Source organism: Chenopodium quinoa, unplaced genomic scaffold, assembly GCF_001683475.1.
Source record: "Chenopodium quinoa cultivar QQ74 unplaced genomic scaffold, ASM168347v1, whole genome shotgun sequence".
NCBI classification, from domain to species: Eukaryota; Viridiplantae; Streptophyta; class Magnoliopsida; order Caryophyllales; family Amaranthaceae; genus Chenopodium; species Chenopodium quinoa.
This window is the reverse complement of record NW_018742390.1, coordinates 27275-99363: the sequence shown is the minus strand read 5'-3', so window position 1 is coordinate 99363 and position 72089 is coordinate 27275. Positions and strand designations below refer to the sequence as shown.

At 37.0% G+C, this 72089-nt stretch overlaps 1 protein-coding gene across 2 annotated transcripts; it reads right to left on the bottom strand.

The window, feature by feature from the left end:
* Positions 1-12155: 12155 nt before the first annotated feature.
* Positions 12156-46984, bottom strand: LOC110699833. Of its 2 annotated transcripts, none has more exons than XM_021877346.1 (12): positions 46785-46984; positions 46367-46641; positions 46191-46265; positions 46052-46110; positions 45807-45942; positions 37502-37598; positions 37337-37403; positions 34744-34842; positions 29759-29848; positions 26622-26776; positions 19249-19350; positions 12156-12597 (listed from the first exon to the last, which is right to left on the bottom strand). In XM_021877346.1, the coding sequence occupies exons 2-12, from the start codon at positions 46617-46619 to the stop codon at positions 12468-12470; spliced, it is 1263 nt and encodes a 420-aa protein (XP_021733038.1). In that variant the 5' UTR covers positions 46620-46641; positions 46785-46984; the 3' UTR covers positions 12156-12467. The 2 variants fall into 2 exon arrangements, with proteins under 2 accessions (XP_021733038.1, XP_021733044.1); XM_021877352.1 differs by having other exon boundaries at positions 46367-46622; positions 46785-46983.
* Positions 46985-72089: the final 25105 nt, after the last annotated feature.

Here is a 72089-nt window from a genome sequence, read left to right as displayed (position 1 = left end):
CTCCCCCAATAGCCGTATCACTAGCATCACACATAAGCTCGAAAGGCAAATCCCACCTAGGGGCTTGGACAATGGGAGTGGAAGTCAAAGCTTTCTTCAATTTGTTGAACGCCTCCAAACAATTATCATCAAACACAATATCAACATCTTTTTGGAGAAGGTCATTGAGGGGCTTGGAAATGAGTGAGAAATCCTTGATGAATCTCCTATAGAACCCCGCATGCCCCAAAAATGATCTCACTCCCTTTATATTCACCGAGGGAGGAAGCTTTTCAATAACCTCGATCTTGGTCTTATCCACTTCTATTCATTTTGAGAGATTTTGTGTCCAAGCACTATTCCTTCCTCCACCATGAAGTGGCATTTTTCCCAATTCAACACTAAGTTCACTTTCTCACACCTTGCTAAGCATTTTACAAGATTCTCAAGGCAATCCTCAAACGAAACCCCCCCTACGGAGAAATCATCCATAAAAACCTCTATTTCTTCCTCCAACATATCTCCAAAAATGCTCATCATACATCTTTGGAAAGTTGCGGGAGCATTGCAAAGACCAAACGACATTCTCTTATAGGCGAAGGTTCCATAAGGGCATGTGAACGTTGTCTTCTCTTGATCATCGGGGTGAATCAGGATTTGAAAAAATCCCGAGTAACCATCAAGGAAGCAATAAAACTTGTGCCTTGTTAGTCTCTCAAGCATTTAATCAATGAATGGAAGGGGAAAGTGATCCTTCTTGGTGGATGTGTTTAGACTTCTATAGTCTATACACATACCCCAACTAGTGACCGTTCTAGTCGGAATGAGCTCACCTTTCTCATTCTTGACTACGGTCATACCCCCTTCTTTGGAACGACATGAACGGGAGAGACCCACCTAGAGCTTGAGATGGGGAATATGATTCGTGATGTGTCTATTTATATAGTATTTTACCCCCGTCCCTTGGTCATAATTAGTAGTGTTTTTGGCTCTTTAGAGCCACTTTTATTACTAATTGGTGTTTTCCAGTGTTTTCGTAGATTTGGTTGACTTTTGTAGGGATTTACACTTTTGAAGTATTTTCCCGAGATATTTTGGAGCAATCACGAGCATTGGAGAAGCACAACCAAAGTTTATAGCCCATGGCCGGTTAGAGCCATCGAACCGGTGATTAAGGGCTCGGTATAGGTGATACCGGGGAATTTGGACCGAGTATTCAAGACCCAAAGAGGAAACCCAGATTGGCCCGAAGAATTGGAGCCCAATCGAAGTCCAATTAGTGGCCCAAATGAGCCGCCCGGCCAAAGAGGCTGGCGCCCGGAAGCGCGCCCGGCCGGGCGGGAGAAGCTTAGTCTGGCGCCCGGTGACGCGCCCGGCCGGGCGCGAGATTAGTGTTAGAGTCAAAAAGGCGCGCCCAATCGGGCGGTGCCTCGCTCGATCGGGCGCGTGTATTTTTAGGAGACGATTAGTGTCGTTTTAAATTGTTTTAGTTTAGGATTTTTGTATGGAGTATAAATACTTCTCCGTAATACGATTTTTAGGATCTTCCTTCTTAGGCTTTCTCTCTCTACTTAGTTTTCTCTCTCTCTTAAACTCTCTCTAAACCTTTGTTCTAAATTCTTTCATTAATTCCAGATTTATTTTGGTAACGATTTCTCTTCCTTTAATCTTAGTTATTTATTTTATTCCTTTCATCATGATTTATTTTATTACTTTGATTAGTTTAGTTTTTAATATGTGTGAGTAGTTTAATTTCTAGGGTTTTTGGGGATCTAATAAATAATATGAAGGGGTAAATTATTGTTGTTGATTATCAATGCTAGATTAATTTCCTATTGATTGATTTAATGCTCTGTGACTAGATTAGGCCTATCTTTTATGCATGAGTTTGATAATATTGATTCAAGAATCGAGAGATGAGAATTAATGTTTAGGTCTAGTTTCAATAGGCAAGTTAATTTATAAATGGTTAAGTCAAGATTCGAGAGATGAGATTTAATACCGGTAAATTAATTGTGTGATTGTAATACGTAGCGAGAGCCCTTTACAATCTGGTTAATTAATGATTGACTATTATTGATTATTGGTATTGCGTGATAATTTCTTATTGGATTGTTTTAATGTTTTACAATTGCGGCTTGTAAAAGCTAGTATAACAATATTAAATTGATGAATCGAGCAGATGTTAATTTGATATTAAAGGCTATTTTCAATAAGAACTTAGATCTAGTAAATTGCGAGAGCCTGTTAGATCTATGTTGATTAATAAATTGCGAGAGTCTGTTAATCATGTTATTTATGCAATGTCAATGATTGATTACTATGTTTTACCCTGGAGTATTATTTATTAGTGAACCTATGCCCTAGATCCTTTCATATATTGTTATATTCCTATTCTCAACCTTAGTAGTTTAGTTTCTTACTTAATTATAAATATTGGTTACTTAAATAATTTAGATTATAATAATTAATTAGGAGTAAAAAGACTTGTTTCCCTGTGGAGATCGACCCTACTTCCCTATCTACTTTAGTTAGAGGACTTAGGAATTATTTTTGATTAGGGGATACGACTTTACCCTGTCAATTCCCGCATCCAAAAGCTTGGTGATCTCTTTCTTCACTACCTCCCCCATTTGGGGATGTAGCTTATGTTGTCGTTCAATAGAGGTAAGGGTGCCTTCCTCAAGCGTTATATGATGCGTACACAAAGCGGGGCTTATACCTTTGAGATCATCAATGGTATAGCCCAAAGCACCTTGGTGCTTTATCAAAACATCACATAGCGCTTGAGCTTGGCTCTCACTCAAGGATGCACTAACAATTACGAGATAAGTAGAATTTGGGCCTAGGAATTCATACCTAAGGTGTGATGGTAGAGGTTTGAGCTCTACCATAGCCACACCTTTACCTTCTTTGGTCGAGGCTACTTGTAAAGCATCTTGATTTGAGATCCCCATGCAAATTTGTTCATCACTTCCTTCAATGCTTCCATCAAGCAAATCTTCATACAATTTTACTTCCTTGCTAGGAGCACCTATCTTTTCGTTGTTCAACAAAACACACTCACGAGGATCATTAGATGTGAGCAAGTGCTCATGCATGGATTGCACAATATTATCAAGAACTTCAACACTCATGCAATTTTCAAAGGAAGAAGAGGGATATTTCATACCTTCATTCAAATCAAACTCAACTACCTCCTCTCCTATCTTAAGAGATATCTTAGCACTCTTGACGTCAATCATAGCCCCCGATGTAGCAAGGAATGGTATACCTAAGATGATAGGGATAGTAGCATCTTCATCCATATCCAATACAACAAAACCTACCGGAATGACAAATTTCCCCACCCTCAAGGGAACATCTTCTACCTTACCTTTTGGGATCTTGATCGACCTATCGGCTAATTGCAATGTAATCTTGGAAGGTAAAAGTTCCCTTAGCTCTAGTCTTTGATAGAACGAATATGGCATAAGGCTAACAAGCTCCTAAGTCACATAAGGCATTATCAAATTGCATCTTATTAATAGCATAAGGGATAGAGAAATTTTCGGGATCCTTCAACTTAGGTGGCATCTTATTCATTAGGATCTCACTACAATTCTCGGTTAGGGTAACCATCTCTGCCATGTCATATGTCCTCTTTCCACTCAAAATTTATTTAAGGAACTTAGCATAGTTTGGCATTTGTTCTACCACATCGGTGAAAGGAAGAGTAAGATGAAGTTGCTTAAGCATCTCTATGAATTTTCCAAATTGCTCATCCAATTTGTGCCTATTATACTTTTGGGGATAAGGGATCTTGGGATTGTAAAGTTCTTTCTCTTTCTCTTTCACTCTTTCTACTTGTTCCTCCTCAATTTTCTCAATTACGGGACCCTCATCTCCCTCAATCTCTATCGGGCTCTTGCTAGTACTCTCTCTAGCATCACTCTTCTTAGGTACTCCACTCTCAAGGACCCTACCACTCCTAGTAACAATTGCATCTATAGGGTTCATAGAATTTAAGTTCAGTGAAGTCAAAGAAGAAGAAGAATTCTTAAATTCCTTAAAGTCACTAGCCAATTGAGAAAGTCGGTTTCCTAACTCCTTATTTTGAATCAACATGTCATTAAACTTCTCATCATTCACGACCATGTAAGATTCTATAAAATTGGCTTGTTTCTCAAAAACCTCTTCCAAGAAACTCCTAGAAGAAAATGGTTGATCATGGAAATTATCACTTGGCCCTTGAGTATTTGGAATGGAAACAAGTGGGGTACCTCTTTGAACATTAGGTTGAAAATTTTCCCTACTTTAATTATTCCAATTACCCCTAGCTTGATTTTGGCCATGATGTTGACTATGGTTACCATAACCTCGGTTATGATCCCCATGCCCTCGGCCATGACTTTGACCATTATAAACATGATTGTTATAGCCACCACTTTGATTATAATTATCATAGTTCGCTTGGTTGTGATAATTCTTATTTCCAACATTTCCTTGAACCTCAAATCTAGGTTCAAAATTATGATTACCAACATAATTCACATGCTCATTTTCAATTCCATCACATTCTTCACAAGGAACATTGGGGCACATAAAAGCATCATGATCATTCATTCCACATAAATCACAAGGTCAACATTCTCTAATCATGCAAAAAGAAGAAGGAAAAGTGTTAAGGTAAGAAGGTGTACCTCTCCCCTTATTTTGGGAGGGAAGATTCGAGGCTTGCGAAGGAGGACTCTCAAGCTTGGCCTTGAGGGATACAACCTCTTTTCCTAAATCCGAAATTAAAGTGGTCAAATCGTTGATGGCGTTGAATTGTTCGATCGAGCACCCCTTGCTAGTTGGCTATTTTTCCACCTCTTGCCAATTCATATAATGTCTCACCACTTCATCTATTGCATCGACCACTTCTTCTTCCGTTTTGTTCATTATCGAGCCTCCGGCTCCGGCATCTAAGCTTGCTCTTCCTTGAGAACTCAACCCACCATAGATGATTTGTATAATTTGGTAGGAAGGAATTCCATGATGTGGACACTCTCGTTGATACTCCTTATACCTCTCCCATGCTTCATAGAGACTCTCTTTAGGCCCTTGCTTGAAATTTTGGATCAAAGCCCTAGATTCCGCCGTTTTCTTTTGTGGGAAAAAGCGAGATAAGAAAGAATTGGTAACTTCATCCCATGTCCTTAGGGACCTTGGTTTGACCTCCTTGTCCAACCACTCTAGAGCTCTTCCAATAAGAGAAAAGGGAAACAACTTGAGCCTAATATACTCTTGAACAACTCCGGCTACCACAATTGTATTACAATACTTCTCAAAATCTTTGAGATGATTGAGAGGATTTTCACTTTTTGCACCACCGAATTGTTTCCTCTCGATCAAGGTAATCATAGCTGGTTTGATTTCAAAATCGTTATCCGGAACCAACAATTGAACAATCCCACTCTCATACTTGTAAGCACCCGGAGTGCCTAACTCCTTCAATGTCACTTTATGAGCTTATCCCATGTTCACTTGCACACACAATCTCAAACAAAATTATTAGTAACACAGCTACAAATGTAGCCTAAAAGAAAGAAGAAATTTTTTTTTGTATTTTTGAATAGGATGGAATAGACTCAACAACATTACACAATCACACACCATTCCTCGACAACGGCGCCATATTGACGACGGTGGTCGTTGAAACTAACCTCTCCCCAAGGCCAAACAAAATTTGTAATCTCGCAACACACCCTTATACAAGTATAATGGTAAGTCGAGGGTCGAACCACTAAGGAATGGAGAGCGATCTTATATTGCCAAGTCAAGCTATTCCGGAAAGGTTAGGTAAGGGTGTGAATGCTAAATAACTAGACAAGCTAGGTTTGGACAAATGTAATAAACACTAGGGCTCGGGATCCACATATACTTGTAACGGATTCCGCTAATTGGGAAAGAATTGACTAAGTCGAGTGATGCGAGGGAAAACCAATCATGCAACCAAAAGAGCATATCAAGCTATTTTCCTAGAGGTCTAACTAGTGTCAACTACGATAAATTCTAGCTAGGAACGTCACAAGACACCTCAATCGTTAAATGCAAGCCACAAATCAATGGTCCGTATCAATGTGAACCTACAATGCAATCTAGTGTGAATAACTAGGGTGATCAAGCCTAAATCAAACACACCATGCACATAATCAATTAACCAATTTAATCACATCATCAACTCCATCAATTTCCCCAAATTAACATCAATCCATTACTCATATATGCTTCACCATTACCCTAGCAATCAAACTACTCACTAGCCATTAAAATCAAGATCAAAACAAGGCTAAACAACAAATTCATCATGATTAAATTAAACAAGCTAAAATCAAATCACAAATCAATCAAACTTCAATCAAACTTGAACATTTAACAAAACAATTGAAATCAAAACAAAGATCAAACTAAAGATTGAATTAAAGAAAAGGAATACTTACAAAATTGATCAAAGATCAAAGGAAATGGAGAAATCTTCAATCAATAACAATCCACCATGAATTTCTCTCTCTAAAAATCTAGAGTTTCTCTCTCTAAAAATCTAAAACTAACTCTAATTCTATTCTAATCACCCTCTTCAAAATATAAGGAAAAACTATATATAGGAAAGATACAAAAGAAGAGTTAGTTAGATCATCCCAAAAGAAACCCCGGAAAGCGCGGTCGCATCAGAGGAGAGGCGCGGCCGCGGGAAAAAGGGTACGGAACAGGGGCCCTGGCAGGCGCGCCCGCGCCACCCAGGTGCGCGGCCGCACCACCCTCGTGCGCGCCCGCACCTGGCAGCAGGGGAGCCCCCCTCTTTTTCGTCCTAGCTCATCCTCGTGCGCTCGTCTTTGTGATGATGATGAATACTAAGGTAGGCAGTCTTGAAAGGGCCATTTTGGTGAGTTCATGGCAAAGATGACACCCCCACCGCATACGTGCACCGATCTCTTGACTTGCTCCTTGCGTTCCTTTAAACTTGAAGCTCCAAAGGGCGAACATGAGGCATCCAAATTGATGAGAAATATGAGAGGAAGGCTCGGGAATCCTTGGAAACACGATCATAACCTGAAAACAAACGAAAACAAACAAATAAAAGGAAAAAAGAACAAATAAACAAAGAAATGCACAAAACAAGGAAACTAACTATGGAAAGCACAAACTAACGAAATAAAGAACAAAACTATGGAAAAGGGCTATAAAATAGCATGAAAATTGTCCTAAAAGAGGCCAAATGAGTGCCATAAATGACACTCATCACGATGCTCGGTCTCGAAGCTCTTAGCTCGATTTCCGACGTCTATGTTCATAATACTCGATAGACTCATTAATTCTTTTCGGATTAATTTTTCTTGACGGATCGATAGTTGTTTGGGTGTGACCCAAAGGATTAAGTCAAGATTAAGCTATAATATTAAGGAAAATTTTTAAATCACCACCCAAAAATGTAACCATTTTCAAACTAACCACCCATTTAATTTTTTATTTTAAATTACCACCTCTTAAATTAAATAAATGCTCAAATTACCACCCATTTCAAAAATCCGGTGGATTTTCCGTCTGTGGGCCCTACCTAATGCTTATTTTGACCTTTTGACTGAATTTTTTCCCCGATTTTTCTCTTTAAAAACGCTCTCCTAATTTCAATTCACATTTTTCTCTTTGACATTTGTTAGAATTTAGTGAATGAAATGAGAAATAAAGTTTAGAGAGCGTTTTTAAAGGAAAAAAATCGGGCAAAAAAATCATTTAAAAAGGTTAAAATAAGTGTTAGGTGGGGCCTACAGACGGAAAATCCATCGGATTTTTAAAATGGGTGGTAATTTGAGCATTTATTTAATTTAAGGGGTGGTAATTTAAAATAAAAAATTAAACGGGTGGTTAGTTCGAAACTGGTTACATTTTTGGGTGGTTATATAAAAATTAACCTAATATTAATTATACACTAATATTACTGATCGGAAGTGACCTCCAGCTTGGCATTCCGATCACTTGACCTCACTGAATAATTATCTTTCTAATAATTTCGAACCCTCTATCGAAATAGTACACTTTTTCAAAGGACAACATTCCTATCAGATGCTACAAAAATGAAGGGTTATTTTCACTATTAATTTAACCAACATAAATTAATCGTGAGACTTGACAAAATAAAAAGGAGTTGGAATAATGAACATAAATATTCAATGAAAAATTTCAACATCAACTTTTGAAAAAATTAAATCTTCTGATATGAAGATTAATTAAATTTCAATCATAAATTTGAACTTTAATCAATTTAAAAATGATTAAATCCGAAAATTAGTTCAATCATGGAATCTAGTAAGTCTAGATCCAACCAAATAAACAATTAAAGATTGGATCTTTAACACTTTTGGGACTTCTAAAATCTCAAAATCACCATGAACATTCACACCTAAAGCAATTAATTTGCAAAAATGTGAACTTTCAAGTTTATGTGAAAAAATGAGTCAACCAAATCAAGCACCAATTATAACACAATAATCATGCTTTAAAAGGTTTATAATTGCAGAAGCATTAAGGAAAGAACCATACACATAATCATAATTAATATGCCATTAAGATTAAAGGTTAAAAGATTTAAAAAATTTCACAAAAACAAAAAATCCCTCAAAACAGGCATTTCTGGGTAGAATTTGGATTTTTCACAATCCTAAAAATATAAAAAAATTTCCATAACATCGATTCCACCCAAAATTCACTAGTCATAGGTGAAAATCTGGGATCAGTAGCAAAAATTCTTATTAAAACAAGATTAAAATTAATAAAATCGAGCTACTAATCTAATTAGCAACTACAACCAGAAATTAAAGCAATTTTAAAACCTTGAAAATATTAGTTACAAAAATAAATGAGCAAGGCTCTACCACTATTGGGTTTTGGAAAGTCCGACTTCCCGCGGAATACAAAACCCGATCCCAAGACCTACTCAAAATTATTATAACGAATACATGCATAATTAATAACACAAATAACAAGGAGAGAGAAATACTATTTTACCCTTGTAGCGCGCTTCACTCCTTGGAGAGCTCTTACTTCGAAAGCTACTTGAGTCTTACAAAAACGACAACCTCCAACGGAGTCCACCCACAAACACGATCCGTCTGGCCTTTACCCGGAGCTTAGTCGAACTTGGCCAAAATAAGACTACTCGAGTATGTAAGCAAAAGTGTTCAACCTTATGGATGATCCTTTCAAGCTTTACTCAAGTGAGATTTCTCAAATCTCAAAGCTTAGTATTTCTCAAATCTCAAATACTACCTACGTCTGCAACAAACTTGAGTTGCACAATTCCCAAGACAAGATTTGCTAATGCTTATTTAAGAAAACAAAGACATGTAATTAAGGTCAGGAGAGAGAAAGTAAAGACAACTAATAAAAATGGAGCTCCACCCAAGCAACCACCAGTCCACCACCAACATCCACCCTCTCCCCGACGGCCCGACACCACACTAATACCACCAACATCCACCCTCTACCGGCGCTACCTCCACCCTCTACCGGCGCTCTGAACCTAACGATACTACCCTCGACACCACCTCTACCCTCACCCCCACATCAACCATGTGAACCACTGTGAAACAACATTCAAGCATCTAAAATCATATCAACCCTCCTCAAAAACCTGACCCACACACTCTTAAAACTACTGTACATACCCACGCCGGTGAGCGTTGTTGTTGTTGGTGGTGGTTGTTGGTAAAGTTTAAGGGAGAAGTGAGTAAGATGAACCAAAGATACACGAAACGTGGGACGGCAGCGCGATCCGCGCACCAGGTCGTGTGTCCCGAAACGTGGAACGGACTCGTTCCGGTTCGTGGTGGTTCGCGATCTGGAACGTCATTGATGGAGTACCCATTTATGGGTGTAACAACCTTCTATTTTCTTAGGCAGCAACTGTATTTTGTTTGAAATTTCAAGTTTATTGGAAGTTTTTAATAGTTACATTAATGGAGGGAGATGAAGAATTGATAAAGGGAAGAAGATGATGGCTGAAAAGTCACATGCAAACCTAACCTAATGAAAAAAAGTTGTGGACCCTTCCTTTTTATCTTTTTTTTTTATTATTATTATTTTAAATTTTTTATAATGTTTATAGGCAAGTTGGCATCTATTAGTGTGTACAACTATAATGTTACTTTTTAAAAATTTGGCTGTCTCGTTGGGAAGGATGATATAGATAATTGTGTAGTCAACTAGTCATAATACAAATTAATTCCTTTTTTTTTTAAGGAAATCACATATTAATATTGGTTCTAGTAAACGTTACTCTTATAAAATTTACTAATTATAAAATTAAAAGTCAACCCAAAAAATAACCTAACGTTTCGGGAACTTCAGACCCCGCGTACCCCGTTCCAAAACGTACCACGTTCCGTGTAACATTGAGATGAACAAGGAGTTACGGTGGAAATTTCAATTCTGGAAAAAGTTGGGTTGAATGGGTAATTGATTGGTGGTAGTGGTTGGTATTTGGAAGCTAAGGTTGATTTAATTTGATTTAGTTTAAGGTTGATTAATTTGTGTTAGTAACTTAACAAGTCTGATTTTAGTCTTTAATTTTGATTTAGAAATTTTTGGTAGGGTAATATAGTAATACAAAAAAATTTACTTTAAAAGGAAAGTTATAGTTTGTTGCACATAATATGTAGCATCCATTTTTGAAAAATGTTGCAGATAATACGAAACGGAGGTATTACATATTTTCTCATCAACAATTTTTGGTGAAAAGTAAAATAAATAAAATTGTAAGAATCCATACTTTTATTAACATTGCATCTCATTTTGTAAATATAATACAAATATGCAATCCTAAATGATAATCAAATTATATATTTATACAAAATATGTATTTGTTTTGTTTAATATTATAGGAATATTAGATAAAAACAACCATTATCTCAAAAAAAAAATAATAAAAATAAAAAACCTATTGAATAGAATCATAAAAACAGTACTAATAAAACAAACACAAATTAAATTCTCCACCGTACCATTCACTTAAAATGAAACAAATAATCAAGCAATTACTCTCGCGCTCGTGCTCGTTTACCTTGATTTTATTGTGATAATGTATTGTATATAATGAGTTATTTTATTATGTTAAGTAATGTAATTCATTTTAATAATTAATTATTGTAGTAACAATTAAGGGTCTGTTCACTTCAGCTTAATTTCAGTTTAGTTCAGTTCAATTCAGCTCCTAATTTCCTTCTCTTATAAAATATTTATTTCAGCTTTATTTAGTTCAATTCAGCTTCAATCACTTCAGTAAATGTGAACAAGCCCTAAATGTTGTAATTCATAAGACAATTTTGTCAAAACTTATACTACTTAATAAATAAATGAAAACTAAGAATGTAGGCAAAGGAATTTGCTTTAATGGTAAGGACCCTGACAGACCAAAGAACAACACTGAGCTAAACTAGATTTTACAAATACACAAACAAATATAAGCCTTTGATCATGAGATTCATGACCAATATCTGTTTGATACCCTATTTTTGAGCTGTATAAATGAGGAATGCAAGAAACCTTTAATTACTCAATAATAATACGAAGTATGGAGTACAACTCTTCCTCGATGAACTCCTCTATCTTGCACCCAACCCCATCATATTACATGAAAAGGTTTTCATAATTAATCACAACAGTAGTTAACCTCCCATTTCCTCTACTCCCTCCGTATTTTAATAAGTGTTACACTTAACAAATCTAGCCGTGTTAATAAGTGTTACATCTTCCTTTTTGGCAAAAAATTATATTTAAATATTATTTCGTATATCTCTTCTATCATAGTCCCCACCAAAACCCACTACTACTTTTTTATTATATCTTTCCACTTTTTCAACAAATTATTAACCCCACTATCTTTCTTTTAAAATTTTTTAACACTCTAATTACCCCACTTACCTCTTATTTTATTTAAGTCAATAATTGTATAAAACTATGTGGCGGTCAAACTGTAACACTTATTAAAACATGAAGAGAGTATTATTTCTCGACGAATCAAATTTACTTTTCATACGGCGACAAAAAACAGAAAAAGAAGGTTCAAGCAGCACAATGTAAATCTTTGAAGCATACCAACAGAAATAGAAACGACGAATTCACACATCAATTGGCAAATTAAAGCACAAGGGAGCAAATGAAATACAGTTAATATAATATCATCACATTTTAACTGAAATAATGCATATTTTTATCTTCAATATTGAATAGGAAAGATGTCCTCCAACTGTCAATTTTATACAATTATACATGATTTTTTTTTTGGCAGGTTGGTACTCAAAATGAAAAAACTACTGTCACCTTAAGGAAGTAATGGACGTAAAGCTATGATGTTTTAGATTACACACAACAAATAATGTCACAAATCTTACAATTGAGCAAGATTTGCTTTTTCAACTTGATATAAGGCAAAGCTAACTTCTGAGATGGGAGAAACCTGGACTGTAAAGCTACTTTGCACCTAGCTCCACGGAATTTGTATTCTCTCCACTCCAACAAGAGTGCACAGGAGGTAATTGATATTCATCAGGTTTAAGTGCCAAAGCAAAATCAGGCAATGTTGGTGCTGTCTCCATGATTCTGCACACAAGTAATGACAGCATAAACTCCTATCCGAGCAATTTTACACTTATTTACTTAATTAAATCTAACACTGATAAATAATAGTGAGCAAGAAGAGGAAAAGAAACACATAAAGCACTTCACTATGTAGGAATTACAAATAACATATAGGTCATAGACTCATAGTAACTAGAATCGAGACTTAATGTTGTACTTATGAGATGTTGTCAGTGTTCCTCTTAGAATATACTTCCTTTGTTCCAAATTAGATGACATGTTTATTTTACCACGTTTGCCAATGCAAAAATACAATGGAAATATCTTTAATTATACTATGATTAAATAAAAATTGAAAATTGAATTTTGATTAATAACATTGAAACGAATTTAACAAGATCTTACATGATTGTTTTTTCATATTAAAAAATCACAAATGTTAGCCAATGCAAAGTTTATAAATAGTTTCAAAGTCAAAACATGTCATCATATGGAACGAAGGAAGTAGTTAGTATCAAACCATATGACCCAGACCAAGTACATTCAACTAGAGTGAAATGTTCAAAATGTATTATCTTCAACACCATTATAAATCCACAAGACAAACTAAAGATATATTCAAGCCATTTTGGCACTTGGTTAAAATTCGATGTCATTACCTATTGCTCCCTTCATTCTATATAATAAACCGGTTACTCGCACAATCCTTGTTTAATAGTCTGATTTACCCTTTGCACAAGTGTAAAGGAAGATGAATTCAAGAAAATAAATAAAAAGATAGTGGAGTTTGATTGTTTAATAGTTAATATAAAATAAAAAAAAAAACAATAGTAGGGTTTGGTTGGTTTGAAGTGGGAAAAAAGAAAATAGAAAATACAATAGTGGATTATTAATAAATTAATCAATCAAAGTCTTAATCTCATAAGTGGGGTTGGCTACATGGACCAAATTTGATTATATCGTATAGTCATCGACAATATCTTCCTCCCTCATTCCTTACAATCTAATACTTCATCCTCATACAAATTCATATACTTCATATCCTTCCTAACTCCTTCCAACCAAGTCATTTTCAGTCTCCCACTCCCTCGTTTAACCCCTCCATGGTCCCACTCTTCCATGTTTCGTACCAGCGCACCCTCGGGTTTCCGTCTTACATGCCCAAAGGCGATTTTCCTTTAGTTTGTCACCTGTCACACCTACTTTCTAGCGAATAACCTCATTTCTAATGCTATCTCTTAAAGTTTTTCCGCACATCCACCTTAACATGCGCATTTCAATATCTCCAATATACACCACAGGCATGGTTCGAAAATGCAGTTTCGGTCGCGATCGCGAAAACGGTAGCGTGATTCAGTAACGAATTTGATGCGTTGATCGCGGAACGCGTCGCGGTTTTCATGCGGATTTCTTTTATGGTTTTTAAGAATAAGATTATAATGAATTTTCTCATAATATTTGAAAATTATATTATCTTAAATACTATAACTCTTTTTACTATGTTTAAAAACAAAAAAGCTCCTTTTTTACTATTCCATAATAGCCCTTGTTATTACTAAATATTAATGGACTAATGGAGCAACTATTTTATGCATTTTTTAATTAAAATCTCTATGGTACTAATTAAATAGGGCGATAAAAAAAAATTAAATAGGGGGATAAAAGGGGGTGGGTCACGTGGGTAGGAAAAAAAGAAAGAGGAAGAGTGAGGGTGGAAGCCACCTGTTATTTTATAACAATTGGTGGGGTCAGTCAAATACTCAAATTTCAAAGCAAAAGTAAAAGTAACCCCTTCCAGCTGGTCAGAGTCCACTCCCAAGTCCCAACCCACATAATATCTTTTTAAAAAATATTCTTTTATGCTCCAAACAATCAACTTTCATGGAGAAGTCGAAAGCTCACCGGAAAAGTACCAAAAATCTCGCAAAATTTCTGAAAAAACCCGTGATTCGCACGTTATCTTGGCCGAGTCATGATTGTATCGGGCGATTCGGAGCGAAAATGTGTTGAATTTCAAGAAACCGCGCCAAAATGCTAAAACTCGGTTCGTTAAAATTGAAATCCGTTACAATTCGCCCAATACGTGTCGATGTGGCCGCATATTAATACCTTGACCATAGGGCAACATTGTTCTTATGGTAGTCCCGTAGAATTTTTCATTCAATTGTAAGGGAATGTTTCGGTCACATAACACTCCCATTGTCGCTCTCCATTTAAGCCGCCCCGATGTAATCCTATGGGCCACGACTTATTCAATGTCTAGATAATCGACTCAAAATATTTAAAATATTCACTATGGTCAAGTCCTTTCCATCCAAACTCACAACATCATTGCTTGCTCCCCTATAAGTACCAAAGCGGCATACCATATATTCAGTCTTAGGGCCTGTTCTCTTACGTTGAAATTCAGTTCATTTCAGCTCAGCTCAGCTCAGTTCAGTTCAACTCAGCTCCTAATTTCCTTCTCTTATAAAATATTTAGTTCAGTTCAGTTCAGTTCAGCTGAGCTCATAGCTTAGTCAATGAGAACAGGTCCTTACTTAGTTTAAAACCTCTAGATTCCAATCTTTGCCTCCATTACTCCAACATGGCATTAACCCCATTTTTAGTTTCATCTACCAAAACGATATCATCCGTAAACAACATACACCATGAAACTTCATCTTGAATTGGTCTAGTTACTTCATCTAGAACCGTTGCAAAAAGAAAAGGTTTTAATACAGACCCTTTTAAGCCCTGTTTGGTTGGGTTGAAAACCTTTTCCAGGAAAATAGTTTTCCTTATTTTACATTGTTTGGTTTGGACCAAATATGAAAAGAAAATTTTGGGCTGAAAACTAATTTCCTTTACACAAGAAATAGTTTTTCCCCCAAATTAGAAGAGAAGCCATGTTTTCCACTCTCCTTCTATCTTTCCCCTTCTTCTTAAACTGCAAACTCAAGTAGATCTCCTCACTCGATCTCTTGCTGTAACTTGGCAATTCTCTCTCTCTCTCTCTCTCTCTCTCTCTCTCTCTCTTCTTGACTTGATTATTACTCTAGAGTTTAATTTGGTTTAAAATCTGATTATGTTGTATTTTTTGCCCATATTTTGATTATTTTAGGGTATATTTGCACAAAAATTATTAAATACATCAATTTGAAATTATTTTTTTGATGTGATTAAATTTTCTAAAGATGATTATAAATTGGGAATTTGTTATTAGATGCAATCTACTTGCTGCAAATTTTATTTTTATTCATATGTTTACATGTTTTTATCATGCCCACAAAGTGTTTGATAAATTGCCTCACTTAATATTAGTTTTATTTTGTTTAAATTGGAAAATTGTTTTACATATAACCAAATAAGGGAAAATGTGCGGGAAATTACATTTTCTAATGGAAAAGGTTTTTCATGGAAAATCATTTTCCATTGAAAACATTTTACACCCAACCAAACAGGGCCTTAGTGAATTATAATTGATTAAAATCTGATAAAGAAATCAATAAAGGTAAAATTTAGGGGCAAGGATCTTGGATGTAATGGTGCAATTATTAACTGATAGCCTAATGATATGATGTAGGAGACCACGTGAAATGAGGGTGGATGTTAGTAATGGTGTAGAAGAGATATAAAGGTGGTGGTTGATGTTGTGGTGTTTCTCCTTAGGTATAATGGAGCTGGTGGAGTTGGCGGCCGTGGTGAAATTGGAGAAGATGGCTACCACGGTGAAAATTGGTTGTGAGCTGTGTAACGAGATATAGGCAAGGGGGTACAGTTTGTTTCTTTTTTTTTTAGGTTATGTTAAGAAAGTAAGGGCAAATAAGGGAAAGTAACATATAAATTTACCAAAAAAAGTAATTGGACAAGTAAAAGAAACTTCCCAAGAACAGATAAAGGTTAAGAAGAAAAAAACTTCCTAAAAAAGAATACAAGTCAAGTAAAAAAGAACAAAGGAAGTATTAATTATCATTCAATTAAAACTAATGAGCACTCTCCCTATCTTTTGGGAAAATAATTAAGTTAATATTTATACTTATGTTACTATACAAGACTCAAACATGCAACCTCAATTTCTAGCACGGATGTCTTACCACTAAAGACATCACATTTTTCATGTGTACTTCTGAAAACAAAATATTAAATCACGGTGAATGACAATCTAAAAATTAAAATTTAATTTGGGAAGATTGAGCGTGAATAAAAAGTATAATTGTTAATAACATACATATAATAACCCTTCTGGCCAAATACTAGTTCATTATAAAACTATTAACCCAGAAGATCCTTAAGATGTTTTTTGATGAAATATAAAAAATTGATAATTTTTTTTAATGTTTCAAATAAAAATTGAAATGATTAAATATTTAAGAAAATAAATAACTAAAACTTCTTAACATTCCTCACCCTCTAATGAAGTAAATAAGCCTTTACCCTAAATGTATAGCTCCTCTTATCTTTCACATCCATAACTATAGCACACATATGTGTACTCTACTCCCGTCTCCAATAAATCTTTCCTCTTTTTTAGTCCTCGAAACCAACATGGAAAAATTCCGTCACTCCAACACAATCACCCTCTTTCATCCCTCTCCTTGCCAACCTTTATGAATTTTGAGAGCATGGCTCTTAAATTAGCATTGATTTAGTGTCCAAATCTAAAACACATTTTTTTTGACGAAAAATGGAATGAAATGATTGAAGACTTGTCTTCTTAGCAGTGTGGTTCCATTGTATTTGTATTGTTTTATGGATGCAAGAGGTCTTTGTACATGGTGATCAATTGTTTTTTATAGCACGGGAAGATTGTCTTTTTGCAAATAGTCCCTATTTCTATCATCCTAAAACATTGCTTTCATATGTTAAGGTCAACACAAATTAGTAAATGCTAACATTACACTCCTTTAAGTCTTTGACTAGCTAACTACCAACACTAGTAGAAGCATTTTGACTCTCAAACCTCTGAAGGGGTGTTTGGTTTGCACTGGCAGACCTACGTTGGAGCAAGGGGTAGCACGTGCTACCCCTCAAAAAAAAAAAAAAAACTGCAAAATGTTTAAAAACACTACTACAATAATTATGTATATATATTTTTCATTACTTACATATTAAGTACAATGTGCATTGTCTGGTGGTGCGGTCAATGTGGTTAGAATTGTTTAATTGCTATAGGTTGGGAGTTCGAGACCTGTAGGCTACTCATTTAATGTTTTTTTTTTCCTTTTTAAAAGAAAGCTTCCCATTTTTGTATGAATTACCATAGAAATAGCTTTCTAATTTACAATACTCTCTCCATTCATAGTAATTCTTCCCATTTTCATGCATATCTTTTTTTCCAAAGCTCATACTTGATCATTAAATTATTTAGCTTAAGTAACAGTGTTTATGAAAATTTACATAGAAATGTATATAAAAAATATCGCATGTTATATATTTTTTTTCTTATATTCAATGCATCATGCATTCATGACGTATAAAACTTTAACCAATTGATAGATAATAATACTAATACATACTTTGTAGTGTATAATTCATGGAGCATTTAAGGGAGTACTTTTTAATTTGATAACAATTATAAATGGAGTATATATTATGGACAAATTAAATGGCACTAATAATAGTAAATATGGGGTTTTGTTTTAACAAGTCAAAGTGGTACATGTATAGTTAAAAGGTCAAAATTGTGCATGCACTTACAAAAATAAGAAGGGGGTATAATTTTTAGATAACACATTATTCCCTCCGTGTTTTAGTAAGTGTTACAATTTGACTTTTTTCACTATTCACTTAATGTTTTGACTTGATTAATTTACCAATATATAATAAACAAATGTTATTGAATAATACATTGTTGGATTCGTTACAATGCATACTTTCATATTACAAAATTTCCTATGATTATACTAACATATAATTAGATAAATTAATGATCAAAGTAGTGTCTCGACATGCGTGTTTGGTCAATTTGTAACAATTATTAAACACACGAAGGGAGTATATAAAGTTAACCCAATTCGTTCGGTTGATTGTAGTAGACTACGACAATTTAAATAGTTTATTATGACTTTATGAGTTCTAGCTATATACGGTTTGCTAATAGTTATTTAATGCGTAGTGTTACCCCTAGTTCGAAATCCTGGATCCGCCATTGTTGGTTTGCATAATTTTTAAAATTAGGCATAGGTTTTACCTATTTACACCCATACTTAAATGTTTGTTTACAAGAATTTCTACTTTTGAACTCATACCTCAACCAACCAGGAATGGGGATTAGAAAACCAAGGGGAAGATGGGTAAACCATACACATGGTATTAAGAATCGAGTTCCAACCACATACTCATACTGCTTTTGGAACCAAACGGCCCCTAAAAGGAACTCAATGAAATAAACACCAAACTCTCATCTCCAAAGAGGAAATTACCAGACAAAAAAAAAAAAAAAAAAAAAAAAAAAAAAAAAAAAATCCATATGTACACATCTTTAGACTAAATCAAAAGTAACAGGATGATTTGCATCCGATTGCGTATGGCTCCGCATAAAATAACCAATAACAGAAGAAACAGGAAAATAAATATACTATATAGGAAACAAACAACAAAGACCACTGTGTTCGACATTGCGCAGCTATGAAAGCATACATGATATTTATAAATTAGAAATAAACAAAAAAAAAAAAAAAAAAGGCTTACTTTTCATGTGTATACAAGTCCCGGTTGATCCGCACCTTGCTAGCCGTGTCTTTTGGAATTTTTTCTGATAGATATTTCATAGTCCCCCAAGATAATGTATTTCTGCATCAAAAAGGCCTATTTAGAGCTGCCTGATAAACTAAACAAGCACTTAATAAAACAACAAACAGAGGTAGAATGTAGATAACCACATTTTAAAATCCATTCTAACAAAGAAATTACTTGACAAACATCCCTAGAGGGGTACAACGAGATTATATTACTACAAGAACTCAAAGACCTTTCCAATAGTAACAAGGAACCAGTTCTATACTCAATACAAACCCTTTCCATGTTAGAAGTGAGCGAAATTACAGCTTTCCATGAAACTAAAAAAAATATTAAAAACTAGATGCAATCATTCCAAGTCACTGTTTGATTATTGCACATCAGGAAATGGATCGATGTGAGCTACAGGGACACGTATGTCAGAAATAATAGCTCACCCATGAAATAAAAATAAAAAATCTGCAGATGCAGTAATTCAAAGTCGCTGTTTGACATTTGCACATCGGGGAATGGATACCAATTGGGAATGCAAAAAATTACAATTAAGATTTCATACTATAACATGTACAATTGGTATCATTAAAAGTGTTTAAAAAAGCCCTCAAACCCCAAAATTATTCCCAATCCTATAAATTAAGCTTTAACTCCCTCCGTATTTTAATAAATAAACCAATTACCAAAGGCGGCCATGTTTTAATAAGTGTTACGCTTCCTTTTTTTGGCACAAAAACTACATTTTAATATAATATCCTTCTCCTTTCATGGTCCCCACCCAAACCCACTACTAATTTTTTTTATTATTTTTTTCCTCTCACATTCATTACTTTTCAATAAACTATAAACCCCACTATCTTTCTTTTATAATTTTTTAATACTTCAACTACCCTACTTCACCACTTATTTTATTTAAGTCAATTAAATTGTCTAAAACTATGTGTTGATCAAAGTGTAAAACTTATTAACACACGAAAGGTTGGTTTATATTCCACCCATCCCACTAGCATTAAAAAATCAGATAGCCACTTAAAAAAGTAATTAAAAAAAAGGAAAAATTTATTCTAATAATTCCACCTTTAGCCGGTTCGCTGTTAATAATTCCACCTAATTATTATTTAATAATTCCACCTTTATAGGGGATCTTCTTCTATTGGTCCCTTATGAACGGGTAAACTGAAGGTGAACTTTTTTTTAATTTTGAATAACACGTGTCACTAAATAATTGGTCAAAAATGGTCATTTTTTCTTTTTTAAAAAGAACCTAAATTATTTTTTTTAAAACACAGCCCTAAATGAATACCCTAAGGGTCCCTAACCCTAACCTCCGGCAGCCCCTCTTCCACCACTGAACCCCCATCCCCACCGCTGGAACCCCATTCCCACCCTTACCCAACAAAAACTGGCTCAATTCCAACCCTCACACCCACGAAAAACCATCGAAGCCCTTAATTTCAATGAATTAAAAAAAAAAATCAATGAATCAATTTCAAGGGATGGCTTGAGGTTGAACTTAGATAAGAGTTTCGGGGATTTTTGATGGTTTTCGGCAGTTAGAGGGGATTTTTGGCCATTAGAGGGGGTTTTTTTAGGCTGGTGGCTGTGGTGGTTTCGGGGGTGGGATTCGGGTTAGGGGGAGATTTTGGGGGTTGCTTTTTGTCGACGGGGTGGTTTACAGTAATGGGGTGTTCTAGCCGGCCATTTTCAAGGGTGTAGGGTGGAGGCTAGCCGGTTTTTGTGGGGCTAAGGTAAGGAAAGCTTCACGGTGGGTGGGGGTGGCCGGTGGGTTTTGTTTATTTTTTTTAAGTTTTGTTTTTTATTTTTTCTGTTATGTTTTTATTTTATTTTTTTTGGAAAATTTGTAATTATTAATCCCAACTTTCAGTGATTTCCTTTCATTAATCTCAACTTTACATTATTATTGAATAATCCCAACTTCGGGGGGCATTTTCTTTTATCAGGTCATGACCGGTCAATAAAAGTCAATGACCTATTATAACAGGTAACTTGACATGTGTCCCTGATTGGTAAAAAAATTAAAAATTACAAAAATTTGAAAAAAAAAAAAAAAAAAAAAACTCCAACCACTCTCTTCCGTTCACCAGACCCGAAACCTAAACCCCCACCCCTAACCTCGTCGGCCACCGCCATTTGGGCCACCAAAACCAACCAGTCGGCGAACCCCGACCCCCAAAGTTACCAGCCGCACCACCACCACCCAACCTCGGCCCCCATTACCACCATTAACGCGAATCCCTATCTCCCAAATCACCAGCCCAACAAACATGACCCCTAGAACCGCCATCCGGCGCGATCCTCGACCCCCCATTACCACCGGCAGCGCTAATCCCGACCCCCAAAATCATCGGCACAGCAACCGCGACCCCTTAAACCACCTTCTCGCATGAACCTCGACCCCCAAAACAAACAACTGCGCGAATCTAACCCCAGCCCCAAAATCACAAGCTGCGCAACTGCGGCCCTTGAAACCACCGTCCCCCGCGAACATCGACCCCCCAAACCACCAGCTGCGTGACTTCCGACCCCTAAAACGGTGAATCTAAGGGTGGAGGTGCTCCTGGGCACCGGAGAAGGGCAGAGGTGTGGTGGTCGGCCGTTGGGGCAGATGGTTCGTCTGGTGGTTGTGTGTTTTTATTTCTGATTTTTTTTTTGTTTTTCTTTCCTATAATTTTTAAACCAATAATAATAAGACATGTGGCATCTAATAAAAATTAAAAAACAAAAATTACGCCTTCATCAAGTTACCGGTCATTTGGCCTAATTTAAAAAAATGCCCCCCAAAGTTGAGATTGTTCAATAATAAGGGAAAGTTGGGATTAATGAAAGTAAATTGCTGAAAGTTGGGATTAATAATTACAAATTTTCCTTTTTTTTTATGTTCTATTTTTCAACCAATTAAAAAACGACACATGGCATATTAACCTATCCGGTTACCAAAAAGATCCCCTGTAAAGGTGGGATTATTAAATAATAATCTAAAGGTGGGATTATTAACAGCTAAACGGCCAAAAGTGGGATTATTGGAATCAATTTTTCCTAAATTTTTTTTTGAAATAAAGCTTAAGAATCGAGCTATTGAATTGATACATATATTTCAACATACAATCGATTTAATGTTTGAGAGTACCTTTAAGTGAACTTTAAAAGATCCTTTAATCAAACTATTTATTGATTGTTTCCATAGAGGCATAGAGTACCAACCTTGGGCATGAATCAGTTCTGTAAATATAGTACAGCAATTGAATGCAGATTACTAACTAAAGATTGAAATTTCATTTCACATGTGGATAAGCAATAGCAAATTTATTTTTGAAGAAATTATTACAATTTTTAGACATCCAAAAGATAAATTACGCAACGAAAGCTTAGGTTGACTAAGTGCGGTATGTGTTCGGATTCCAGAAAAGTGTTGCACCTTCAAGGTAGAAATTGAAGCTACCAATATCATGTTTTTTAAGAGTTAAATACAAATATAGGGTCTAAGTTTTTAATTTTTCATCTTTTGAGACCTATTTTTTTTCCTTCACCGTTTGGGACCTCGTGTGCAAAATCCGGTAACATTTAAGTAGGTTGGGTTAAAACTTAGTCCCTTAGTTAAAAAAACATAGTCCCCTAAAAAGTTGGTAAAAAAAACAGACCCCTACGTAAAAAACATAGACCCTAAAAAGTTAGTAAAAAACATAGACCCCTACGTAAAAAACTTAGTCCCCTAAAAGCATATTCTAACTTATTTGATTGGCAGCCTTCGAAAATGAGACACGTGTGCGTAGGGAAGTGGAAGCGTGCGCAAGAAGCTTCGTTTCTTAGAGGGTGGTAAATAAAACGCATCGTTTGGGATTGGGAATGTGAAAGATTATTTATTTCTAGTGCCATTTCACTTCTTCCCCTGTTCTTCCAAACACTCATGGTGCAATTTAGGCTTCCCAAAAGCAATAATTCACACTAGATTCTTCAATAAAATTGAGGTAAGCATGTTAAACTTGTGTTGTGGTTATTTTTTGGGTGGAATTACTTCGATTTTTGAAGTGTTTGTAATTAGGTTTTAGGGTTTTGAAAAAAAAAAATAGTTTCTTTGAATTATGGTTTGATTCTTTGAATGTGGTTTGTTTATGTCTGGATTATGTTTATTTGTTTGGTAATTGCTTGAATAGAGTGTATTTGATTGATATAGTGTTGTTGGTTAGCCCTCTTGTTGCATCTGCAAACATAATTGTCATGTTGCCATTTTTTTTAATGTGGTTCACGTTTTGGAGAAGATAATGGAGGCTTCATGGATCTCTGCATCTGATTGTATATATACTCCTTGTATTACTTTCTCCAACGGCTAGTTTTTTGGATTTGTATCCGTTTTTAAAAAATTGTACCTAAATTCCTTCACGTTTTTTTGGTTTGGATAAGGTTTCTTTTTTTTTTTTTTTTTTTTGCTATTCAGCATTTATGAAGGGACTATGTTTTTAGGAAGGGATTATGTTTTTTTTTCCAAAAATTAATGCTAAGGGACTAAGTTTTTCTCGGGTGAGTTAACTTGCCGGATTCTTAACTCTAGGTTCCAAAAGGTGAAGAAAAGAAAACTTAGATCCCAAACGGTGAAAAATTAAAAACTTAGACCCCAATTTTGTACTTAACTCTGTTTTTTTAACTCTTCTTTTTTTAGTGAATTCCCAAATCCACATCAAACAGTACAAACAACAATTAAGCCAGAATACCTAACTGAAATATCAATACCTCCAACAAGATTCCAACAAGGCCATGAGCACCACCTAGGGTGGACAGCAGAGTATGCATGGTATCAAAAGAGCTTCTCATGTTGAGGAAAAAATAATTTGATTGCTACATTCTTTATGTATGGTTAGAAAAATGAACCTTGATTGTATTCACTACTTTGCAACAAGGGTATCACAATCAAACCAATAACATATATGACAATTGAAAAATCAATTGATCTACATCACTTCTGATATAAAGGATTTTCGTGAGACTTTAGATTTTGTGTGTTATAAGTAGACCTATCCTCTATTAAATGGACACAAGTACAAATTCAAGTGTCATAGTTCTCATGAATATACGAGGACGTCATCTTAAATAGAACATAGGTACGAGAATACTAATGACGAAACTTTTTCATTTAAATAATCTTAACTTTCAATATCCAATTATGAAATTAAAAGTCAAACTTTAGTTACATAGGATATGTTCTCTTCAACGGAAATTAGGTAAATAAGGTGTTAGCACTAACACTTAATCCGTTTTTTTTTTTTGGTTGACAAACTTGCCACGTATTCTTTACGAGGAACCTTTTTATAGTTGACTCGTTTCTACTATTGGTAGTTTTACACTTAGGCCCCGTTTGGTTTGATGTAAAATGATTTCATGGAAAACAACTTTCCCTTAATTCCATTCTCCTTGTTTAGTTTGTGAAGGGGTTAGAAAACAATTTTGGGGGGGGGTGGGGGGGGGGGGGGGCAATTGCATCCTTAATGGTGGAAAACATTTTAATTTACAATATTCGGGAAGCCACATTTTCCTCCCTCTTCCTTAACTCATTTTTACTTTCCTCTCATCCATCTTCACATTTTCACCTCCTATTTATAATTTTTTAATTTTTTTTGTAAGGAACCAAACAAAGGAAAACTAATTTGTAATTGAGGTTTTCCTTTGAAATATGTTTTTTGAAAACTAAATTTTCATTGAATATGTTTTACATCACACCAAACGGGGCCTTAGCTACTTAGCATTAACTACCCTTACTTAATCAAAATTAAATTCATCAAACAACCCACATTACTGCCTAATAGTCTAACCATACCAAGAACTCCATACAATCTAATCTATTAACAAACAAAGATTAAAATGCATGCAATTCTTTTGACCATTTTACATATCAGATTGGGTATCCATGCTACTACTTTGCACGTATTGACTTACAAAAATTAACCACCTCCTTTATGTCACTGCTTTCCATATATCATGTCCAACAATATTCTTGTACATTTTGTTAGTCCCTATTAGAAAATCATTCCCTAGTTGTTCCATACACATAAATTCTAACTATGATTTCCATTTAAGTTTTACTTCTTTTAAAAAGTGAATGGTAGTATACTAGCATATAAGAATGATTCCTCCACCTCACTTTAATTATATCACTTACTATAAGGTCAAAATTAGGGATGGCAATGGATCTGGACCCGACCCGGATCCAGATCCCTTTTTCACGGATCTGGGTCTTCAAATTTTGGACCCGACGGATCCGGGTCCTGCTGACAAAAACGAATCTGGATCTGGGTCTGGGCCCTAGACCCAGATCCAGATCCGTGGACCCGTTTTTTTATTTTTCCTATTTAAAAAAACTAAAATTGTTTGTTTCTTTATTAAAAATGTTGATAATGTTAGTAATGATAAAGATTAACCCTTTCAATAGATGAATTTTGGATGCTCATATTATATACATCATCGTTGTTTTTTCACTAGTTCATATGTAACATCGTTTTTTTTTTTTTTTTTTGTTGTTTATAATTTTAATTCAAAATATGAGTGTATAAGTTGGTTAATTTGGGGTTGAACTTAATAACCAACAACGTAAGTTTGAAATAAATTTTTTGACCCGAACATTACATATATTGCAAAAAATTAGGCAAAATATATTGGACCCGTTTTGGACCCGGATCCGTTGGACCCGACGGATCCGGATCCGGGCCTTCATTTTCTAGACCCGACGGATCCGGGTCGGATCTGGAATCCTATATACAAAAACGGATCTGGACCCGGGTCCATCCGAACCCGGTCCAGATCCGACCCGTTGCCATCCCTAGTCAAAATCATCAAATGCTTACCGTTAATTCACATAAATTTACTCTTCTTATATTCTTATAGCATAATTCACAATATAATGATATAATCTTTGACAGTATCTACTATCAAATTATTTCAAAACCAGTAATTTAATTTATACATAGAAACGCAAAGTGTTAACTTCCAATAAAGCAAAATGAGAGGAAGTAACATTTTGTTCAGTAAACAGTCATAAATTACATCTAGTGTACATTCATTAGCTGCATACTGGTTTCAAGGAATTTCAAATTGCTACCTATTCTGGTTCATATGTAATATGCTCTATAGTTCACAGTGTATCTTGCTAGTATTAACTGTTTTTCACAACACAAAGCTTTGAGATTCATATTAAAAATAATAATAATAAATAAATTTTTTAAAATAAAAAAATTAAATTTTTTAAAAAAAAAGTATTGCCAGACAAAATACACATTAAGTGCAGTTAGATAAAGAGCAAAGAGTGATGTTACAAAATGCATTACCTTGATTGAGGAGGAGCCATGTTGAATGCTTCACATGCCTTTTTACTTTCCTTAAGATATTCATCAGCTGCTTGCAAGGCAGCAATAGCCATCCCATGAGATTTCTCTGTGTTCCCCTCATCCAAAATGAGTCCGTGATAATAATAAGCAGCAGCCTGCAAGAAGTTGGACAGAGACTAAGAAGGAAATCATGTACTGCGAACATGACAAATACAAGCATACAAAATAACTGGGTAACATCCAAGAAACTAAAATACACAACTACTGTTTTTCTTTTTTTTTTTTTTTGAAACAAAATACACAACTTATTTGAACGTTCAGCCAAGTTCTAATAATCCCCCTAGAGTATTGTAAAATATTTTTTATAACTTCAAAATTTAAAATATTTCCATAAGTTAACCTACTTCTATTTTCTATTTCTCATAAATTTATACTCCTATATCTGTTATTTTTAATAACCAAATTAACACTGTCACTTTTTTTTTGGGTCAACTTGTTTATATATATATAGGAGTATATATATATATATATATAACATTTTTTCCATGTTACTTTATTATTATACACTTTTACCCCAAAATATATATACCTTTACATAATCTCTCGCTTACTTTATCTTACACCCACCACCATTTTACACTCTTTTTTACTTTATCTTACACTCACCTACCTATTTACACACTAATAAAGCTGTTTTGTTCCATGAACTATCCTGAGAAGAAGCAACTCTATTGACGATATGCCGATTCCGCTCCAGCCATATTGTCTATAAGATAGACAAGATTGGATTTGACCTCAGCTTTTTTTATGACATGTTTACCATCACTTTAAGGGGAATTTGACAGAGGTATCTTCTACAACACATGTACTGTCACTTTAAGGCTAGTCGAATTTGTTATGAAAGTTATGTTACTTGGATACAAGTACTCATGTCTGACACGAGTTACATGCCCAAATGTCCAACTCGGCTATTTTCAAAAAAATATTCCATGATTTGAACTAAAATGAAGTTTTTGAGTGTCCTACCGACGTCCGACATGGCACATAGGTACTTGAAGTCAACTGAAGAGTCCGAGTAACATAGTGAGGAAAAAAAATTAAGGATAAAGCTTATTAATTTATATACGAGTCAAAAATATATATTCATCTGAGTTATCCAAACTTATATTACTTAAGCTCGGGTACCCAAATCTAACCTTGTCCATGTGTCTAATTTAGCTATTTTGGAGGGGGGGAAAAAATAAATAAATAATGATTTCGGTCTAAAGTGAATCGTCCATGTGTCCTACCCATGTTCGAGTGTTAAGAATCAGACTTGTGTATCTAAGGTAAATGAAGAGTCTGAGTAACATAGTCTTTTATAGTTTCTCTAATGAGAAATTTATGAGTGGGGAAAAAAGAAGGCCTCACATGAGTTACGTAGTAAATTGAGTTTTTTTTTTAGGAATAATTGACTTTTGGTACCTCAGAAATGGGGCTTGTGGGCTTGTTGACTTTTGGTACCCTTCTAAATATTTTTTAATTTTGATACCTATCAAAGCTACAAAATATAGATTTTGGTAACACTTAACCCGTTAAATGGGACACATTATCTAATTAATTAATAATATAATTTATTTATAATAAAAAAAAATAAAAAGAAAAAACAAAAGCCAGCCACTGCCACCCCTCCCCCCTCCCCATCAGCCACCCTTCCCCCTCCCTGTGCCGGCTGCCGGTGTCCAAACGCTTCCCCGGCACCGGCGACCCCACCCCCTCCCTTTCCCTCCTCCAATTTCAGCTGCAACAGCAGCAAAATAGCAACTAGGAAAATCGAGTTTTCCCTTGAAAAACAGCAGCAACACAATTCATATATTTTTAGATGAAGGAAAGCATGTTTTGGTTAGGTAGATTACGCCAGGTAATAAAAAATTAAAAAGACAAAATTCAAAGTGGTGTCAACCTTAAGCCAGGTCATATGAAAGGTTTCTGATTAAAGTACCACATATTATTTTGGGTAGGTAGATTAATAAACATCTTCACAAAGCAAATGCGGAGCATGTTTTGTAGATTACAATGATAGGAATTTAAAAGTAATCTATGAGGAAGTCTCATAGCCATGCCTATGGCAATGGAACTACAACCACAAATAATTTTAAAGTATATGTTTCATTACCATTTAATACCATCACTAAGGCAATGTCATAAATGTATTGCCATTTAATATCACCACTAAAGCAATAGTACAAATGCTTTAAGATAAAGGAAAGCATGGTACTTACCTTACATAATTGCATATAAATTCATTTCCATTAACCCTACATATTACCAATACAAAATGTGCATGAAGAGAAGTTTATATCAGGTGTTGATGTCCGCTGTTTAGATGGTCAGAATGTGTGACACATTATTTGCATCCATGAGCCCAGAATGCAGGTTAGGGTACAAGATATGCAACTAAGATAGATATGTGACTGTGAGCATGCCTGGTGGGGATTATAAGCAACAGAATGAGTTGGGCAAGACTTTCACAGCACACAAAAGAGCCAAGTTTGAATACATATAGCCACCAACTAAAGTATGCATTTGCTGGATTAGCACTAGACGGAGCCGAAACATCAAATCCTTGATATTTCAAGTTATAGTGAAACATTAAATTAGGGTGGAGCCGTGGTCCGTGGAAGCATTTTATACTATGATACCTCAACACAAGAAACTTAGCAAGGTTATCTATATAAATTCCTTACGCAACTAAAACACTAGGAGTTCCCAAGAAGCATCTTTAAAGACCTAAGAAACATTTAAAATAAAGTAAATGTGATTTAGAAAAATGCATAAGGGGGAACTTTAAAATCGTGAATATGAATGGACTAAGAAGTCTATGCCTGACCAACCACTTCAAAATATCACATTAAAATTAAAGGGTTGCCAATCAGATCGTGTCAGTAAAGGCCCAATCAATCAATGGGCAATCAGACATGCTATTCTCGGATAAATATGGCAATCAGACATATGCTACTTTCGGATAAATATGGCATTCCTTTAATCCACAATAGGGACTTCGACAAGTAGAAATTGCATAAATTTATGAGAAATCATCAAAATAGCAAGGTAAATCACAATAACAACAAATATAGAAAAGAACCTTTATTTTATACCTTAGCTTCAACATACTTCCACTTAACAAAGAGTTGATGCTTTTCACCCCATCCATTAGATAATGGCAAATTCATTATGTTATCTTGTGCCTGCACAAACCGTAGCAATAGAACAAGCAACTGTTAAACTAAATGAATTTGTTTAAACAAATATAAACTGCCATTTACTCGTGTTCAAAAGAGACTAAAATTATGATCCGAATGGCACGGGTAACATAATCACTGCAATGTTAGTTTGATTGTAATAAAATACTTCCTTTGTTTTTATTTAGTTGCATCACATATATAATTGCTGATACCTAGACAATTTTTGGAGTAGAGAGAAAAAATAAAGAGGGCCCATGTGATAGAAGAGAGATAGAAAGAATTTATTATTTAAAAGGGAAAGTGATGCATCTAAATTGAAACTTCCATTTTTAGAAAGTGATGCGTCTAATAAAAAACAAAGGAAGTTACAAAAACTAAATAAATAATTCAAGCTCATAATTCAATATATTTGTAGGTAAAAATCAGCAGAAGGCCATCAATGAATAAGCTTGATTACTTAGCAAGCAAAGATCGAGCAAGTCCCAGTAATTCTTTTTATACTAGCTGAACTTCAAGAATGCCTGATAGAAAGTTAATGCTCATGTTAGCTAAATGAGTTCACACATGAAAAAAATATATTCTTGGTTTTAGGAAGGGAGTTTTCACGAGATACCTTGTACCTCCAACAATTTCACACAACCAAAAATTTATGACATGTTAAATTCTTTATGTAAATAACGTCAATGGGGACATGTGAAGAGTAGTTTATGAATTACATAGAAGTAAAATGTAAACTGAAATTTTCCTGTTTTAAAATTATAATCCCTCCATCCCAAATTTATTATGACATTCATAATGGCAAATAATTTTAGACGATAAGTTGCTTGGATATCAATTGTTAAATTATTAGAAAAGTAAATGTGAAAGGAGATAGTGCGGTATTATTTAATGAAAAATTAGAAATGACATTAAATAGTGGGACATTTTTACTGCCTTTGTTAAGAATTAGTTGCAACTTTGAAATATTTAATCTCACAATAATGCCCAAAGTTGCAACTAATACTCAATGGAGGTAAAATATTGAATGTAAAAGATCGTGACCGCTTAATAATGCAAAGTGAGAGGAATTAAATAATAGTGGGACCTTTCCTAATTCAAATTAGATTAATAAGGAAAGTGCAAAAATTAATTTTGGATGAAATGAGGTTTATTTTAATGTATATATTCAAAATAAAAAATAATAAAAATAAGATAAAATTATATATATATATATATATATATATATATATATATATATATATATATTTACTTTCTCCGTTCTCAAATTAATTGCAACAATTGGAGTTTCACGCATCTCGACGCACTACTTTAACCTTTAATACTACCTCCGATACAGATTATGTGCAATGATTTGACATAAAGCAGAGAGGGAAAATGTCTAATCGTTGCACATAACCTGTAACGGAGGTAGTATCTTCAATTATCTACAACTAAAAATAATAAAAAGCTAATACTATGAAAGAACAATCCAAACAAATATAACAAGACTCCACTTTACTATATTTTTCCTTGCATAAAAATTATAATAAATTGCCACATGATATTGAGTATATAATGTAAAAACCCAATATTTTGCAATTATTAAAGGACAAAAGAATGTAATTAAAGTGTGTAGTACAGTACTGTGGAATTGATCATTGGCAAATGTGTCCGATTAAAGTTCTACATGTAATATGGGAGAGAGAGAGTAGTATAATAACTTCCTTTATGTGTTAAAATAAAATACATATAATAGTATCCATTTCAAATTAGTTTAAGGAATAGGAAAAATACACTTTAATAATCTCAACTATTGTCTATTTATCTACAATAATTTCAACTAAGGTTTATTTTTTAATAATCCTAACTATGCACCCAGTTTTCCTAGAATAGACCCAGCCGGTCATCAACCTAATATAACAGATTGCTTTGACATGTTGTATCACGTGAGTGGTTCAAAAAAAATTAAAAAATAAAAAATAATTATTATAAATCTGAAAAAATAAAAAGAAAAACCCTCTCCTCCCTAACAGCCCCACCCATCACCCTAGCCTAGCCGGATTCCGCCATCACCTCGTCGTAAACCTCCCCTACCACTCCACCAAAAACAACCACCTTCCCCAACACCCCCAGCCCCGAAACTGCCCACTCCCTTCCCCCCACCACCGAAATTGCCTTAAATTAACCCCCGCCCATCCGCGAAACCACCCCATCCTCCCACTTGTTTGCCCGATTGCGAAACCACCCCAACCTCCCTCCTAATCCGCTTAGCTCCACTCGTGAAACCACCTAAACCTCCCTCCTTATCTCCTTCTCCAGCTAGATCCGCACGCTAGCAAAACTCCCTAACCTCCCCTGTGCCAATTATTGGAGGTCAATTGTAGTTTCATGGTGGTTGAATTGTTGGTGGCAGCTTATTTGTTGACGTCAATGTGTCAATGTTGTAGTTGTTGTTGCGGCGCCAAGAGCGATTAGGTGTGGGTTGGATCGTAGTTGGTGGTTTTAGGGGTTGGGAAGGTCGTCGCTGGCCTATGTTACATGGACTCCAGTACGTGTGACACGTGTCCAAGTGTCCGATTCGTCAATTTCCAAAATTTTAGGACACGGGGACTTTGTCCTATATTTGGACATGGGTGCGGAGACGGGCACTTCTATTTTTTGCAAAAAAAAATTATACATTACAAAATGTTTTAATACTCATAAATTTTAAAAATTAAATTTTTTTATCATATTCTTGTAATATAAATTATATGATTACTATTTCTTGTTATAATTATTCTAGTACTTTCTCTAAAATGAATTGTTTACTGCTGTAAATATTGGGTAATGTAACACATAAAAGTAATTTTGGTTAAAGTTAGTAGTCAAAAAGTCAAAAGCAAAACAAGTGGTATTGAAAATGACATTTGTCATATACCCTTTACCCTACCCCCCCACCTTTCTGACGGCCCCACTCATTTCCTCTTCCTGCCTTTCTCTCTCTCCTCCTCCTCTTTCCTTTTCACTCTCTGGTTTCAATGGAGTCAAAGAAAATTTCGCACGCAACCCCTGCTCTGAAGTGTCCGAGTGCAAATAGCCGAATCTGACACGAATTTTAATTTTGTGTCTGTGTCCGCGTCGTGTCTACACGAACACTTTGGGATTTTAGCCGAGTCTAGTGAACATAGTCGCTGGCAATAAAGTATGCGAAGGTGATTAGGGGTTGGGAGGGCCCGTTGACCGGTGGTTTTGGGGTGGTTGGTGGTTGGCCTAGGGTTTCATGGTGGGTGAAGGGAGAAGGGGGTGGCTGGATGGTTTTTGTTAATTTGTTTTTTATTCTTTTTTTTATTTTTTTAATACTAAGCAGATCATGTGCTGACATGTGGCTTTTAAAATTTAATTTAAAAAAAAGGTTTATAGTAGATAACCGGTTTTCAAGTGTGTTGGAGGCAAACTGACGTAATAGTTTGGATTATTAAAAATAAACCTTAGATGGGATTATTGCAGGTAAATCGACAATAGTTGAGATTATTAAAGAGTATTTAAACTTAGAACTAAAAGAGGTATTGAACATACCCTAGTATAAAGATAATTATTTGGGTGAGGTTTTAGGTGTACATAACCAGCTTTGCAGAACTTTGATTTTTTAAGTTATGAAACTTTGTAAAGTTATTATATACTATCAATCTTCTCTTTTTACTTACAGTAGTTTATTCTTTAGTTAATCTCTAGTTTTACTTAATTGAAAAAAAAAAATCAAAAACATGTTTAACTATTCTAATTATGCTTAATCTAGCTAGCTTTTCTTGAGTAGTGTTGATTGCTTCATTGCTGAATAAAAACAAGGAATGTAAGAGGAATTGTTGATTGTTTTAGAGAAAGTGAGAAAATATAATGAGGTTAGAGGGGTATTAGTGATTTATAAGTAATTAAAAAAAGTTATTGGATGGACCCTGCCATAATAAAATAAAGGATTTTGTTAATGCACTAGAATTTGGATGAAATGAGGGTTATATAGGATGGAGGGAGTACCAGCCATTATATTGATTTATGAGGTAAAACCTATTATTGATTATCTTAAGGCATAAGGCATACTACTCATACTCCCTCTGTCCCCAAATGATAGTCCCTTATGGACAAATTTTAGTCCCAAAATGTTCACCCCATTTGTTTTTTCCAACAACCATTAATATTAAACTTTACCAAAATTCCCTCCAATTTACAACAATATTTGTGCAAATTTAACTTTTCCATGTAAATTTGTTTTCCCATGTACTTTTATTACCTTCTCTCTGAACTTTTTTGCATACCCTATGTCAATTTACTTTTTCAATGTACTTTTACTATTCTTATTTGTGTTTATTAATTCCCGTGAAAAATGCCCATACGGGACTATCAATAGGGGACGGAGGGAGTAAAGTTTATCTTCCTCCATTCCTTAAGTTCAAAAAAAGGACGTGAGAGAGTTTGAAAGTGGGTCCTTTTTTGCCTTCTAGGGAAGGAGATTGAGGTTCTAAAAATAAATTGTATCCAAAAAGTGGGGAAAAAGAGGGTAGAAAGGAAAATTCTAAATAATAAATTGAAAGTAGGTAGAACTTCATGAAACGGATGGAAATTGAAAGTGGGAAGAACTTTAAGAAATTCAGAAAGTAAGCTTCAGTTAAGTCTACTTAATATAAAAATAAAATAAAAAAATAAAAAATAAAAATAAAAAAAAGCTATAACGGTTAAACATTAAAGTCTTACGAAGAGATATTTAAATCACTTCCTCTATATTAACATTACATGATTAGAAGTTTCAAATTCATTACAACATTTCCTTCTATGTGGTTCCTCTCTCTTTTTATCACATGGGTCACTCTTTTAATATCGCTACATATCACTCCTCAAAACATGGGCTGCTCATCATTTCATCCCTTGTAGGAAGGTGATTCACATACCTGTTGCCAGTATTTCACCATTTCACATGCAAGCCTTCTCTTAACAGCAAGTGTAGCTTTGGCGCTATCAATTGCCATTCCCAGTTGGATATCTACACCCTGAATTCATCATTAACTTAAATTCATATATAAAAAAAAAATAAAATAAAATAAAAATAAAAAAAAAGGATAAAATTGCTCCTCTTTGATCTATAAGACTCCAATGTCTAGCATAACTCTACAATTTTGTGTATTAAACATGTAGTTCAAAATCAAAGATCACGCATTGTTATTCTGACAAGGTGCAAGCATTGTGCACCCATGTGCACCAACTAAAACTAACTTGCATTTCTTTCCAAAACAAATAATTATTGAATAAAAACACCTTAGTTCTTCATTAGGACAATCCAATAAGAGATTCAATCTATATAAACCCCACTTCCCCCTTTTAATATCCTATATCAACAAGAAAGTACCTCTTAGGTCTAACTAGTCTAGGCATCCTACATCAAACCATATATGACTAGCACTTCAATTGAAATAATTGATTGCAACACTTGCTTTTCTCATCCATTTTTAATTAATTGTAGCACTTCTTTGTTTTGTAAAGCTCAACTAATATATTAGTATTTGGAATTTTTTTTACCACCTAAAAATTACCCGATATTGGCTTTTCCCACCTAATCTTTTCTTTTTAATTTTATATTAACACCACAAAAAAAAACCAAAAAAAAATTTCTTCCATTAAATCTAATGGAATTAAAAAATTTATTTGATTTTCATGTCAAAAACATGGTTTCTTGAGGTTTTAAGGTTCATTTTAGCCCAAAAGGGTAGACTTGATGTCCAAATTGACAAAAAAAACTATAAGAAGTGCCTTATTTTCATGTTTCACGCAAAAAAAAAAAAAAAAAAAAAAAGAGGCATTTTTGATAATTTTTTTGTCAATTTGGACCTTAAATCGGACCCTACAAGGCCAAAATGAGTTTGGCACAAAAATTGAAAAACAAAATTACAGCGTTACATTTAACAGATTTCATGGGCGGTGGTGAAAACCAATTTTTAGATTTTTGTGGTAGTAAATCAATCAATCAATCAAAGCCTTATTCCCATAAGTGGGGTCGGCTTTTTGTGGTAGTAAAATAAAACATAAAAATTAAAAAAAATAAAAAATAAAAAAAAATAGGTAGTAAAAGCCAATATCGTTTTTTTTTTTTTTTTTAGTAAAAATCAAAATAACCTTATTATTTCTCTCTCCCAATGACCCCAACCCTACTTGAACTACAAAATAATAATCTCTATCTCCCACCATCTTCACTTGCGCTACTACTTTATTAATATCTTCCCCATTAACAACTAAGTATACCCCCCCCCCCCCTCTTTATATTATAATTCTCCCACTTTAGTCCCCCATATAGTTTTCTTTGTATGCTATTATAGAAAATTTGCAACACAGAGTAAATAAAATTAATATTGCATGACTTTTATACCAATCAGATAATCAATCAAATCCTTAAAATGTAATAGACAAATAATCTGATTTTTTTTTTTTTTAATAATTGAATAGGAAGAAATAAAAAGATGGAAGCTTACATACTGATTGACAATGGCAAAAAGGTTACAAAATAATAGGTATAATACCTTTAAGCTATTACTCTCAAAAGCCATAACTCTCTAAGGTTTTCCTTCAATAAAAATTTCTGCCTACCTTCTCAATACCTCTCTTCCATTTTAATATTTACATTCTGTATCACTAGGATGATTCTAGACTTTGCTTTTATCTCATGTGCACAGTTGGCATCTCTAGGTTCATAGCATATTTTCTTATGTACTACAGTTGATGGTTACAAACATACAAAACTACCCATAATACCCTTTCCTTAAGTCGGTTCATTACACATTCCCTATGTATTCAATTTCAACAGCATAGTCATACTATTCAACAGCCAAATAATATAGATTATGATGATCAAAAAGCATATCAACGATAAATGGTGAAAAGTCAGATTTACAAAATTTCAATCTAATATCATCTTTCTAGTCATTTACCTGATATTCCCGCCCATCAAATTATATAGACAAGAATTATCTAATGCATAACGGTTGAAAGATGCTAATAAAAGGATCAAATCAACTCAAAGAGACAATTATTTTTAGAGAATTCTCTTTCATTTATGTAAGATGTATTTTTACTACAAAAATTTGTATACTATATATCCATGAGAGAGGAAGTGTGAACACAAAGATGTGTTTGTGTATCTTTATATGTGTATGTAGGAGTGTCTGTGTATACTTGCAATAGAAATTTGCATGATATGTATCCAAGAGAGAGGAAGTGTAAAAACAAAGATGTGTTTGCGTATCTTTATATGTGTATGTAGGAGTTTCAGCCTATACTTGCAATAGTTGCAACACACACATAAAACCATAGTTGTCCCTCTTCTAACTAGCATTTATGTTAGAAAAGCCTTCACAAGTATCAACGAGTAGTCAACTCAATGAAAAAATAGATTACATATTTGAAGGTGTAGAAAAAAAGAAAGCAATGCTCTTTCTGGGATGAGGGTGTAAATTATTATGCACATGAAGTAAATAAATTAGAAGATACAACTACCTGGCCCAATGCCTGCAAGGACAGAGCCCGTATAACTCCTTCAGCTAGGTCTACTGGTAAATTTCTCCTAATCAAGGATGATAGATAGTGAGCATTGTGACAAAACCTACCCTTCATTACAATTAGAACTTAGAGACCATGGTTAAAAAGTATGCGATTCCAAACCTCATTTCAGCTGAAAGCTGCGGAAAAACATGGCGCACAGCACAATCAAGGTATCCAGCTGCCTTCAAGAAGATATCAACAGAAGCACGCCTGCTTTCTGTATGAATAGGACAACAATACTAATGAACAATGATGAAAAAAAACCTATTGAGGTCTCAAATACATGTAAGAATATCCAATTAATGATAAATAAACATGCAAGATTTAAAAATTATATTGTTGCACATAACTAAGATTCCACATAAGAGTAGTACACCCTGTGTACCTCCCAAGTTTAATAGTCAAATTATCTATTTTAGATGCCCTGAGATTGTTGTGAAGTTCCCAACAATTATAAAGTAAAGCATTCAATACAAAACTAAATGAGTATTAGTACCAAGCATTTAATGTACTAGCTCTAACTCTTATTATCTGTTTTTCACTTTTGACTTTCCAACCATAGTCTTATGGTTTGGAAAGGAAAATATCAAGTAGTAGGTTTTGTTATAAGAATCTGATCCTTTCACACTTCTACTCCATGTATTCCTTTTTATTCATTACATTTGGTGTCGTGCACACAAATTAACGAATAATTAGAAATACTTTCTTTTTTTATTATAAATTGATAGATTATACGTAAATGATTACTTTAATTAAAGAGGAGCCTGGAGAGATGCAACAACTGGATGAATTATTAATAAAAAAAAAAAAAATTAAACATTGATTTCAACGAGTATAATGACGGGCACATATTTTTTATAAAATATAGACATAATTAAATATTTTGAAAGTTGATATTAGAAAACATAAAGAATAAGTGGAACGCCCAAAACAGAATCAATAAAGCACGAAATGAAAGAAGAGAAAAACTTTTTTATATTCTTTTTGACATTCGACTTCCCGACTCCACTGTTTCTTTTTCCATATCCTCATATTATTTTGGCGATAATTTAACTATATATTTTAAAATTTTGAAATGTAAATGTAGATCATATATCTTTGGTTACAACTCTTACAAGTCTTACAACTTTTAATGAAACACCTATCAATATACTTCCTTTGTTTTTATTTACTAGCAACACTTCTCAATTCACATTTGCCTGGACATTATGTGATTGAACAATACCTCTAATAATCCATATTTTAAATTTAGAAAAAATTGAATTTTATGAAATTATAATCAAGGCAAATCCAAGAAGATCCCACCAGAGCATATTTTTCCTTAACTTTCCTTAACTATAAATTAGTAAAACTGATCGATGTGGAGTATATGAATAATACATAAGTAAAAGTGTTTCAATAAAAAAAACAAAGTATATTTCAATACACTTGATTTAAATTACACACACAAAAATACTATAATAACATATTCGTATCACAGCCATCGTGCCCCGGTCCTCATGTTACTCGGACTCGAATAACCATGATACGTACTTAAGTGTGAGCAACTTCATGATAAACACTTTCCCAGTTTTTGTCTATAATAGAATGTCCAAGTATCCTACTCATGCCCAAGTGTCAAGGGTCTAACATAAGTACGTGAGGTGAAATGAAAAGTCGAAACATAGCCAATCCACTATGTTACTTGGACTCGAATACCCATATCTTTGATACAAATTTAAGTTTTCGATTCAGCAATTTCATAAAAAAACACTTTCTGGATTGTTGTCTTAAATGAAGTGTCCAAGTATCCTACTCATGTCCAGGTTACAAGGGACCAACACGAGTACTTGAGAAGAAATGAAGAGTTGAAACAAAGCCAATTACAATGAACACTATGTTACTTGGACTCGAATAACCATGTCCCAATAAAATTTAAGGGTCTCATTCAGCAATTTCAAAAAAAAACCTCCTTCACGGCTTTTGTCTAAGATGAAGGATCCTTATCATACTCATGTCCAAGTGTCAAGGGTCCAACACAAGTACTTCAAGTGAAATGAAGTGTCGAAACATAACCAATCTACAATCAACACATCATTTCCGTTCCCACGACAACATAACCATTCCCTAGATTGTGACCAAAACACAATATTAGGGAGTGGCAAAGCCATTGCCATAATAAAATTCTAAGAAAAATCCAGCTCTAACTGTAATTATTGGAAAGATCTTGGGCATTGGTAGTCATTGGTTCATGAACATTTGCCTTGGTATATGTTTCCAATTTCAGTATTTAGATTTGAGTAGTAAAAAATGAAGTAGTGAAAAGTGATAACCATGATTGCAATTATACATAAGACCACCATGATTGTTTTTACACAGCTATTTTGAGTTTCTTAAATAAAAGACTCAATCTTCATACATTTCTTGGATTTTAATAAATTTATTATACGATTATGGTTGTATGTATTCGTTTTTCATGAGGAAAAACGAGTTAAAGAATTTTTTGTGACAAAATGATAGAATTCGGTTGAGAGGCGATAGTTCAAGGCTCGGTTTAAGAATCAAAGTTTAGCACAATGGCAATGTTTAACCAATCATAAACACATGCTAAGCTTATGTTTTTCATATGATAATCAAAACTCAAATCTCTACTGAAAATGTTATAACCTAAAGCCCTTTATATAGGAAAAATAAACTATGGAACTTTCTAAAAACAAAAGATAAACTAATTTTAAAACTAAATCTATCATAATATAAGATAGATAACTACTAAATATTATCTATAATAATGTTACAAGGTACGCGATTCGATTCGAAACGTGGTACGGAAATGGATACGCGGTACGCTACCCATGATGAACCCGGTACAATTGGGTACGAAATAAATAAAATAATAAAATATATGGGTGATTTTTATTAATAAGAATTTGATTTGGAAAATAATATAAACCGTAGTTGTATCCTAGCTTGAATTTATGTGGGTTGGTTAAGAAAATAGAGTACATAATATATGTATATATAATATATACTACCTCCGGTTCATTTTACTTGCAACAATTTCCATTTTGGGGTGGTTTAAATTACTTGCAACAAATTTTTTTTTCCTTATTTGGTAACTTTTGGGCTGTAAAATGACATATATGCCCTTAATTTTTTTCTAATCTATCTTAATAACACTCCTAATTTCATTTGCTTAGGGTTTGTTTGGCATCATTTTTGTTTTTAGTTTCCTATTTTTTTAAATTCAAAAAACAAAAAACAGGAAACAAGAAAAAGGTGTTTCCACTTTTTTTTTGTCAGTTTTCAAAATTATTATGATTTTAATAAGTTTAAATAATTTTTGATTCATTATGTGACATATATCCTATACTTTTATGCAACAAAAAACCAAAAAACAGAAAACCACAGCAATGCCAAACGAATCCTTAGTTTTATGTTTTAATTAATTAACCTAACTATTCCCACCAAATTTACCCCTTCCCCTTTAAATTCCTTCATCTCCCAACCACCTTCATTGAATCTGCATTCAATTCAGAATGAAAATGGTTAAGAGAATTAAATTCTAGAAAATTTTTCAGAAATCCCACCCCCTCCCCCAAACCCTACCTCTTTAAATCTCTCACTCTCTTACACTCTTACTCTCTCTCCTCTCCGCCTCCTCTTTCTTCTCAAGAATTGTGGGTTTTTTCCTCTTTCTCTCTCTTCATTTTCTAGGTTTTCGACTACGATTCACCTTAATTCACCCTTAAAATGTCTTCTACTCAACCTAAAATTGTAGTTGTAGATCTGGTAAGCCATGAGTCCTTTTCTTCAGGATCCACACGATCCCCACCTAAACCAGGCATTACTACGTATATACCTCGTCGTGGTTTTGGTATGATGAAGCCACTCCGTCGTGCTTCAGCTCGTAGAAAGATTCTAGAAGCGAAGCTTGCTAAATCAAGCGACGAGGATGAGAAGCCCACAAAGAGTTCTGGGTCTAGAAGGCCTGTTCCGCCACCTCACAGCCATAGTGGTGGTTGTTCCAGTTGCTTCGCCACCACCGGACGCCAATTCTGAAACTGGGTCTTCTTTGTTCCCGGAGCTGACTGCTGGAGAAGTCCTTGAGCCACCTGCTTCCCATCCCATGATGGGTGGGAGTACGTTTGGGCCTAGCGATGGTACTAAGCGCTTGAGATCCGGCTTACCCGAGGGACAGGATCCAATCCAGATGACGTACTGGAGGCTGCAGATCTACTACCCCCCGGTAGTCCCTTCCCCCATACTAATTGGGGGCATAATTTCTAATACCCTAATCTTCTTCTTTTGTTCCAATTTGTGGTTAATTATGCTATTGATGAGACCCCTGTTTTTTGTTATGCTATTTCTGCTTGTGTTCGTTGTTTGGGCATGAATTGATGAGTCCTCTGTTATGTTTGGATTTGTTGTTTGGGTATGAATTGTTGGTTGTTTGGGTATGAATTGTTGTTTGGATATGAATTGGTCTGTTGGTTGACTTGATTAGTTGTGTTGTTGTGTTGGTGGAATGCTGGTTTGATTTTGTTGATGAGTCCCCTTTGTGTAATGCATTGAGTCCCACCCCCCCCCCCCACACACAACTTGCATCAAATTGAATCTCATCCAAATGATAAAGGGACTCATCTGATAGCTATTTGAGTGTCATGGCTGCTTTAGTTACCTCTGTTTGAGGTTTCCATTGAGGTACCATAACTCATTGATGCCTTGAAAGATAATTGTAACCCTTTATGGATGATTAGTACCCGAAAAAGGTTTTGTTTGCATTAATGACAAAAGGTTGTGATTTTTACAAAACCAAACTTAAGCAGCATACAAGACTGCCTAAGAATGTGTAACTTAATTATGTACCAAAATACCCTAACCAATACCAACAAAAACAATAAAAAAACATGTTAAGATTGTCCTGGTTATGTGTGGCAGTCTTTGCCTTAGCTGGTATGAGTTTGCTTCCTTGTATTCTTCAATCTGCATCAACTTCCATTTGGAATTCATTTGCACCAGTACTTGGGATTGTGATTGAATCAAGATAGTTAACAACTTTTGCAATTAGTTCCTTGTCTACCTCTAGCAAATCTGGTAGAATACCTTGCCTGTCTAGACTTCTTTTTTCCATGTGTGGTGGTGTGTAGTTATTTCGACTGAAGTGTAATCCAATTGTATTTGTTCTGGATCAAATCCTTTGAATGCTATTTCAACTTCTTTAATAAGATCATCTAAATTATGAGGGAATGACTGATACTGCAGTGATTGAATGACATTGAAGAGTCCTAAGTCTAGAACATTCATGTGAGCTGGTTGAAAAACAAACTGTATGTTGAATCCATATGCTTGACATGCTGCTTGAAACTCTGGATCTTGTGGTATTTGGTGAGGCCTAGCATTGTCCCATTGAATATTTCGCAGCTGTGGGGGCCATTGTGCATGTATTGTGGGCAACACATGATTAAGTAGCATGTCCCTTATTGCTTCTTTGTTTATATTCTGGACTACCTTAGCCTTTATGGTTCCCTTGACTCTGTTTTTACACTTTTTATTTGCTTCTTCGTACTTCACAAAAGGGAATAGACCATACTTCCCATCATGTAAGAGTTGTTTGTTTGCATCATACAATGGTTTCCCTATCATGCCCATAAACATAGTCTTCACCTTAAACCATCTGGACTGTGTGCTCTGGATTGTCTTCTGTTGGAAGAAGATAGAATGTCCTTGTTTCTGGGTTTATGAAAAACCACTTCTCATCAATGTGTATCCATTGTTGCATGTCTTCAAATGAAGGGTCCCCTTTAGCAAGAATTGGGGTAATGTGACTAAGAACCCATTTCAGTCTTGCTATTTTATGATTGTCAGTGAGTGTTGGTTTGTTTGTGCTTGTGTGTGTTCTCAGTCTACCCCGTTTCCTTAACCTGTGAATAGCAGACTTAAAAACATGAAGTGCTGCAGCATATCCTCTTTCAGTTTGTCTCTTGTACAAAGGCACAGATGTTAAAAATTCATTAGAGTACTCTTTTTGTTTTCTGCTAATGGTACCTAATTTTTTGGTTCTAACATCTACAGCATTACCTTCTAACATGTGTTGCTTAATTACTTGAAACCATCTTGTTGTTGTTGATCTATGCACATGATGCTTTCTGGCCAAAATGGATAAAAAACCTCTAGGCAAAGAGTCTCCCTCCATATTGAGCATAATCTCCTCATTGGCGCTTTTCTTCCATTGTCATTTCTCTTCTTTGTCTGTCATACATATGTAGTGGACCATGTTATTCACCATCATCATCTGCATCATAACCAACTTCTTCTTCTGAGTTGCTACTGTCTTCATCAGATTCTTGATCAAAATAGGCTTCATTCCATGTTGTCATTGTTTGCTCCTCATTGTACAGTTGATTTTCATTAAAAAAAGAGTTCTATGTAGAACTTTGCCATGAGTCCCTTACCTTTTTTTTTTAGGTTGTCCGAAGGTGATGAAGTGGCGGCTAGAATTTTTTGGATGGTCTTCAATGGAGCCTAGAAGAACTGAACATGGATGCTGCTTTTGATTAACTTAGCACTTTGAATTTAGGCTAATTTAAAACTAATTGTAGGTTTGTGTAATTTGTAGGGAATTCGTTTAGTAAAAACTAAATAATTCACCTTAAACCCCCCAACCCCTCCCTGATCTCTCTTTTGGTTGATAAACAAACAGTAATGTGGTTTGGAAACTCCTCTTTTTATAAGGGGATTTGATTTGAATGGTATGAAGTTCAGGTTTTGGGGTGTTTGGCAAATTTTTTTAAATTGCCTTGAAATTTTGGGAGAGAATTTCGTGGGAAAGCAAAAAAAAAGGGGACCCCTCCTCAATTTGGCTGAAAAAAAGGGAGGGAATTCCCACCCATGTGAAAAGTCAAAATAATTTGGGTGGGAAAAGTCCACCTCACCAATTTTTCCCAGTACTTTTACTTTAATAAAAAAAGACCCTACATGGTTTCCCTCCTATTTTACTCCCTTAATTACTTAATCTTCACATGCTTAAAGCCCCTTAAAAGTTTTGCCTAGGTTTGCGTAAAGTTATCCTTTGTTGAACCGGAGGTAGTATATATATATAATAAAAAGCCCAAAGATTTAAGCCCACTTGGAATATAACCGTAGCTGCCACACTAAGTAGTATAAATAAAAAAATAATAGATATAAATAAAAACATCACTATAGACTTACTTTACCGGCTTAATAGTACTACCGTGTAAAAGAGGAGAGAGGAGAGAGAAAAAACTACTAAGATAAGTATAAAATCAGAAGAGAGAAATGCATAGGAAATATCGGAAAAAACCACTGAACCCCTTAGAGTCACTAGTTGCTACTAGAGTGGCCTCCTTCAGCGATCCACATCGCGAACCGCAGCGACTCAAGTCGCGTTTGTTCCGCGTTCCGATACGCACGACTCAGTTCGCGATTTGTGGCTACGTACCGCGAACCTTGTAACACTGATCTATAATAACCACCAAAAGGATAAATATTATTAACAAAAGATATAGTTTTAATGGCTCTTCTACATATTCTCTAGATATGCATCACACCACCTCTCCATAATCACAACATAAAGGATGCCATAACCGTGCATTTAAATAGTGTAGTATGGAGAAAAAAGAAGGGAAGAGAAAGTGAGATTTATCATCCGTTAATTGGATACGAGTGGAGAGAAAGGAGGGTTAAAGGGAAGAGAAAAGAATAAAACGATTAGTAAACAAAACCTTCAAATGTTCAAAAGATTTAAAGGAGAATGCAAGCTCAATTTCCTTCCCCTCATCTCCCTTTCTTTTTCTCTATGCTGTTGTACCATCTTTTTTCCTTCTCTAGTAGCTACTCAAACATAGTTTAAATAAGACAAACAAGGGTTTTGGAATCCACAACTTGTATACTAGAATGTCAAAATTTTCCTATAGGTTCCACAAAACCACTACAAAAATCTTCTTGGATTTCCTTTTTTTCTTTAAATCTCAAAATGATCTTTACATCTCCTAGACTTGGCATTTGGATATCTCCTCTTTCAAATAGGAAAATAAAAGGAAATCGTTCTTTCCTCACAAATCTTACCATCAAGAGAGACCATGTCCACCATTGTTCTAACTACTATGAACTTAGGAATCTGGGTTTGCCTACCTGGCCACTGCCCCGTCGTTTTGTAACCTGTTTGTAGTACGTAATAAATGAGAATTACATTTTCTTACACTAACTATTGACCTCAATATTTTTGGCCAGTGTAAATATTCACCTCTGCTTCGAAACATCAATTACTCAGAACAAGGAAGCAGCAACTTAAATTACCATCAGGAGGGCAAAGGAATTGATAACTATAATATCACCAGCCCAATATCTTGAAACATACTATAACACAAATAGTTAAAAGTGATATGGCAGTCTACTTCATAAACTGAAACATGAAATCTATGCCTACCATCTGAAACCTTTGGCTGATAGCCATCAGCAGATATTCTGGGAAGAAGTAATAGGTTGGCTTGTGATAATGATAGCATAGCCATCAAATGTAGGACAGACGATACCTCATACCAAGCATTAGACATGGCAGTTTCCTGAAGATTGGAAAACAGGAATTAATTGCTAAACTTCCTAATAAAAGCATACCATATGCTAACAAAAAAAAAATTAAAACTATAACATAAATGGATAATGAAACTCAACCTCGGCAACATCCTCCTGATTAACCCAAGCAAACTGTATCTTGTGTTGTAAAGGACTTCCTGAGAAAATAATGAAATGGCAAAAGTTGAATACGTCTAAATCAAGCATAATTATTCATACAAAATGATACGATGCTTACCATCTTTAACTAAACCCAGAAGAACTGGCAAATAATCTTCAAGGGCTTGCTGAAGATCAGCCAAAGTCGAACCTCCTGAATACAAGCAAAGGTTGTATGTTGAAAGTGTGAGAATACTATAATTCGCAATCCACAAAGCATAAAAATTGTAACTTCCATTCCAACAATCAACTAACCGTGTTGGGTAGCAGATTTTCTTCTTGATCTCGTAACTGTAAGAGCTTCATGGCCAACCATCACAACAATTTGGGTTCTAAGAGCAGACAAACGATCGACAACAGTTTTAGGTACATGATCACCAAGGCACTGAGAGAAATCTACAGGTTTAGGAATTCGAAGTCCGGGTACGAACACCGAGACTTCCCCAATATTGCTCGGCCGTCTTCTATTCCCACCGCCCTCCTTTGGTGTTGATGCAAAACACCCCATATCCTAAAATATCAAATACAAGCTATACCACAGTAATTATAGCATTTCAGTAATCAAACTATAATCAATCAGCCATAGTCTATAGATTAACCCTAATTTCAATTGAATCAATGATTAACACTAGATTGTGAAACTGATAACCGATGAGAAAGAAATATATCTTACTTGAGCTTCAATGGAGTAGAGAAAAGCTCACAAGCTGCTTCAACGGAGAATTCAGAGTAGCTTCAACGGAGAATAGCCGCTTCAATGGAGGAAAGAGACGGAGAGGGGTGCACGTGAAAAGCTCCAATATCCTTTTAATTCACTTTTTTTTTTCTCTGGAAATGATATAGTTGATCCACTTTGAGCAACATAATAACTCTACGAGTAAAAGCCGCAATTTGTTGTGCCTGTGGCAAACCTTCCTAGCATCTTGTCCAAAAATAAATAAAAACAAAAACAAAAGGTTTCCAACACTTATTATAATTGAATATAGCCATCAATGGGATGTTGGTGTAGTGGTGATTGGAAGTACACTTGATAGAGAGAACCCGTGTTCGATCCTCGTAACAACGGGAATAAGTGTGATCAGGTTGGAAAGAGATGCATTTGTAATGTTGTCAGGGTGAGAAATAGGAGAACGATTGAGATTTTTAGGTTGCAGACCAAAATGTTCACGTAGGTCAAGAAATGTATGAAAGTCTAAAGGAGTGTGTATGAGAAGAAAAACGGATTTGGGCGTTATAGTGGATGGATTAAGAAAAGGTAAGTGTTTCTCAAAGAATTGAACATCTCTAGAGACGAATATTCTCTTAGTGGACAAATCCATGACCTTATATGTCTTCTGGTCAGGAGGATACCCTAAAAAATACACTGAATTGCTATGGGATAAAATTTGCTTATCTAAGCCTTCAAGGTAGACACATAACAAAGGCATCCAAAAACTTTCAAGTGGTTCAATCCAGGCTTCTGTCCATGAAGCATGTCATATGAGGTGCTGAAATTAATTGAGCTGAGTGGCATCCTATTTATTAGATGTGTGGCACATAGCAAGCATTGTCCCAATAAAGACATACGAACATTAGACTGAAAATAGAGTTACTGAAAAAACCCTGTTTCGGGGTTTTTTGTGTCCCTCGGGAGAGTTACAACACTAAGACTAGATCCAGCAAGGGGCGCCTGTACCTGCAAAACAACGGAATACCGAATGGTCGGTGGTCCACCTCCGAAGATTAAGTTAGTATAGGTTCGGAGTGAAAACGTGCGGAAAAGAGGTTATCTGCTTGGATTCCAAGCTCAGGTGTATTGTTTCTTGAGAGTGACAGTTCAGACAATGACTGGTATTCAATCAAGGTTATGTCATAAAAGTTGTAAAAAAGATCTCCTCCCCCTAAATGAGGGGAATGTTCCCTATTTATAGGATCCTAGGAATGTGTGTCCTTTCTAGGGTTTGGTGCCTTAGGAAAGGGCATGTCGTTTTTGCAGGGGCCCCTTGGGATTTGGGCCTTAAAAGCCGCCATTCCCAGGGGGCTAAATCTGCCTGCCACGTGTCACCATCTGGAAGGTCCAAGGTGGCGCCCCTTCCAGTGACACGTGGCTGGCTCGGATTGTGCCAGCTGGTAAGATAAAAATACCCAAATCATTTACCCCTCACAGGGGACACGCGCTTGCCACGTGTCGCCTGTGACAGGTGTCGGGATCCGGCTGGCCGAATTCAAATTTTACTGTGGAGGGAAAAATTAGGGTTTTACCCCCTCTATAAATAGAAAGGTTTGACCCCCCCCCCCCCATAGATTCACACCTTTGCGAATCTTTGGAGAATCCCTGGACTTCTGACTTTCAAAGACTCTCAAAGACTTTCAAAAACTTAACTTTTCAAGCATCCGACACTCGGCTTTTTGTCCGTCTATTCCAGCAAACCAAGCGTCTCCTGGTACCTTCTTCTAAGGTAACCGCCTGTTCTTTTCTCTTACTTTACACTTTTTCTTTGTTTTTTGAAAAATGGTTTCCAAAACGCACGCGGCACGGCATAGGATAGTGATCAGCCGGTCACCGGGGACGGCTGAATCTAGAACTAGCAGTGCCGACTGCTTGGTCAGTGATCCTGCTTTGCGAACTTCCCGAAATCCGACCGTTTCTGTGTCTGTGCAGGACACTATGACCAAAACGAAGAAAACAACAAGAATTTATTGTTCGGATGGCTCTTATTACCATTCGGAGGGGTCGACCATTTATTCTGACGGCTCCATTAGGGTGCCTGTCAATGAAGTCTTTGGCAACCCCCCAAGCCCTTCATCTGGCCCTCCCCCAACTCCAACCTATCACTCTTCCCCTTCTTCAAGCGGCACCCCCAGTGATACCATACTGTGGGAAGCCGACAACCAGTTCAGACCCGAGCCTTCAGAACAGGCGTCGGAAGAGAGATGGGGGAGGACCCTGCTGGCACCAGTCGGTAGTCCCCCAACTATGATGAGAGTTCAGATGACGTTTCGGCCTCATCATCTTCTGAGAATGCCTCCATTACTTCAGAGGAGGCCAGAACAAAGATAAGCACTGCAAGGGAGTCCTTGTCAGTGGAGAAGGGAGAAGGTTGGGCCAAGCCGAGTGCTTCTCGGCGCCTGAAACGTGCTTCCTACTATCATCATGTTTCGCTAAGCAAGCGGACTGTTATGGCATCCAACCTTGCCAATTTTAAGCGCAAGACCGTCATGGGCCATGGCTTTTCCTTGTCTATGTCAAACAAGGATGATACAATAACCTGGCCCAGCTTGGGCAGCTATAGGGACCAAGTATTTGGCTGCTACGAGGCGGTCCTCCAAGATGGCCTGCGCTTCCCTCTCCATACGGCCGTGGAGAGAATATTTGACGGATACCAACTGGGTATCTGGCAACTTGTCCCAAATTCCTGGATTAATATCATCGGGTATGTTGCCGCATGTGAAATACTGCAGGTGAAGCCCAGCTTTGAGGCATTCGCCCACATGCACTATCTTAGCCGAGCGCCGGCTAAAGGCGGCGAAGGCTGGTACACCTTGTCCACCTGCAAGAGGTACATGATGGCAGTCGGCAAGGAAAACAACTAGAAGGACTGGAGAACAAAGTTCTACATAGTCCACTCTTGTGATACCCGACTGAATCTGAAATACAATCGGTGGAACAAGGATCCGCCCCTCCTGGTTGGCAAAAGTGCTCTGCCGCCTCTCCCTAGGCGAGCCTAGGAGGAAATCTTTGATAGGAGGTTGTTCAAAGTGTCCGTCCGGACAAATGAACAGGGGGAGAAAGAGGTTTCGCTCAGAGCTACATCCCCTATACAAATGGTCAGAGGATGGGGTGTTCTTGGCCTCTTGTGGGCTAAGATGCCGAGAGGTAGTCGGCCGTCTGATATTTATGTAACTTTAAATTGCTTTTCGATACTTGTTTGCAAATTCTAACTCTTGCTTTTTGTGCAGACAAAGCTACGGAAAAAGTCTCGGCATCAAGGAAGCCGGCTGCCGTCTCTGCGGAAAAATACCGCTCGAACGTCTTTAATCGGACGAATGACGAACAGAAAACAGGCGGGACACCCAAGGTAGTTGTTTGTCATACTTGGTATTTTTGAGCAATATCAATTTTGCCCGCATGTTTTCTGACGCCTTTTCTTTTTGTTGATGTAGGGTGGCTCCACCAGACCTTCTCCCTCTAAGCAATCCCAACCTAAAATCCAGAAGATTGGGGCGGGTGATGTGAGCGCATTCGGCAAGTCTCGAAAGCACATTGCTCACAAGCCAAAGAAAACAGGAGACGACTCTACTCTCGAAGCTGACAGGGAGGTCAGCAAACCGGATGTCAACAAGGCATCAAAGGGTGGCTTCAAGCAACCCACCACTGATGTCGGCTCAGCAGGAGAGAAGAGGCGTCATGGAAAGGAGGAGGAGGTTCAACCGGATGGTATAAACCATTTCTACCTTTGATACTATCACATAGATAGATCCTTTGAATTTTCTTAACTCATTTTCATCTTGTAGTTCCTGTGCAAAGGCCGATTGTCATCTAGATGGTCAAGGAGATGCTGAGGGCGCTTGATCCGGATGGCAAGGCGTCCGTGAGAGGAGTCGGCACCCTTAACGTGGATGCCATCTTGGGGAACCTCTGTGAGGTAAAGAATTAACTTGATTCATTTATTTTCAAGTACATATCCGACTGGTTTTAACCATTCGGATCTTTACTCAAATGCAGGCCATGCTGCGCATTCAGGGGCTAAAGAAGCCTCTCCAAGAGAAGTCCAAAGAGGTAACGACTACTCATGCTCGAGCCGAGTCCGCCTTAGACCGAGCTCAATTTGAAATTGCTTAAAATGAGCTACTCACCCTTGATATGATGTATTCCCAGGAGGCCAACCTGTAGGTGAAGAAGGACTTGGAGTCGGCTCGCTCTAGAATCACTGAACTTAAGGCCGAAATTAAGGGCCTTAAGGAAAAGCTTGAGCCTCTACAAGAGGCCAAGAAAGAGGCCGAAAGTGCCAAGGATCGGGTTGGCCGCTTGGAGAAGCGTCTGGCGAACTAGGAGCAGCAGCTAAAGGCCAAGTTTGAGGCCCGAGCCGAGGAGGAGAAGGAAGCCCTTGTCAAACAAATAATGGAAGATAATGAAGCCATCATGCAAATGGCATGGGAGGCAGTACAACCGGGTGCTGACTATGGCACTTGGAAATCCAAGTTTGATCAAGCCAACAAGGATTTCAATGCTGACCTTCTTCAACAGGCTCAGGAGGAGGCAGCCAAGGCAGCTTCTGAGGTTGAAGAGTTCGACTCCTCATCGGACTCGTTTGAGGATGAGGAGGATGGTGAAATTGCTGAGCAGCCGACGGGTGGAAATACGGATGATGCGGTGACAGGCTAAAGTCGTATCACCTAATCAAAAGTAATTCCTAAAACCACTAACTAATAATAGATAGGGAAGTAGGGTCGTATCCACAGGGAAACTGGTCTTTCTATTCCTAATTAATTCAAGCAATCTAAATTATAAAGTAACGAATATATTACAATCAAAGGAAACTAAACTACGGAGACTAAAAATAGGGAAGAATAAGAATAGAGGAAATCAATGAATAAAAGGCCTAGGGCATAGGTTCACCAATAAATAACATTCCAGGGTAAAGCATAATAATCAAACATCAATGCATCGATTAATCAGATCATAAAGGGCTTTCGCTACGTATTACAATCACAAAATTAATCTACTGGTATTAAATCTCATCTCTCGAATCTCGACTTGACCATTTATAAATTAACCTGCCTATATAAACTAGACCTAAACATCAATTCTCATCTCTCGAATCTCGAATCAATATTGTCAAACTCATGCATAAAAGATCAGGCCTAATCTAGTCACAGAGCATTAAATCAATCGATAGGAAATTAATCTAGCATTGATAATCAACAACAATAAATTACCCCTTCATATTATTTATGGATCCCCACAAACCCTAGAAATAAAACTACTCAGACATAATTAAATCTAAACTAATCAAAGCAATAAAATAAGACATGATGAAAGGATTAAAATAAATAACTGAGATTAAAGTAGAAGAAATCGTTACCAAAGTAATCTGAAATTAAGAGTAGAGTGAAGAACAAAGTATTAGAGAGAGAGAAACTAATCTAAAAGCTAAGTAGAGAGAGAAAATCTAAGAGAAGAATTAAGAAAGAGTAAAAGAAGAAGTACTAAACTCGCTTAACAGAAAAGTATTTATATCAAACAAGAATCCTAAACTAAAACAAAATTAAACGACGATTAAATCGCCTAATAATAACACGCGCCCGATCGGGCGCGCCTTTCTCTTCCCAGGTATGTCTCTCGCGCCCGGCCGGGCGCGAGTTCGGGCGCCAGCTTTGCTTCCCCTGCCTGGTTGGGCACGCCTTCGGGCGAGACCTCTAATGGCCGGGCGGCACTCTTGGGCCACTCTATGGACTTTGATTGGGCTCCAATTCTTCGGGCCAATCCGGATTTCCTCTTCGGGTCTTGAATACTTAGTCCAAATGCCCCAGTATCACATATACCGAGCCCTTAATCATCGGCTCGATGGCTCTAACCGGCCCTGGGCTATGAAGGACGGTCGTGCATCTCCAATGCTTGTAGTTACTCCATAATATCTCAGGAAAATGCTCCAAAAGTGCAAATCCCTACAAAAATCAATCAAATCTATAAAAACACTAGGAAACACCAATTAGTAATAAAAGTGGCACTAAAGAGCCAAAAACACTACTAATTATGACCAAGGGATGGGGGTAAAATACTATATAAAATGGACACATCAAACTCCCCCAAGCCAAACCTTTGCTTGTCCCTAAGCAAAGATCTCATCAATGAATAAATAAATATGCTTCACCCTAAAAAGTAAAAATCAAGCACAAACAATTCAAGGTAAATCTAATAAACATGCTTCAACATCAACCAATCTCATCCATCCAATTACTCTTCCTCCCTAACAATTGTCAAATAGAGCAAACCACAAGAGCATATAGAATTCAAGACTAGTGCTCACACACTCAACTCTCATTTATGTGGAGAGTAAAAGATGTACTCGATCGCTCTCCAACCAACCCCTTTAATGTGAACAATGTCCTCCCTACTCACACTCTCGTGTGTTAAAAAGATGTACACTCAACCTACTAGTCGACTCGAAATATGTCAAATCATAACTTGCATTGATAAAAAACACTTTCATATTCATACAACTCTATGCACAAAGGTCGGAAGGTCTTTAAAGCTTGTAATGTAAGGCTAGGGTAAAGGGTAGGAATCATTTGAGAATAAGTGAGAGAAAAGATATGTTTAAAGGAGCAAATCCTAATAAAAGCCATGATCAAAATAAATAATGATCAACATCTCCAACATGACCAACTCCAACAAGAATCCACCAAAAATAACTTTAAACATAAACAACAACCCCAACACTTACAAATTTCACTCACAAAAATATAACAATAAAGTACTTGAGTGAATAAACAAACTTTATTTTCCAAACTTGCACTATAAATAGTAGGGCGCATGTTAATGAATTTTCTCATTCAAATAATTTACAAACTTCAACATATGTCAAACTAATATTCCTATTGTCCAACCTAAAAAATAAGTTCGGTCCATTTCTACTATTTACAACTTTCAAAGAAGACAAAAATTCACATGTTAATTCACGGTATGTAGGATAGTGCATGTTAACTAATTTTCTCATTCCTATATCATTCAAAAATCATTTAACAAAATCATACAAACCATGAAGGAATTACCTCCCGCCCGGCAAGGTGTTCTAGGCGTTCCTTTTGTTCTTGGATAGCAATTCGGATTGTTAGCCAATAGGAGAGTTACAAATATGGATCGTACTCCTCCCTCGAACTAGAACTCCTCCCAAAAATTGATCGAGCCCTCTTTGAAGCCATAGTAGAAAAAATAGGTGTGAAATTATTTGATTGAAACTTGAATATTTTTATTTAGGATTGTAGAGGATGAAGAGAGGATTAAGAATATGTAGAAATTATTAGATTTGAGTGAGTAATGAAGAGAAGATCTTAGAGAGAAGGTAGAGGTTTTAAGGTTTTAGAGAGAGAAAGTTATGGAGGAAAGGAGAAATGAAGAAAGAAAGAAGAAGGAAGAAGAAGAAAAGGAGGCGGCTGGTGTCGCGCCCGGTTGGGCGGACTATCGCCCAATCGGGCGATCTGTGTTTTTATTTTTTGCTGCTCTTGCGCCCGGTCGGGCGAGCTTAGCCCGATCGGGCGATCTGCTGCCCAATAATTCTTCTATTATCGCGCCTGGTCGGGCGATCTAAATCACCGTATACGTCAAATCTCGCGCCCGGTCGGGCAAAAATTAAGCTTAAGCTTTTTGAACCCTTGCTCTCGCGCCCAGTCGGGCGAGCTTCGCCCGATCGGGCCCGAGGCTTACTTGGACGACTTTTTGTCTTTCTTCTTTTCTTCAATTTCTGGCTAACTCTTTTCCGTCAAACCTGTACAAAAACTCATAAAACTCATTAAATTCCCTCATCTCTCTTCTCACAAGAAAAAGAAAGAAAAACTAGTCTAAAAAGCATTAAAATACGGGTTGCCTCCCGCAAAGCGTTGGTTTATCTAGGTCCTTCATGACCTTTTTACCAAGTATAAGAACTATGACCCTTGGCCTAACGCTTGGTCGGGTGGTTTCTCACCCGATCGAGCGGTGTTTAGGCCACGACGCGGCTTCCTAACATACCCTGTGGGACGTTAATTCACCTTATGTGGTGGATCCTCCTTGACTTGGATTGGGGGTTCTTCAATGCTATGCACTAAAGATTCCTCTTCGATCGATGGTTGCTTCAAATTGTCAATACATTTAACACTTGCAACTCGATCTGGCGGAACACTTATTGTAGACTCAATTTCCACAACTTGCTTGTTTAATTCCACCTTATCATCTTCGAAGCCAAGACCGACAGTGTAGAGGGCTCTTTCTATTGCATCAACTTCCTTCTGCCATTTGTCTATCTCATCTGTAGAAGACGCAACACAAGATACCGCCTCCAAGGGATATTTTACAAGAGCTTGGGGCTTGTTAGAATAATTTTGAACCACATAAACACTAAAACACTTCTCCTATGTCATGGGGCTTTTAGGGGTATTCTTAAGATTAAAAATAATTTTATCGTCCCCTACTGATAGTGTTAATTTGCCATATCTCACATCTATAATTGCTCCTGCAGTGTTAAGGAATGGTCTACCCAAAATAATTGGGGTTTGCATATCCTCCGCCATATCAAGAACAACAAAATCATCAGGTATATAAAATTTACCTACTCTAACAGGAACATCCTCTAAAACACCTAAGGGGTATTTAAAAGAACGGTCGGCCATTTGTAGAATAATGTTAGTGGCTTTTAATTTACCCATATTTAGCTTGGAACACACAGATAATGGCATAACACTAACGCTAGCGCCCAAATCACATAATGCATTATCAATCATCAGATTGTCAATATGACAAGGGATAGAAAAACTATCCGGATCTTTCAGTTTAGGTGGAGATTTATTTTGAAGTACGACACTACATTCTGCAGTGAAAGCTACTGTCTCTGCCTCACTAATAGACCTTTTTTCTTGTCAATATTTCTTTCATAAATTTTGCATATGCAGGAATTTGTGTAATTAATTCAGTGAAGGGAACTGTTACCTGCAAATCTTTTACCATCTCCAGAAACTTACCAAACTGCTTATCCAAATTTGTTTTCAAGTGACGATTGGGGAATGGAAGTTTGATAACTGGCTGTAACACCCTAGAAATTCCTTTCCTTTAAATGCACACTTTACTCCTTTTAAAATACGTTTTAGGAATATCTAAGACTTTACCGCCACCGTGAAAACGGCTAAGGCAACTATCAAAGATACACAGCGGAAGACTTGAAAACCAACACTATTTAAATAACACGATTTAAAAACCAAACCAACGAAAATAAAGTTGAAAATCAACAAAACCAAAGCCAATTAAAATCCACTACAACTTGGAACCATTTAAGGCCCTTATTCAAAATCGAAACAACCAATCTTTTGTGTTAATCCATAAAGTAATATAATAAAATATTCAATGCATAAAACACATCATATTCTAATAGAAGCTAGCATGATTCTCTCTTCACTCATGCCCCGTCATGAAATGCTTCAATACCTGAAAAGTGTATCTCTACTTGCCCCCACTACTCTCCATTAAAATGGATCATCGTAGGGCCAAGATAAAGACATGGCCAGACACAAACAACACACACAATCAGCAAAGCTGAGTACATAGGCGTAATTAAACACACTAACATGCATTCTCCTATCATCACACACACTTACCTCATTGCACCTGTTTACAAGCACACACAACAATCAACAAGACACTAAAAATTCATTTAGCGTTGATTACGCATCGAACGGGTTTCCAACTAATCCTATCCCAATAAATTGGGGTTAACTGACACGGGAGCTAACCGTGTCAGCAACAAACCTGTGCCACACATAGGTGGCGGAATTCCAGCGCATAATAATAAAAAGGAATATACAGCGTCCTGTACTCCGTTAGAAGTTATGATCAAATATAAAGTCACATAATTCCCCCCATATGTTCATACTCAAGGTATATACGTTCCAAGAGTTTTGGTGCGTAATCTCTTTCACTTTACGTTATTTACATATTATTAGACTTGGTGATGACTCTCAAGGCATAATAGTCAATCAACAATAATTATTCAATCAAACAAATATACCAATTTAATTCTTGAATAATTAGTGACCACAAATTATTTAATGTTGAACCCTTTTTAATTCTACCTCAGTGTCGAAGACACCTTAAACGCATAAAGCGCCAACAATCCTATACTTCGGTGTTAAAACACCTTAAGTGCACAAAGGCACCAACATACAATTTATTCCTTGTGTACATAGACACTTATATATCTCCTTTCTCATGCTTAAAGCATCAATAAAAATTATATGAACCATAATAAAATTTCCTTTCAATATTCCAAACATAATTAAACAATTAGTTTAATTAAACATGCTCTCTATCATGCCATAAATAAATATGTAGTCCATATAATCATGCCAAAATATAATTTTCCAATCCATAAACCATCACAAGTAATTCATGCTTCACAATTCAATCACCAACACCAATAATTCACGATTCAATACATAAACCTTAGCATGATACTACTTGTAATTGATTGAAATTAAACCTAGCATGATTCTACATCATCAAAATATGCTAAGTACGCGAACGTACCTTGAATACGATCCTAAAATCGTCACGACTAGTAAAAAATTGCTCACTTCGAAGTCTCCTACACATTAAAATTATAATAGAGCATTAAAACCCACTCTAAACAAATTCCCAGCAATCTATACTATCCTAAAACCCCTCTTAAAATAATTTGAATAAGCTGAAATTATATTTAAAACACTCTAATTAAGTCCAACTTAATGGGTAATTTAAATTTCCTTCAAAAACATCATATTAAGTGCTCTACATAAAATTCCAGCACTTTATTCTAATTAAAACTTGCTGTAATTTAGTCTTAAAACACTTAAATTGAAGATCCAAACATTAATTCCTCATATGCTTTCATAATTTTCATAAATCAAAGACTTAGGGTTTAAAAAATTGGGGCTTTTTAATTAAAACCAAATCTGAAAATTAATTCATACAATTACAATTATCAAACATCAAAATTAAACCCCTAAACTCATAATTTATATTTAGATCCAAGTATAGATTCAATTAAAACAAGGAAGCTTCAATTTTTTTTTATATAAGGTTCGAAAAAAAAAGGAAAAAGGGGAAGAAGGGCGCCAGCCACCACCGGCTGCCGGCTGCTAGCGGCGGCTGCCTGCTGCCGGCGGCTTGCGCCTGCTAGCAGCGGCGGCCACCAGCCTGCCGGTGGCTGGCAGCGGTGGTGAGGGAGGGCAGCCGAAAGTTTAAGGGGAAAGGGGAAAAAGAAAAAGGAAAAAAAATAAGGAAGAGAGAGAGAGAGAAGTTTACCTTGGGTTTTCTCCACTCTGGGCAAAGTTTGATTTGCCTCATAAGTGGGATATTTATACCCCTTCTCTACTAACCCTATTCTAGGTTTTTTCCTAATTCCTTCCCTAATAAAACTTGTTAAAAATTAAACTTCCAAAAATAAAACCCCAACTTTTAAATAACATAATTAAATAAACTTCCTTTAATAATAATATTAATTAAAATACTTTAATTAAAATAATTACAACCATTTTAAATACTTTATAAAATACATACTTTAAATAAAATGCGTATAAAAATACGGGGTATTACACTGGCTTTGGAGCATTACGGCTCTAATCTGGAGTTGCTACTTTCCCTGGAGTCGTACCCTGCAATGTAAAATAAAATATATTAGTACTATTCTTTAGCCCTGCAGGGCTATTAGCTACATTGTCAGGTTTAATGGAATCAAGATTAGCATTATTTATTAAAACAAGTTCATCATCTCTGGGCATAGGGGGCCCTTCATAGTTTAAACCACTCCTTAGAGTAATTCCATAGGCTTGATCCGTAGGCCTGGTCGGCTGTGCTAGCAGGGCTCCCTGTTGACGGGCTTACATAGTAGCAGAAATTTACACAATTTGATTATCTACAATTTTATTATGTACTAGTATCAAATAAATTTGGGCTTGATCCGTAGGCCTGGTCGGCTAAGCTGGCAGGGCTCCCTGTTGACGGGCTTGCATAATAGCAGAAATTTACGCAATTTGATTATCTGCAATTTTATTATGTGCTAGTATCGAATCAATTTGCGCATCTCTACTCTCCATGTGCTTCTGCATATTAGCCAGCATCGCTCTAATATCTACAAGAGCAGGGTCGGAAGGTGAGGAGGGTTGTTGTGGTTGGTTCTTCTGGCCAGCATTGGGGTGGTAATATTTCTGCTGAGTTTGTTGTGGCGCCTGTGATTCTTGTGGAGGTGGTGGATTTTGAACATTGGTGCTCCGGTAGGAAAGGTACAGATGATTCCGGTACTCAGGATTGTAGGTGTTGGAGTGGGTTATTCTGCTTATAAGCTTGAAAGGCATTGACTTGCTCCATAGAACTCCTCCAATCTTGTTCCCAATGACCTAAATTCCACAATTTTCACAGAAAGCCTCATTAGCATTATTATTAATTGTAGAAACATTAGCTACATTTGCAGTACTAAGATTATCTAATTTCTGGAAGATAGAGGTTAATTGAGCTTGCAAAAAGGATACAAAGTCAACACTATGCTTCCCCTTGTTAGCAAAGCCTCTAGGATTCCCATATTGGGAATTATGTATCGCCATATCTTCAATAACTTGACCAGCATCATTAACATTAAGGTTCATAAACCTCCCACTAGCTGCAGAATCTAATATTATTCTAGATGAATTTCCAATCCCATTGTAAAAGGCTTGGATCAACTGTCATTGTGCCAGATTATGGTGGGGACATTCTCTCTGTAAGTCTTTGAACCTCTCCTAAGCCTCATATAAAGTTTCATCGGCTTCTTGGGCAAAGTTCTGAATTGCACTCCGTAGTACAGCTATTCTCTCTGCAGGATAATATTTGTTATAAAAATTCAAAATAAGAGTTTCCCAGTCATCCCAAGTGCAGTTCTATTTAAACCATTAAACCATAATTTGGCTTTTCCACTTAAAGAGAAAGGAAAGAGAATCTCCCTAATTTGGTCTTATGTGACCCCAGCTTGCCTGATGGTATTACAACACTGACAATAGTCTACAATATGAAGATTTGGGTCTTCACCCTTAGCTCCACTAAATTGCTTCCTTTCTATCATCGTTATAAATTGGGGTTTAATCTCAAACTGTACCCCATCAAGAGCTGGAGTGGGAGTAAGGTGTGAAAAATCTAAAAGCTTTGGTTGTGAATAATCACTGAGCTACTTAAGTACCGCCATCTTTGATTCAAGATCTGAAGATACCTCTGAATCGCTAGAATCAGTTGGAGGGTCTCGGTTATTATTATTATCACCAAAACCCGCCATAATTTGCTTGTAAAAATTCTTCTGTCTATGGAAGGATCGTTCGATCTCAGTATCGAATGGGATGTAACTTGATCTGGAACACCTGGGCATAAACAAAGAACTAAAAGCAAATATGAGACTTGCCTCAAAGAACTTACGTTCTCTGAAACAAAAAGAAATAACCTAGACTACAAAAATAATTAGAAATAAAAATAAAACCGTTTTCCCCGACAACGACGCCAAATTTTGACAGGCTAAAGTCGTATCACCTAATCAAAAGTAATTCCTAAAACCACTAACTAATAATATATAGGGAAGTAGGGTCGAATCCAGAGGGGGAAATGGTCTTTCTATTCCTAATTAATTCAACCAATCTAAATTATAAAGTAACGACTATATTACAATAAAAGGAAACTAAACTACGGAGATTAAAAGTAGGGAAGAATAAGAATAGAGGAAATCAATGAATAAAAAGCCTAGGGCATAGGTTCACCAATAAATAACATTCCAGGGTAAAGCATAATAATCAAACATCAATGCATCAATTAATCAGATCATAAAGGGCTTTCGCTACGCATTACAATTACAAAATTAATCTACCGGTATTAAATCTCATATCTCGAATCTCGACTAAACCATTTATAAATTAACCTGCCTATTGAAACTAGATCTAAACATCAATTCTCATCTCTAGAATATCGAATCAATATTGTCAAACTCATGCATAAAAGATCAGGCCTAATCTAGTCACAGAGCATTCAATCAATCAATAGGAAATTAATCTAGCATTGATAATCAACAACAATAAATTACCCCTTCATATTATTTATGGATCCCCACAAACCCTAGAAATAAAACTACTCAGACATAATTAAATCTAAACTAATCAAAGCAATAAAATAAGACATGATGAAAGGATTAAAATAAATAACTGAGATTAAAGTAGAAGAAATCGTTACCAAAGTAATCTGGAATTAAGAGTAGAGTGAAGAACAAAGTATTAGAGAGAGAGAAACTAATCTAAAAGCTAAGTAGAGAGAGAAAATCTAAGAGAAGAATTAAGAAAGAGTAAAAGAAAAAGTACTAAACTCGCTTAACGGAAAAGTATTTGTATCAAGCAAGAATCCTAAACTAAAACAAAATTAAATGACGATTAAACCGCCTAATAATAACACGCGCCCGATCGGGCGAGGCACCGCCTGATCGGGCGCACCTTTCTCTTCCCAGGTATGTCTCTCGCGCCCGGCCGGGCGCGAGTTCGGGCGCCAGCTTTGCTTCCCCCGCCCGACTGGGCGCGCCTTCTGGCGGGACCTCTAATGGCCGGGCGGCACTCTTGGGCCACTCTTTGGACTTCGATTGGGCTCCAATTCTTCGGGCCAATCCGGATTTCCTCTTCGGGTCTTGAATACTTGGTCCAAATGCCCCGGTATCATACATACCGAGCCCTTAATCACCGGTTTGATGGCTCTAACTGGCCCTGGGATATGAAGGACGGTCGTGCATCTCCAATGCTCGTAGTTACTCCATAATATTTCGGGAAAATGCTCCAAAAGTGCAAATCCCTACAAAAATAAACCAAAACTACGAAAACACTAGGGAACACCAGTTAGGCAATTAGTAATAAAAATGGCTCTAAAGAGCCAAAAACACTACTAATTATGGACACATCATGCAGCTGCCAATATTGAGAACCTCTCCCATATTACCTAAGCTCTTATGTCTTTTTCTGTGGCCGAATGGCCAGTTATTTGATTTTCCGGCTTATGTGCCGAGTATTTGCTGTACTTCTTTACCGACCAAGGGGACGGGTAAATTGACAATTTCTGGCTTTGCCAGCTAACTTTTCCAGTCGTCTTTGGCGGCTTGTTTTATTTTAATGAATCACTCGGCTGTTTGGCCGATTCTGTTTATACTGTTTTGCTTCAAAAATTTTAAAGCTTTGGTTTTTATTTGCATGTTTTTGGCTAAGTAATTATAACATGTATACCATGCGAATATCCTTTCCCCTGGACGGATGTCGATTGGTTTCGGTTGATTGGATTGATTGGGTTAGAAATTATTGATACTTAGAAGAGTATGCATGGTTTCTAAGTCAATCAATCACTATGGTGATTTCCCCAAACCAAGCGACAGACGGCCATGCAGAGCAGTCGATCCTTTGATTTCATCCGGCCATAGCCCTCGTTAAAATAAGATGCTAAGTTTTTAACTTAGCTTATTTGTTAAAGAAAAATATTCCGCCTGGTTTGCCCCAAAGCAAAAAACAGGCGCATTCGGCCTGAGGCCTTTCTTTTGTATAAATAATCTGCTAAGTATTTTAGCTCGTTTTATTATAAGAAAAAAGTCCGCCTGTCCTTCCTTAGAGCAGAATTAGGCGCATCCGGCCATAAGTCTCGTATACATAGAATGTTAAGTTTTTTTTACTTAGCTTTTTGATTGAAAAAGAAGATTTTGCCTGTCTTGCCCCAGATCAAAAACAGGCGCATCCGACCTTACGCCTCAATAGCCTCTAATCATGAAACAGTGACCGTTTTCAAATTGTACTAGAACAGTTGAAAAACTCTAGGCCTTTTAGATTTCACTTTAGATTAAATCAAACAACTGCGAATGTTGCCTTAGAATTCGGTAGGGCCGTTTGATGTATTCGTAGAGCAATGTGCCACCCAAATGGGAGATGCTTCTCCTCGACAAATTCGCCAGAATGGACGTTGCCGGTTATCCGACTCATGTTGGAGCAGACGGTCATACTCATGTTGGAGCAGACTGTGGCCATCGACCTCTATTGATTTATTAATATCCGGCCATTGGCCTCTTTAAAATAATATCCGGCCTTAACCCTTTTTAAAAATGGTAAATAGCCGTTAAGTGATGGACTTAACTTAAAAATAAATCCGTAGGGTCGACTGCTTTGGTGCAGTCGACTCCTTCAGATGGATTGGGGCGTCTGCTGTTGGAGCAGACGCTTTGCAAATAGGGTGGTCGTCTGCACTTTGTACAGGCGACGCTAATATAATGTTCTTTTACAAAGCTAAGTAAAAAGACAAGTTGGGAAATGAAGGCATATTTTCATTAACAAAATTTCGAGAAATTTACAAAAATTCTTAGAAGTAGTACTTTTTTAAGTTGTCTACATTCCAAGTTCTAGGCAGCTGCCTGCCGTCTGGTTCTTCAAGGCGGTAGGTGCCGTCTCTTACTTTGCCATAAATTCGGTAGGGGCCTTCCCAATTTGAGGTTAGCTTTCCCAGCTCATTCGCCCTACCGACTACCTCCATTTTCCGTAGCACAAAGTCCCCCACTTTGAGAGGACGCTTGTGTACTCTTTTGTTGTAAGCCCGGGTCATTCTCAGACGGTAGATCTCATGGCGCAAGGCAGCATTGCCCCTGCGCTCTGGAAGTGAGCCCAATTCTAGCCGCATGGCCTCCCAGTTTGCATCTTTGTCATACAACATGCTTCGAAGAGTCGGCTCATAGTGTTCAATGGGCAGGATAGCTTCCACACCATACACCATGAGTAATGGGGTTTCTCCAGTTGCCCCTTTTGCAGTTGTTCTGATGGCCCAAAGGACGTATGGTAATTCATCCACCCAAAGGCCACCGACTCTCTCTATTTTCTTTTTAATCCCGTCTGAGATTAACTTGTTGAAGGCTTCAACCTGGCCGTTTACTTGGGGTTGGCCGGCTGATGCAAAGAAGCTTGAGACCCCCTGGTCCCCCAACCAAGTCTTGAGCTGAGACGTCTCAAACTGAGTACCATTGTCAAAAACCATAGACATAGGCACCCCGAAACGAGTGATAATATTCCTCCATATGAAGGAGATTACATCTTTAGTCTTGATATTTTTGACCGCCTCCGCCTCTACCCACTTGGTAAAGTAATCCACAGCTACCAATATGTAGCGCTTGCTGCTTGGGGCGGCTGTGTAAGGCCCAAGTATGTCCATGCCCCATTTAGCAAAGGGTATTGGGCTGTGGATGGCCGTCAGGTCGATCTGTAGCTGGACGATGGATGAGCTTGCCAAACTTTTGGCACTTGTCACATCTTTTTACCATTTCCATTACATCCGACTCTTGTGCTGGCCAGATTTAGAGCCTCTTGGCCTTGGCAGCTAAGGACCTGCCTCCTATATGGGAGGCGCGGTAACCCGCATGCAACACTTCGAGGACCTCTTTACCCTTCTTTGGGGTAACACACTTCAATAGAGGTTTCAAAAAACTAGTCTTGAAGAGTTCTCCTTGTCTCAGCTCGAAGTTTGCCGCTCGTTTCTTCAGAACAACTGCCTCTTGGGGTGAATCAGGGAGCGTGCCGTCTACAAGATAAGCCCGGATGCTGTCCATCCAGGTTGAGCTTCGGTCGAGAATTCCAATGGGGTTTTCATCAGATATACTTCTTTTTTCCATGACCTCCCAGAAAACTGACCGAGGTGTTTCACAGGAGGCGGATGATGCCAGTTTGGACAGAGCATCCGCCTAATTGTTTGAAGACCTGGGCACTTGACTTAGATGAAAGTGTCCCAACTTCATTTTTGATCGCCTGCAAATCTTTTATCATGGCCGGGTGAGTGGCCTCGTACGTTCCTTTGACTTGGAGTACGACCAGTTGTGAATCAAAGTAGGCGTCAATTTTCTTTGCCCCTGTCACCTTGCAATACCGGATGCCGGCTAGCAGGGCTTCATATTCGGCCTCATTGTTAGAGACCTGGAACTTGAACCGTAGTGCATATTCATACTTATCTCTCTCAGGAGATTGACAGAAAATTCCTGCACCACAGCCGTTCGTAGTGGAGCTCCCGTCCACATACACTTTCCAAACCTGACTGGTATTATCCGGAGCAACCAGCCTTGTCATTTCAACAATAAAGTCGGCGAATGCTTGCCCCTTTATTGCCTTCCTTGGTTTGTAAGTGATTTCCAATCCTTGCATTTCAATCGCCCATTTGAGCATCGTCCAGAAGACTCCTAGGTTGTAAGCGGCCGCTTGATTGGTTGGTCAGTATAGATTACTACCGCATGTGCTAAGAAGTAAGGTTTTAACTTCTTGATGGCCATGTAAAGGGCGAGGCCAAAATTTTCAACCATGGGGTACCGAAGCACTGCGTTCCTAAGAACATGGCTAATGAAATAGACCGGGAGATGGATGCCATCTCTTTCAGCTAAGAGAACGACACTGAGGGCATGATCGGAGACGTCTAGATACATGAAGAGCTTCTCTTTGGGCAAAGGGCTAACAAGCCTCGGCAAAGAGTGCAGGTGAGTTTTTAACTTTTGAAAGGTCGCCTCTGCGTCTTCCCCCCATTCAAAGTTGGTCTTCTTCCTGATTGCCTGGAAGAAGTAGAGGCACTTGTCACCTGACCGGTTGAGGAATCTCCCCAAGGCCGCCAGAAAACCTGTTAGCTTTTGCACTTCTTTCACAGTAGGGGCGACTGCATGTCGATTACCGCCTGTATTTTTTCAGGGTTGGCCTCTATTCCCCTTTGGTCAATCAGGAATCTGAGAAACTTCCCAGCAACACCAAAGACACACTTTTTTGGATTAGGCATGACCTTGTGCCGCCTAAGTGTGGCGAATGTTTCTCGGAGGTCAGACAGGTGATCCGCCTGTTGTTTGGATTTGACTATCATGTCATCAATGTACGCCTCTACATTCCTCCCAATTTGATTAATGAAGCCGTATTAATCATTCGTTGGAAAGTAGCAGACGCATTCTTCAAACCAAACGACATCACAATATAACAGAACAACCCCTGATCAGTGACGAATGCCGTTTTTTCTTGATCTTTTTTCCACAGGGGGATCTGGTGGAAGCCTGAATAGGCGTCCATAAAACTCATCAAGGCATGTCCGGTTGTTGAATCGACCAGACTGTCGATCTTTGGCAGTGGATAACTATCCTTCGGACATGCTCTGTTCAGGTCAGTGTAGTCAACACACATGCGCCAAGTTCTACTCGGCTTTCTTACTAACACAACGTTAGCCACCCACTCAGGGAAATTGCATGGCCGAATGAACTTGGCGTCCAACAACTTTTTTACTTCGGCAGCTGCCGCCTGACTTCTCTCCTCGCCGTGGTTTCTTTTCTTTTGCCGAATGGGCTTCTTTTTGGGATCCACAACGAGTTTGTGGACAGCGAGATCCGGATTGATGCTTGACATCTCTTCCACTTCAAATGAAAAAATGTCTTTGAATTCTTTCAGTAGCTGGTGCAGGCTCTCAGCCAGCTTAGCAAATGCAACCGTCCCTACCTTAACCGTCCGCTCTGGCCGACTGTCGTCTAGAGGGATATCAATGTGTTCGCTAGAAGGCTGGGGACGGAGGTCATCTAACCGTTCCCCGGTTAGTGATTGCTATTGCTTTTCTTTTTTGACCACCACTAGCTGATTAATCTTTCTTTTCTTACCGGTTGGTGGGGCCGAATGATCTTCCTTGATATCATCAAGGTCAATTGTCAGTTTGCCCCGGCCGGCTGCTGCGGCCGCGGGCTTGACGTCCGAGAGGTAGCACTCCCAAGCCGTCTTCTGGTCCCCGTTGAAGGAACCGACTGTTCCATTATCCTTCTCATACTTGAGCAGCATGAGAGCAGGAATGATGACGGCCTTGCACTCGTTCAGAGTGGGTCGGCCAAAGACGAGGTTGTAGGAAGTGAGCTCCTCAACCACTAGGAAACGAATGGTCATTTGACGACCACTTCCCTTCTTTCCCAGGCGGACGGTCAAATAAATTCGTCCGACTAGGTGCATAAGTCTTCCCCCAAACCCAACAAGGGTGTGAGAGACCTCCATCATGCTATCTGGTTTGTACTTGAGGTTGGATAGACACTTGAGGCTGATGAGGTCATAGGAGCTGCCCGTGTTAATTAAAATTCAACCAACCAGTTGGTTGGCCACTTTGCATTCGATGACCACAGGGTCATCATGCGGCCAACGGACTTTGCCTCTGTCCTTTTCGGTGATGATGACTTCAGGGAAGGCGGATGTGCTTGCTGCCTCTCCTTCTTCAACAGAATTGACCATCTTTTTCAAATGGTCCTTAGTGCCTCGAATGGTCGGGCCACCCCCGGCGAATCCGCCTGCTATTGTATATACAGGATCTTTAACTGTTTCGGTACTAATAGTAGGATGGGGAGTCTTCTTCTTGGATTGCCCAGGATTCGCCTTGGAGGTCACTTTGCACTTCACATAGGACTTCAGCTGTCTTTTGTCGGCCAGATGGTCAAGCTCCCGCTTGAGACTAAAGTAGTTGTTCGTGTCATGGCCGACTTCCTCATGGAAGTGGCAGTGCTTGTTTTTGTTACGATTTTCAGCGGAACCTTTCATAGGAGTCGACTTCTCAAGAGTCAGCCGATCCTTGATTTCCAAGAGGATGGAGTAGCAGTCCTTGTGGAACTCGTACCTTGGAACGTACGACTTCCACTTTTTTTTCTTCTTTTGGGCCGGTTGATCAGAGTTATCAACGGCCCTGATCTGTTTTTTCTTTTTTCTCTCTTCTGGCTTTAGACCCGATTGAGTAGGCCGACTCTCCTTCTGTCGGTCGGACTTCTTTGAGTCTGACTATTTGCTGGAGGAGCAGAGTTCGGTCGCGTATATATAGGCTTCCGCCTCTCTTAGTGCTCCATGAAGAGTGAAAATTTTCTTGCGGACGAGTTCATACTTGAAAGTAGACCAGTCCTTCAGACCCTTGAAGAAGTCTGTATAAGCGACCTCGTCAGATAGCCCATGTATCTGGATTCTCACCAGATTGAACCGCCTGACATAGGAACGCAGCTCTTCTCTATCTCCCTGCTGTACATTGCCTAAATCAAGGCTTGTCTTTTTGGCAGGGATGTTTATAGAGAAGTTAGAAGCAAACATGAACGCAAGCGTCTTGAAGCTATAGATGCAACCAGCCGGCAGATTGCTAAACCACTGTTGGGCTATGCCCTTCAGAGTCGCTGGAAAGCAGTGACACCATGCGGCATCATCCAACCCCTGTAAGTACATGAGGTGGGTGTATGCTAGCAGGTGGTCATCCAACCAACACATTTTTAACCTTGGCCGGATGTTCGGCTTCGGCTATTTCCCTGGAGAACGCAGAGGGTTGATCTCCAAGGTGCTGCTGCCTAAGCTGCCAGCCCATGGGCTGATAGCCACATGTGGCCTGCCCTCCAAAGAAGGCAGGCTGAATGTATGGTAAAGCAGGCGGCTGGTACAATGGCGGAGCCATGTACTGGGCCGACTATATCACATGAGGGCCAGGCTGAAGCCAAGGGCTGCTTGCTGGGGTCTCATGTACAGATTGGGAATACCTCACAGAGGTACTCTGAAAGCTATCATGGTAGGTCGACGTAGAGGCCGACTCTGATAGCTGGGTTCTCTTCTGCTCAATGTAATGTCAAACATCAGAGAACGTTATCTTGCTACCATCCAGCTGTAATTGCCGAATGGCTTTTCTTGTACCCGTTTCTGGGAAACAGATTTGGAGAGGTCAAACTCTCCTCTATTTTAATTGCCTTCTTTTGATTATTATTTTTGTTGTTGGTATTGCTTGTTAATCATGTTGATTCTGTATTATTTGTTGATTAATCTTGTTGTTATCATGATTAGTGAGTAATTCCCCCCATTAAGAGGATGGTTGTGGTGTAGTTGGACCTTGAGCATGTTCTAGGGTTTAGAATTGATTTATTTGCGATTAAAGTCTTTATATGCTTGATATTCTTTAATCTTCTTGCAAATGCACATTGTTGGTTGATTAAAGGTGAATCTTTGCTAACAATGAACGGAAGTTGACTTAGTTAGGGTTCATTACTATCGATTGTTCTTTGATTGCACCTCTTAATATATGGTTCTTGTGGGGAAACATAAAGGCTATGTTAGGAGAAGCCAATTGACCCCGGAAGGCGGCTAGATTGGATCCTTTACTTCGATATTCGAGCATATTTAGTTCATAATTAATTCAACTTCTATGCCTTTGTTTATGTTCAAGTGAATGCTATACCTAAACCATTTCTCTTAGTGTTTTATTTCTTGTTTTAGCTTCTTTAGACTTTAGTTTATTTATCTCCTATTCCGGACTAGCTTAATTGTCGATACCATTTGGTGGTGTTTATTCGTTCCCTGTGGTTCGACCCCTATGCTTGCCTTATACTCGTATTAGGTTTGTTTAGGTTGTATAAATTGTATTTGATTTGGGTGTAGTCGTCTAACGACACGATTATTCCCTTGTCAATCCCAAACCTCTATTTCAATTATTTAATTTAATTGTTTGATTTTATTATTTTCCTTGAAGTTACTAACGTGTGTCTTTTGTTATTCGAAAGAGATATGACGCATCCAAGTAAGTTCTTTAATTGCTTTATTGATATTATGATATAGAAATCATGTTTAGGTTCCTATTTTGATTCCTAGTATCATGTTAGGATGCTTTTCTTAATTTGATGTTTAGGGTGACAACAATAAGTTCTTAATATCATGTTTAGGGTAAATAATATAATGTCAATTATGATTTCTATGATTCATGTTATTGTCTTTCCTAATATTCATGTTAGTATCATGTTAGGGCTATATATTTGATCTTCGATGTTTAGTGACATGCTAGGGTTTGTTATTAATATTGTTAGTATCATGCCTAGGATCTTGCTATTATTATGCTTTATTTTTAATATGATTATTCAATTATGATTATTTTAATTATGATTGTTATTTTTATAATTGTTATGATAATTATTATTATAATTTTGATTATTATTATGTTGCTTGATTATATTTATTGTTATTTCTTGATCACGCATTTTATGCATGTTTAAAGGGAATTTGTACTTGTAATCACGCTTAATAAGATAATTAATAATCTTGTTTAGGGTTAATTTGATTATAATTCAAGTGATCACCAATAATAGATTTGTTTGTGCATTAATATTCAACCAACATAGATAAACAGGTTTAGGGTAAACCTATTTATTGCATGTTAGTAAAAAAAGCGCACATGAATACGAGAAGAATAAAGTAGAGGCCTATTAGGGCAGGTTCAATCTCTTTTAGGTTGGATTTGTACCTTCATCCCCGAACTTCAGGTCATGGTTCCAGAACTATTAGAGTTGACGATCTCTTGGATCGTTAAGGGGTGTAACCTTCACCCTGTGAATGGTTTACAAGTTCCTAAAACTTGTTGCCGACTCTTTTGCTTTAGCTTCCTTCCCTTTGGACGCCACCAACTTTAGTGTATGATCACAGTGGGGCTCAAGTTTGGTGTAATGCTTGAAATATTCCCTACAACTGCCAAATTTTAAAATTTTAAGCCTACCCTCACCCGTTTTGCCCTTACGTTACAACCATTGGGAAAGACCTTTCGACCTAGAGGTTGAGTCAAATTTTGAGGGAGGGCATTATGAGTTAAAGCCTAAAGAGAGGGGATGCATAATCAAGATGTCGTGTAGCCCAAAAATGTGTTCTTTTCCGACACCTTCGAGGAGCTATTGAGATGCTCGTTAGAGGGTGATTTGAGACCATAGGGAGAACGAGGTAAGATCAAATGGGATGAAGGTGAATTGTGATAACTAGTTCTCTATGCTTAGCATACTATATGTTCGGATATCTTGAAATGTGCATACCCCTATTTGCTTAAGAAAGATGTTTATTCATTTGAAATGTGGTCATTTTGTAAAGTCCAATTCGTAAAGGTTTTAATTTTGTTTTTCATTCTTTTATTTTCCTTTTTGTGGTTTGCCTCATGTATGTTGGTGGAGAGTTATAGGTTAAGCTCTTAGGAAACCTTTACGAGACCTCACTCGTCCTCATAGGCGACTTTGGGGTTTAAAGGGTTTGTTGTAGCTAAAAACAACCGTGATTCCTACGTTAGTGAGTCTTAGTGTATATTCCCATCTTATGTCTTTCTTTTTCTTTTTGAATAAGTCTTTCATCCTTATTCTTTCTTGCTTTATTTTTCTTGAGGACGAGAAAAAGTTTATCTTGGGGGAATTTGATGAGTGCACTCATTTGGTTCTTTTTAGGGTGAATTTCATGCTATTCTATAGCTCTTTACTTAGCTTTTCCTTAATTTTACTCTTTATTTCTTTTAGTTAGCATTTTCTTTGTTGAATTTCTATCTTTATGCATTTCTTGATTTATTTTGTTATTTTCTCTTTTATGTGCTTGTTTTCCTTTATTTTTCAGGTTAGGATCGTTATCCAAGTTTCCCGAGGCCTCTTCCTAAGTTTGGCATTGATTAGGATGTCTAATGTTCTCCATTTGAAGCTCAAGCATGGAGAAGTGCAAGTTCCTAAAGTCCTTAAGCTGTGCATTCAAGCCGTGGTGGCATGATTTCTCGTGTTGAACCCACAAACATGGAGTTTAGAAACTGCAAGGTCCCGTGTTTATCAAGAGCATTAAGTGGAACACACGAGGAGCATCATCATGATAGGGAAGAAGGCTGCCCTCTTCCCAGGCACGGGCGCGCGCGGCTAAGCCGCGATCGCGCGGCCTGGTGGCGCGGGGGCGATTGTCTGGGTCTCTGTTCCGTACCCAGATTTTTGCGGCCGCGCTCTCCCCTATAGTTGGTCGCGTCTGTACGGGTTTATTTGGGGACGATGTAACTAACTTCTCTTAGTTAGTTTTACTATATATAGATTTTCATTCTATTTTTAGAGGGATAAATTTTTCAGAAATTAGAAAAGAATTAGAATTAGAATTTTAGAGAGAGAAACTCTAGATTGTAGAGAGAGAAGTTCTTGATTGATGATTGATGATTGAAGATTGGTAATTCTAGCATTTTCTCCATTGAATTGAAGCAAGTTTGTAAGGATTTCTTTTACTTTAATTCAATCTTTAGCTTATCATTTCAATTGTTTTGTTGATTGTTCAAGTTTGAATTGAATTTGTGATTGAATTAGTTTTATTGATATGATGATGATGAAATTGTTGATTAGCTTAGTTTTGATCTTGATTTCAATGGATTGTGAGTAGTTCTCTTGCTAGGGGAATGGTGAAGCATATATGAGTAATGGATTGATGTTAATTGGGGGAAATT

Coding starts and splice junctions, on each gene's coding strand:
- LOC110699833 (XM_021877346.1), bottom strand. CDS start 46,619: ATGGGGTGTTTTGCATCAACACCAAAGGAGGGCGGTGGGAATAGAAGA. Junction 26,777..29,758: donor GGAAGTATGTTGAAGCTAAG/GTATAAAATAAA, acceptor AACTTCTTGCAG/GCTGCTGCTTATTATTATCA. Junction 12,598..19,248: donor GACTTGTATACACATGAAAA/GTAAGCCTTTTT, acceptor ACTTGTGTGCAG/AATCATGGAGACAGCACCAA.